Genomic DNA, 72,089 nt, shown 5'->3' with positions numbered 1-72,089 from the left:
ACCTAAGTCACGGTACACTAAATTCGTTAATCAAATACATTTGAGTTGAAACTAAAACTTGTAGAAATCCTAGGTTAGCAATTACCGAAACCGGGTGTGATTCCTTTTTATTATTATTGTTCTAGTATCCAAATTTCTTACAACCGTTAAGTGATAGTTGTTAATTAATTAATCCAATTTCAGTAGTCTAAATTCACATCTTTCTACTAAACAAAAATACAAAAATATCTGGCAAGCTTCATAATTGTGACAATTCTTTATAATTCAGTCAAATCCATACACAAACCACATACTCTTCGTGGATCGACCCCTTACTACCACTAACACATTGTTAAGGGTAATTTGGGCTTATAAATATTATCTTTGACCGGAGCGCGACACTCCGATCACTTCCATATGCAAGTTGCATGTGGGAGGAGTACTGGACTATGGTGTCTAGAAGGTAGTTTGGAGTCTGGAGAAGATTCTAGGCCATGTAGATGGTCTTTGCTCTTCGTAAATCAAGCTGGAGATCCGGAAGAGTCATGTGACGCCTCTTCCGTACCGGTGAGAACGTTTCTTCTGATGCGAAATTCTCAGCCTCGGGTTTTGATATGGTAGCATGGGCTACGTGCGTCTGATCTCGTCAGGGTTGGGTGCCACCTGTTGGTGTGTCGAACCATCCTTTTGAGATCTTGCTGGAGGTGTCCACAAACTTCAAACCGACCTCTAAGATGGTGGTTGAAGATGTGCACAAACTTCGAACCAACCTTGAGGTGGTGAATGAATAAGAGAGTGGTCTTCAGTAGTAATTGGACATGTGATCATGATCCCTTTTGTGGGGTGTTCATGTTCTTCTAATTAGCTCTCAAGTAACCGCACGTCCTTTGCGGTTACCTCGTTGCTTGGCATTGTTGGCCACGGTTGGCTGAATAATGTTGGATACTTGCGTCATTGTTGGCCATGTTTGGTCGAACAATTTGAATCTGGATAATGGTCAAATAAACATGGTCATAGGCATGGTCCTGCCCACCATTGTTTATTCTATCCTTCTTACAAGTAGGTCAGCAAAGTCATAAGCAGACTTGTTACCGCTGTCCGGCCGCTTGTTGTTCGACGAGACCTCTTTAGGTGAGTGGGATTCTCGTTTGCATCTATTCTTTAGCCACTTACCTTCACGCTCCAATGCCGAGGAGCTTTCCTTGAAGTAGCTTCGTTCATCTGTGTGATGACTGAGCCGTGGCTCTTCCGTAGCAACCATTTGCGGAGCTATGGGTGTGTCCGCAGCGACTCATGAGTGTCTGCGTTTTTGTAACCACAAACTCGCTTGAAACGAGTGTGTTGCTCGGATGTGGCTCTTGAAGGATCAGGAGTCAGGGTTGCTGATGTGCGTGCACGTACATTCCCCTCCTTTTTGTTGAGGAAGCTGTTTACGCACCCTCTGTGGTTGTGAACCGGACAGGAGGGATTTGAAGCTTGAAGAGAATGAAGGCAATGTGGTTTACCTGTTCCTGAGATGCGGTTCAGTCCAAAGAACAACGCTGGTTCTGAGTATCTGACACACCTGTACGGGCTCGTGTGTGTCATCTCCGCATATTCCACATGTGCTCGTGGGTATGTGCGGACATGTTTATACCCCCTTAACCATGGAAAGATATAATTTTTGGTTGTTTTGAGGGGTATGTATAAAAACGACATGCGGTATGGGTTATGGTGCGGTATACCAGAGAAACCGCATGCCGCTTGTGTTTGGATAATGTTGTCGCTTTTTGTTGTATACGTGGCTGAGCGCACGTGTGAGTTGGTGGAAGTTGGTGAGATTTCTTGGCATGTGCTGAAATGAAAGGACATTTGCACTGCCCGAGGTCATAAATGCACTGTAGCAGGAGAATAAACGTCTCCTATGTCAGGCGCGTGTGCGGCCACATGCGCGTGGTAACCGTCAGCGGAAACGTCGCTTGACACGTGGTGCCGCATAATTCGCTCTTTTTGGATGTGATGATTCGGTTTCCATGTTGCATTAATTGCGATCAGTATATAAGGGGAAACCGTTCATGGTTTCCCCTCACTTTGTTCAAAATTTCCGGTGAGAGAAAAAAGATTCCTCTGTCTTCTCCGATAAGGTTTTCTGAAATTCCGGTGAGGTTGTTTGAGTTTTTAGTACTCATTTTCTTTTCTTCTACATCTCTATGGCTGAACCATCAAATCCACACAATGTGGAGGGTGAAAACCCTGAACAGCCACTTGCAGCAGCTGATGAAGATGAAGACGATGATGGCGGTGCTCCCGGTGGTGGTCTACCGGTACTGAAGTGGTCAAAGGGTCAATTTAAGATCCTGATGACCAGCATACAAATGGCGGAGGAGTGGGGTGCCATCTACCCACAAGAGGGTGACACCGGTGCCGACGCCCCGGCGGGATATATCACCCTGTGGGCTGAGTTTTTTAATGATGGCAACCTCCGATTGCCGGTGACAGTGTTTGTTGCCGGGGTGTTAGAACACTATCACCTTCATATTTCCCAACTGAGTCCATTTGGGATGTTCCGAATCAGGAACTTTGAGTACACTTTTCGTGCCCTTGGCTTAGATGTTACCGTTGAGAATTTCCGTCGATTCTACCAGTTAACGGTAAACACTGATTTTTTCTCTTTCAACCAAAGGTATGGGAGTCTCAAGCTGATGACCCCTCCGAAGGGTCTTACCAAGTGGAAAAGGAGATTTTTCTACGTGAAAGCTTGTGCGGTGCATGCCAACATGACCTTTCGGAACGTGAGTGTGGGTGTTACTCCGGAAGATATTCCTGTTGCTACCGCAAAGACTGTAGATTGGTTCTCTGGGCTGCGGCCTATTGAACTTAAGAAACTGGACAACAATGAGTTGTGGGTGTTGCGGATGATGCTTACTAGGCCGGATAGGAAGGCAAGGCCCGTTCTGCGGGAAAAGAGTGGTGGTAAGCCTGTTACTCTTGTGTGTTTTCCTTGCTTCTTTATACTCTTATTAATTTGCATTTGTTTTATCAGAGGATGCGGTCGGACTGTGGAGGATGTTTGATCCAGATTTCAAGGGCAAAGTTGAGTTGATTCCGTGTGCGGAACGGGAAGGTTTTAATTTGGAGATTGTTGGCAATTTCCGCGTTCCCACACGTGATATGTTGAATGCACCCATGCCGGAAGGCAAAGGTATCTTCTAAGATTCCCTTGTTGTTTAAAGTTCACCCTTGTAATTTGCTTGCTTGATTGTTTAAATGTAGGTAATCTTGGGGACCTGCGGAAGTTTGAAAAAACTGTCCCTAAGAAACATGTGGAGAAGAAACAGGTGAAGAAACCCGCGCGGGGTCGCGGTAAGGAGAAAACTGAGGGTTCTGTCACCCCTCCTTTAGTGCCGCAGGCCGCAGGTATCTATCGTTCTTGTAACCGCAGATATACCGATTACGTGGTAGTATCTGACACCCTTGAGGGTTTGGGTGTTCCAGGTGGTGGCGCGGCTGCAGGTGGGGCTACTGCGGGTTCCACACTTGCTGGTGAGAAGAGGAAACCCGAGCAGAAAGTTGCTGGTGCTGGTGAGGTGAAACGTCAGAGGTTGCAGGCCAAAAGGTCCATTGGGTCGACGCAAAAGAAGCTTGCGGTGACTGCTGGTAAGTGTATAACTTTTGCAAGTGTTTTGTATGCACAACTTGTTTTCTGATAGTTATTACTTTCTTTGTTTTGCAGAACCGCAAGATAAAGATTTTTCTATCTTTGACGCTCCTTCGTCTCCCCCGCGTACCACGGCTGCGGATGCGGGGGTACCGAAGGAATCTGCGGCACCTTTTGTGAAGGTGGTGCCTGATCCGACCGTGCAGGCGGAGAAGACTATGGAGAAAGTTGCGGCCCAGATTTTTGATACCGTTGATTCCTCCAACAACCTGATCTCTCCAAATGATGCTGATGATTTGGATTTGAGGTTTTCTGATGCTGGGAAACAAAAATCTGGTGCTGAGCCGCAGAAGTCTCCTGCTGCTGAGAAGGTTTCTGGTTCTGCTTCAGGTGGTGCGGGTTATGATGGGCCTCCGATTCAGCCTGGGGAGTCTGAACTGGAGTATTATTACCGCACCTATACACAGGATCGGAGTACGAGTTATCACCGACCCCCTGGACTGTTATGCAGGGGGATGATATTTCGAATGATCCTTCTGCTTGCAAGGAGATTCTGGGTGGCCTGGGCACCCCATTTGAAACTAATCGTGCCCGTTCTGCACCCCGAGAACTGCGCATCAACCAACTTTCCACCATGCTTGTGGGAAGTTCCATAGTGGCGAATGCCATTCTGGAAGATTACAAGGTGTTGGGCCGCAGGGAGGAGGAGGCTGCGCGCTTGCGGGCCGAGGCGGAGGAGTTGGTGAAGGTTGCTCATGCGGGTGCAGATCAGCTTGAAAAGGATAGGGCTGCTTTTGAAAAGCAGAAACAGACCGAGGAGTGGGCTGCGACTGCTGAGCTTAAACTGGTTCGTACTCTCGCTAAGTTACTTTCTGATGAATGCAAGAGTTGGAAAGTATCTTGGGCCAAACAGAATGAAACATTGTTTCGCGTTCGTCAGGAGTTAACGAATGCCAAGGCAGCGAATGCTGCGTTGGGCAAGGAGAAGGCCGCGGCCGAAGCGATTGCTGTTAAGGCCGTGGAGGCAGAGGCCCGGTTGGCAAAGGCGCTTGAAGGGGCCAAAGAGGCGGGGGTCCGTGCTGCAAAGGCTCTTGAAGAGGCCAAGGAGAGGGAGAGCCGTGCTTCTAGGGCTCTTGAAGAAGCGAATGCTGAGCGCACCCGTTTAAATCAGGTTGTTGGCAGCCTTCAGGTATGAGTTGCCTTTTCAGTTGAACTTTCCTTTCTTTCTGAGTATGTTTGGTGATTTTGTATATACTGTGTTTCTTGCTTTCGAAAGGCTGAGGTGCAGACTCGCGAGGCCTAGCTTGCGGAGATTACTGCCCGCGTGACTGTAGCTGAAAAGCGGGCTAACGAGGCTGTCGAGGCTAGAGATGGGCTCACTTCTTCGATTAACCAGCTTGAGACTGACCGTGAGTGGATGCGGTGTCACGGTATTGCACATGTAAGTATCTGGTACCTTTACATTTATTTGAATTAGCACGTAATAATGTAATTGCCCTTTGGTGCAGATTGTTAAAGCTATCATGGACGCGCCTGAGATCGTAACTGGTATAGACTTGATTAAGTAGCGTGCCCGGGATGCTGGTTTTAAAGCTGGTTATAACCGCTGCATCGGCCATATAAACGTCTTGTCTAAAGGCGGCTACACTAATGAACGGTCCGGGTTTCGTGATGTGGACACCGAAGCGCTTCTTGAGGCGGCCGTTGCATCATTTTATGACATGTCGCTCTCTTTTGTTGAGAAGCTTGATGAATGCTTAGAGGCAGCGGACTATGTGGACCGGTTGCGGATGCTATATGCCGATGCGGAAGAGGAAAATACTGCTGGTGACGGCCAAGATGGCGCGGGTACCAGTGGTACAAAATAGGACTAGGTTGGCCTGCGTGCCCCTTTTTGTTTTCCTCTTTGTATATGTTAGAACTTCATGTAAATCCGTTGTGCACCACGTGGGTGCATGAATTTTTTGAATATAAAGTTTAACTGTTGCTCAATTTTTACAAGTGTTTTTACTTCTTGCATGTTTGAACGTGTGTATGCGGAACTCTACCCGTTGTAAACGGGGTTGAGTATACTCTATACCTTTGTCGTATGAGTATTAGTCAATTCCATCGTTTGCCCTGTTAGGGTTTAGGAATTGTGTAAATTTTGTAAAAACCCGTGTGTGTATCCGGCCGGATAGACACTTAATATTTTGCCTTTGCTGGCCTATTACAATATTTGTGTGTGGTTAGCACTTTGTGTGGGTATCGTGAATGAAGATTTTGCCAATCTGTTTTTGCGGATACCGCAAAGTGGAACACGCATTTGTAATAGCAGTAACAAACAATATTGCATTGAATCGCTCGTTTATTTATTTGCAAGTGGCCTGCGGCCCGATAGGTTACATGGAAATGTAAAGAACATGGCTTACATGTAGCAGCGTCTAAGCTGTTGTGCATTCCATGTGCGTGCGATAGTTTCGCCTTATAACGCCAAGACCTCTTTGATGAGGTAGGGTCCTTCCCACTTGACGGCAAGTTTTCCTGGGCGCTCAGCGTTAGATGCTTCGTTATCGCGAAGGACGTAGTCTCCCGGGTTAAATGTACAAACCCGCACGCGTGAATTGTAGTATTTTTCAAGCTTGGTTTTGTACTTGGCCTCATTGATGGCAACGTTTTCGCGGCTTTCTTCTAGGAGGTCCAAGTCAAGTCTGCGTGCTTCATTGTTGGCTATTTTGTTGATAGCCAACATTCGAGGTGAAGGAAGACCTACTTCCGCGGAGATTACCGCTTCTGAGCCATAGATCAGGCTGAAGGGTGTCTCCCCGTTGCTTGCTTTTGGGCTTGTTCGGTGAGCCCATAAGATGCTTGGGAGTTCATCGACCCAGCCACGCCTGGCTGTTCCCAAACTTGCTTTGATGCCTTCGACTAAACTTTTATTGATACTCTCAACTTGGCCATTCCCTTGCGGGTGTGCCACGGAGGAGAATATGTGTTCAATATGTAGTTCTTCTAGCCATTTTTGAAATTCGTCAGCAGCAAAGTTGGTGCCGTTATCGGTAACGATGCACATTGGTAGACCGAAACGGCAGATGATGTGTTCCCAAATGAATTTCCTTGTTATCATAGCATTGGTTGAGGCAAGTGGTTTCGCCTCTACCCATTTTGTGAAATAATCGACAGCTACTATGATAAATTTGACCGCACCTGGTGCGTCTGGGAATGGTCCGACCACGTCAATTGCCCATTTTTGAAAGGGCCATGCGGTGGTGACCGGGATCAAGTTGTTCTTGGGGCGCAAGGTCTTGGGGGCATGCCGCTGACAATTAATACACTTGCGCAATTCTTTGACGGCATCCAGGTGCATGCCGGGCCAGTAATACCCAGCATTCATGATTTTAGCCACTACCATGCGTGGCCCTGCATGTATGCCGCACATTCCCTCGTGTATTTCTCTGATGAGGTATGTGGCATTTTGGGGGTCGACGCAGCGTAGGAGTGGGCCCAGGTATGATTTATGGTATAGGATACCGTCTCCCATTTGATAATGGCACGCCTTGTATTGCAACTTGCGTGCCTCTGACTTGCTTTCGGGAGTCACACCTGATTGCAAGTATGCAATGATTGGTGTCATCCAGGATGTTGTACCGTACTGGATGACGTTGACTTGGCGCAGGGGTACTGAGGGATTCTGCAGAATTTCAATGCGTATCTCCTTTGCCAAGTGTTGGAAGCTGGTGGACGCGAGTTTTGACAGTGCATCCACGGATTTGTTTTCACTTCTGTTAATATGACGGATATTGAAGGAAGTGAATTTTGATTTTAGTTGCAAGGCTTGCTCGAGGTAGAGGATCATGATATCCCCTTTTGCGGTATAGTCACCGCGCACCTGCCCTGCAACTAACAAGGAGTCGACGTGTGCTTCCAGATGTTGTACACCGAGCTTGACTGCTAGACGTAGCCCTGCTAATAGAGCCTCATACTCTTCCTCGTTATTTTTGCTTTTGAAATCAAGGCGGATTGCATAGGTAAGCTCTTGGCCATCGGGGCTGACGAGTCGCAGACCTGCGCCCGCACCTTCTTCGTTGGACGCACCATCGGTAAAAAGTGCCCATATTTCTGAAGAAGGTGGTGGTGGTGCAGGGTTTTGTTCTTCCTCGCATTCTTGGATGCGATTTGCCGGTACCTAAGCGACGAAATCTGCCAGGACCTGGCCTTTGATTGCGGGGCGCGGCTTGTAGTTTAGCGTGAGTGCGCCCAGCTCGATTGCCCATTTTGCTAACCTCCCAGAGATGTCAGGTTTGGATAGGATCGTGCCGATCCTGTAGTTGGTTAACACCGTGATGACGTGATTTGCGAAGTAGCATCGCAACCGTCTTGATGCGTGTACTAGTGCTAGTACCAACTTTTCCATTATTGAATATCTTGTTTCTGGGTCGTTGAGCATCTTGCTGATGTAGTAGATGGGTGTTTGAACTCCCTCCCGCTCCACTATTAGTACCGCACCCACCGCATTGTCTGCGGCGGATAGGTATAATATAAGTGGTTCACCTTTGCGTGGTGCGGTTAGAGTTGGGAGTTGTATCAAACACTCATTCATTTCCCGGAAAGCATTTTCAGCCTCTGCGGTCCATTGGAATTGTTCTTTCTTTAGACAGTGCCGCAGGGTTTTGATGAAAGGATAAGACTTAGCTGCATGGTTATCTAAGAATCTGTTTAGTGCGGCTAGACTGCTGGCTAGTCGTTGCATCTCTTTCATTGTAGAAGGCGATGGCATGCGTTCGATCGCCTGAACTTTTTCCGGGTTTACCTTCAATCCATCTTTGGTTACGATGAATCCAAGGAATTTGCCTTCTTCCATTCCAAACGAGCATTTCCCTGGATTGAACTTCATATTGACGTTTCGCAGAGTTTGGAATGTTCTTTCGATATCAGTGAGCATGGTATCTTCTTCCATGCTCATGACAACTAGGTCGTCCATGTAGATTTCGACACTTTTGCTGATTTGCCCGCGGAAAGTGTCGTTCATAAGTTTTTGGTAGGTTGCGCCCGCGTTGCGCAACCCAAACGGCATTTTTGTATAGCAATAATTTTCGGTAGGGATGCGGAATGTCGTTTTGTCTTCATCCTCGATTGCCGTCTGTACCTGGTGGTAGCCTTTGTAACAATCGAGGAAGCACTTCCATCGAAATGGTGCGAGGTTATCGACCTTTTCGTCGATTTCCGGAAGTGCGTAACAATCTTTGGGACAGGCTTTGTTGAGGTCTTTGTAATCGACACACATGTGCCAGCCCCCGGATGGTTTTTCTACCATGACTGGGTTGGACAACCAAGTCTGGTACTTGACTTCCCGCAGGATGCCTGCGGAGAGCAGTTCTTCGACCTGCTCGTGCATCGCCTGGTTTTTTGCGGATGCAAGGTGGCGTTGGCCTTGGATCACCGGCTTGATACCTGGAAAGGTATTCAAAAAATGTTGCGCGATTTCGCGTGGGACCCCAATCATGTCTGCGGGTGCCCACGCAAAAATATCTTGGTTCCTGAAGAGAAGCTGCTTCAGGTGCGCTTTGGTGTTGGGGGACAAGGCGTGGCCCAACGTTACCCTTTGTTTTGGGTATCTTGCGTTGAGGACCCATTTTTCTGGTTGGTTGTTGGGAGTCGGCCTTGCTATTTTGGTCGGACGCAGTTCGTCCGACGTCATAACTTCCCTGCATGCATAGATTATCGCGACCCCTGTTTCGGTTGGGAAACCGATTGCAGAATGGGGTACGGACGTAATCATGTTGAAATCACCTTGGGATTCTCTCCCAAGGAGCACGTCATATTTGAAAGTATGAGGTAAAACCATGAAGTTTACCTCTTCTGTTCGTGTGTGCCTTCCGCTGGTGAGGCGCAAGTGACAAAGTGCCAGATAAAAATAAGATAAAAACCATCGTAATCGCTTGATGAAACAATGGTTAACCGGGCAGGGTTAACACACTGGTCTCGTCAAGAAGGGTTAATCCCTTCCTCTCGAGGATCGCTGGCTGGATCGCCTGCCGGTTGATCTCCTGCACAAGGAAACAAACTGTGACTCGTAACAAGGAGGATGGGGTGGGGGTGCTCCTTGTTACCACTCTCCTGCGTGAGAATCAGTAGTCTGCTTGGGAAGCAAAGTATGATAGTAGTAGTAGTAAAAGAGTTGCCGAGAGATACCTCAAACCTGGTTTGGGGTTGGTATTTATAGCCGAGGAGTGAAGGAGGAGGTGGATGGATAGACTGACGGCATGCTGCACCTTTGCAGGTGTGTCAGGCATCTCGGCTGTGGAGGTGAAGCCACGCCAGTCTGTTGCTTACGTAGACCTGACAGGCGGCTGCCATTGGTGCTACTTGCTCTGTGGTGTCAGTCCCACTTGCTGAGTGCACAGGATGCGGTGCGGGCCGCATCGCTGTTTGCGGTAACTGTATATGTTTCCGCGTCTCACTCTTTGATCAAGAAATAAGCGAGATGCGGTGCCGAGCCGCATCGTCGTGGTGGTGACTGTTGCTGTTATCCAGCTCCCTTGTATTGATAAAAGTGTTCACTGGATGCGGTGCTAGGCCGCATCGCTGTGAATACTTCCGTTTTCATACACCAGATGCGGTGTCGTGCCGCATCACTATACCGTTCTCATATTCCAGGTAAGTCCTCCTCCATCATTGGGCATATTGGATTCAACCACTGTGTCTGCGCGTTCCCGCACGGACACAGGTAGGTTGTTAGCTAGTGGGGGTTTTGACAAGGGTAATGGTCATTCGCGGTCGTTGGGACGCGAGATCTGGGACCATACCCCTTCATCGCTCTTATGCTGTAATTTATAACTAAGGGTCATTTTATAAAACCTGAATGAACTCACTCAGTATTTCCTGCTGACAAAACCTTTTTAAAACGCGTTTCAGGTAATTACAGTAGATTGGAGTAAGAGTTGGATACGGCGCCAACAAGACTTACAGAAGTGGCTCATTTTATCAATTAAATTAAATTAAGAATTATCATTTTATGTATTCGGGTTTATCCCATATTAAAAGCTAACTTTGTAAACATGGGTTTATCCCCATCTATTTAATAAATAAAAATCCGATGTTTTCTAAACTCTGATATTTTTCCTAACTCACGGTTCTGATGAAATTTCCGCTGCACTACTTTTCAAAAATAACCACCGGTACCACTTGGCTGCTCGCAGCTCCCGATTCCGTCCAAGGTGGGATCAGGGGTCGTGACACCCTGCTCAGATCCCTCAACAAGGAAATTTCTTTAGGGATTTTGTTGATATAACCAGTGTTCTAAAAACCGGTAAATACCGGCCGGTTATACCGGTATTACCAGTTCCAGATGCAAATCCGGTACGAAACACCCCGTAAATAAGTGAAACGGCATAGGATTCGTACCGGTGGTAAAATCCGGTATACCGGTTTGAACCGTAATACCGGTACCAGCCCATGGTTATTTTGGTTTGGGTTTTTAGTATTCTAGAGTTTCATCAGATATATATATCATCGATCGACATTCAAAACCATTATCACTTACGGTTCATCACTTTATCCACAAGATTCAGCTCCATCTTCATCGGTTCATCACTTCATCTTCATCATGCTTCCAGTTCCATCTTCATCGGTAGTTTTACTTATTTCCGTAAAATAATCTGAGAGTAAATAGATCCACAAGTATGTATGTCTATTCGGGTAAAGCAATGTTATGTGAAAGATTATATTTTGAAACTTGAAAAAGAAAGAGGATATGATAATAGTAATATTATAATTTATTATGTTAGTGAAAAAATTAAAACTGATAAGTTATGTCAAATATAGTTCATGTACATATGTATCTCTTTGAAATTATATAGTTAACTAGTTCATCCGGTTGAACCACCCGGTACAACCCGGTTCTACCGGTTGAACCATTTTTAATGTCATCCCGGTATGACTAAAAAACCGGTTTTTAAAACATTGGATATAACTCTTAATTAGGGTGTAAGGGGTGCTCACCTCTTAGGTGAGTCCCCCTCTTACACATAACCAACCCGAAAGTGCCACGTCAACTCCCCTCTAACACTCCCCTAATACCCCCTTTTTGATGGCGGCACTCCCCTCTTAGGTGAATTGGTTTTTTTTTTTTTTAAAAAAAAAAGGAAACTTTTGATTGGTCAAGCTCTCCCTCTCTCCTCCCCCTCTTCGGCAGCTCCCCACCGTTTTATTGCCTCTCTCTCTTCACCGAACATGATGGCGGCACCTTCACCTATGCGGCAAGAGGGGTACCGAATGGATTTCGATGGGTACCCCGCCCACCCTTACGGCAAGAGGGGTACCGAATGGATTTCGGTGGGTACCCCGCCCACCCTTAGGTCCTCGTATGTAGTTCCTTTTTTTTCAGATTTTTATATTATTATTAAATTTGTTGGTGGCCGACAATTCACCTATCTAAGAAATAAATGCTTCTGAAATATTGTTAGTGCATTTTTTATATTCAACAGTATGATAAACTTGAGTTATTGCTACTTCTAAGACTTCCGACCAAGGCTAGGATTCGTGGTTGTTGTTTTAGGGTATTCAGGTAGGTTGGTAGTGGCATGTGACGGTGGTAGGTGGTGGTGTGGTAGGGAAGGAAGAGAGAGAAGGCTAAAAAATGATAAAAATGATTTTTCTTTATAAGGGTGATTGGAAAAAGACTGAATGTCCATCATGTGAGGGGCATGTGCCTATGTTTTAATGGAAGAATTGGATGTCATTTGAGGTGGGGAGTGAAATTGTGATAAGGTTCATAGACCAGGGAGAAAAATGGCTATTTTTAAAGGTTTGGGGCAAAACCATTAAAGTGACCAAACCACAGGGAGCAAAACAAAAGTTTACTCAATATTAAATGTTGTATACAATGAAATATTTAGAGATTACTCATTTAACCTATTTAATTTCAATTATGTAATATGCCAGTTTGTTGTATGATTTTAAACTTTATAACTATTCTTATAACGAACACATTCATATGTCATACTTTTTGGATGATTTTAAATATGTATTAATCATAAATAGTTATTAATATAATAATTTACTTGAGCCCGGGAAGCAATCCCGAGTGATAACCTAGTCATATATATATATATTAAAATATGGTTTAATCTAACAGTCCGCTGCAGTTTTATACGACTGTTTTTGGTATAAATCGAGAACCGATGTTTTCAGGATCGGCTTGGATGTCGAACCGGTCTCCTTATTGGCCAACTGGTCAAACCGGATAAAAGAACTGGGCTATTACGTAAATATAATAAAATAAACAGTATAAAATTAGAGATTTTTAGACAAAATCTGATCCAACCCCTAACAAATCCGGTCCAATATGGTGAACCAGACCAGTCAGATCTCCGGTTCCCGGTCCGGTTTTCAAAACATTGCGGAGAAGTAAACTGTTTTTATGGTTTGAAAATTCTGAATCTAACCGGTTAAAAATTAGAGAAGAAAAACCAAGTGTAAAACTAAATTAATGACTAATTTAAATGGTTTAAAACCGGTAGACGCACGCCTAGAATATCCTCAAGAATCTGAATGGGGTTTGAATTAGTTTCGATACAAATAATACAAGTAATGTAACCTAATTTTGACCTAGGTGCTACTTGTGGATTTGGTCGCTAGCTTTTTAAAAGTACATAAATGGTCCTTGTAGTTTGCAATTGTAACGCATTTAGTTCACATCTAACAAATCTAAAGGTTTCGGTAGGTCCAAGCTATTAGCTAAGCACTAAATGTGTTAAAAAGTGCAAACCAGATGGACTAACTATGTACTTTTAGCAAAAGTTAGGACTAAATATGTTACAAAGTATAAACCACATAGACCATCCGTATTCTTTTAAAAAAAAGTTAGGGATCAAATTCAAAACTTTATTTAATATAGGAACCATCTGTATAGTTTACTCCTAAATAGCTTTTTTTTTAATCTGAGGCCCTCGTAGTTGGGCTGTATATCATGCCGGAGCCATCTATGGCGCCCCGTAGCGCCCGGCTACATTGTTACGGCCGACGCTATGGGGTAAGTTATTTTGCCTCCTCACTATGTACATCACGGCGTTACCATATATAACTATGCAACACACTCAAGTTATATAAAGCCTCATAACCCCCATTTCTTACATAATTACCATTTGTCACATAACCCCTCACTATCATTATTGAGCTCTAGGGCTGCAAACGAACACAAACAAGACCTTGTTCGTGTTCGTTTGTTAAGAAATATATATGTTCGCGAATTGTTCACGAACACTTATCAAACGAGATTTTTTGTTCGTGTTCTTTTGTTAAGGAAATGAACTTGTTCGTTTGTGTTTGTTTGTTAATTTTAGGCAACAAACGTTGACGAACACAAACGAGCACAAACTAATGTTCATGAACACAAACGAACACAAACAATCGTTCATGAACAGAATATATAATACACCGACACTTATTAGATATTTAATTTGTCGGAATTTTGAAGTATTTAAATAAATATAAAAACTAAAAACACTAATGAAGTATTGAACACAAACGAACACATTACCGAACGTTCACCAGCATAAACGAACGAACACGACCTCTGTTCATGTTTGTTCATTTAACTAAACAAACGGAATTTCTTGTTGGTGTTCGTTTGTTTAATAAACAAACGAACTTCCCGCCGAACGGTTCACAAACTGTTCGCCGAACGTTTGGTTCATTTACAGCCCTATTGAGCTCCATGGGACTCTACCACTACATAGGCTTGATAATCTTCAGCATCTTTCCATATTTATAAAAAGATTTTAAGATCTAACCATCAAAGTGCAGTCTTCTTAAAAAGTTAAGCATTTAGAATGAACAAATTAGAAAAAAATCAAAACATAAGTTTAATCTAAAATATATAAAAGAAAAACAAGATGTAAATGGGGACACATTACACCATGAACACCGAAAAGAACCACCGTGTAAAACCGGAGCTCGATAATTAAAACCACCGTAACACCACCTCAAACCGTAATAGTCTTCGAGAAAACCGCACGCCCACACACATCATCCGAACTACTTCGCCGGATCTTAACGTCGGAAACCAAATACTGTTGCCGGAATCTTGAAATAAAAGCCTCTACTCTCTCATTCAACTCCTCATTCGACAACAAACCCGACAACTTTTCATCATCATCATCGTTGTCTTCATCAGCAAAATAGCTTTCTTCTTTCTCTTCGTTACTCTGGTTCAACTCATTTACCACATTTGCTCTGTCGTCAACGACGTCGTCAGCGTGGTTAGTCACCGGTGGTGGTTGTTTTTTGTGGGATTCTTGAGATTTAGGAGATGGGTTTGAATGGGTTCGAGGTGGGTGTGTGGAAGTGAAGAGAATGGCGATTAACAAGAGGTTAAGTGCAAGAAAAACCCACATGTGCAACTGTTTGAATATGGACACCACGACGGCGCGTTCCACGCACGCGATTACTATCGCCATGCCGGCGGCGAACCATACGGCTTGTAAGTGGTCTTTTCTGCTTTTGTTTTCCATATTTTCGTTTTGAATTTTGTTGGGTTTGTAAGAAATGGGGGTTTGAACTTTGAAGGAAGGATTAATATGAGGGGGGTGGGTGGGTGGACGCATGCATTGGGGAATGAGAGCCATTGTTGAGATGGGGGGTTAATGATCACGTGAGGAGGCACGTGAGTCGGGTGCTAAGGGGGCAACAAAACATTCTCACCCTGCCTTGTTCCTTTCATCATCCAAAATTTGTACTTTTTTCACTTTCTAAATAAAAACACTAGTTTAATATTTTAATATGGAATTACTTTACGTAATGTTGATAAGATATAATGATGAGATAAATTCGTGTAAAGATAGGCCGGTATGTCATTTGTTGGTATGATAATTGATATAGTATTGGTTGGTTATGTGATAAACTCGTGCAAAATGTTTTTAGAGTAGTCCTTTTGGTGGATCGGTCGCTTGGGAGCGAATTACACAACACTTGGTTGTTCTAAAGGGAAGGAAAGGTTATGTGTTTGAGCCTTAAGGGGGTTGGTTTAGAGATATGATGAGACTAAATACACAAAAATAGTGATTGGCGACCCCTTGCTCTGAGTTTGAGTAATTTGCTTTAACCAAACTTTGTGGGCGTGAATGTACTCGATACGTGGAACACTCATCGAACAAAAAGTACGCTTATATCTCTTATTATCATCAAGGATGGGGTTTTATGTGGTTTATTATTATAATAAAATAATATATTATAGGAAAAATTACCTGTGCCAAGTGAACAAACTACTCAAATTTAAAATCAGTAAGAGACCTCGTTCAAGTATTTTACCCATATTAACCAAAATGCATAAAACAATATTTTTGATAAGAACATGAAAATGTAAACTTGAACTTCTAGACTGGTTGACTATTTTAATTTACACAATAAATAAGAACAAAAAAGAAAGGAAGGGACGGGCAGTCATCGAGATTTCTTAGGATACAGGTGGTTCGATGATTGTACAAGGGGAGGGAATTGTGGTTATTTGACGGTGCACAGGCCGGAATTGGGCGGGTAGGTGGTTGGTTACATGAGAACTATATAATACATTTATATGTAGTATTTCATAAATATAATAAGAGTTAGAAAAGAAAATAGTCAAGCAATTACATAATGTATTATACATCAAAATATTTATTACACTATATAATATACATTATAGTAAAATGTAAAGATGGATATCTGGTTAGGGGGAGGGCACTCAGACCGGTGTATGGGGATCGGCAGAGGGTCGTCCCCCACCTTTAGGTCAGTCACACACCGCCCCCTAGGGGTCGTCCTCGGCACTTCCGTCACAATTGTAACGCCGGAGATGGGGCAAGCTGGTGGGTCCCCCATGTGCCTTCTCTCTCATCCTTTATATATATATATTAAGGGTTATTGGATTTTATCATCCCAAACTATTGGCTATTGACCGCTGCCACCCTCAACTATTACTTTGACGTCTGTCACCCCCAACTTAACACTTAGTATGTTCTGTCACCAAATCGTTAACTGGTCACTAACTTTAGATCCCGTTACTATACTTTTGGGGGTGTCACAGGGATCTTAGGAAGGTTTTAGGGATCTTAGGACACCCCAAATGTATAGTAACAGGATCAAAAGTTAGTGATCAGTTAATACGTGGTGACAGAACACACTAAGTGTTAAGTTGGAGGTGGCAGACGTCAAAGTAATAATTGAGGGTGACAGTGGCCAATAGCCAATAGTTAGGGTTGATAAAATCTAATAACCCTATATATTAATATATTATTAATGGTAGGGTAGTCTTGGCTAGTTCCCACACCCTTGGGTAGTCCCTAAGAGGAGCATCCTCCTCCCGTAATTACGTGACGCCTACGTGGCGGGTAGTCTCCAAAGAGACTATCCTCACCATACCCACCGGTCTCAAGGGTAGTACCATTGCTCTAACCAACCAAATTTTGTCATGTCAAATTTGTTGAAAAGTACCCATGAGTCATAAAACACTGACGACGCCTATTTTTTTTTCAATTTTAATTAAACATTAAATAATTAAATATAAAACTTAAACATTTCATAAAATTAAACATAAAACTTAAACATTACATAAAGATTAAACATAAAACTTAAATATTACATTAAAATTAAACAAGCATCCTAATAATTTGCTACATGAAAACGTTTTCAAAGTCATCGTCGTACGTATGTTTGTAGTCGACAAGGGCCACTGGAATGACGTCAAATTCCGAGAGGTCATTGTCGGGATTTTTCACATTGTTGAACATCGAATGAAATCTTGCACTTTTCACACGAATAATCGTGAAACGTGAATTAAGCTGATCCATGGTTCAGTTGATCTCACCAACATGAACACAAAATTGTTGAAAACCCCGGTTCCAAAATAAAACCCTTGCATCAGTAGACGCTCGTGGGTTGCGACCCAAGGCGTAGCCAACGCAATATCTTCTTCGGTCCATGAGTTTTTTGCCATTTGAGAAGAATTTTTTTTGTAGATAGAAATATAAAACTGAGAGACTGTATGTGATAAAATAGAGGAATGAGTTAGATTAAAATATTCGAATAAGTTGGTTAAATAGAGAAAGTCATTAGATTTTCTGAATTTGATTTTTTTGTTTAAAAAAATCACCGGTGAATACAATTCAAACGGTCATATTGACCTCGTAACCATCACCACTTACACGGGTAACTCTTGTGGCTAGCGAAACCCGCTCACCTAACCCGAATGGGTGGCGACGGTATTCTGATACTAGTTCGAATATGGGAGGGGTTACCGCACGTGCCCGTCCCCCTTATCACGATTCAAAGTGATTTACTTTGATTTTATTATGGTATATATTGTTTTCAAAGTGATTTACTTTGATTTTATTATGGTATATATTGTTGAAGTGTAGGTAAACTTGTTTAGCCTCGAATACAGTGGTACGGGAAATAGTATCTTGGATGGTCCAGCCTGCAGTGGGCCTGTGGTGCACCCATAAAGGGGGCATCTGACGCAACACGCTTCTGATATCCAATAATGCTTGCAGCATGATGTTAACCACACTAGCTCACCACAGTAAATACTAAGGGTGCACGGGGCACCTTCGGTGACCTCATGCGGGGAGTGCCTTTGCCGTGCGGGTACACCGTCACCAACAAAATTTTACCGCGGGGGGTGTGTTTAGCTCGGTGTGTGCTCACTGATTGAGAGAGAGGAGAGAGAGGGGGTGATTGGTTGTTAATGTGGGTCCACCATTTTTCCACCAATCATATTTTTTTCTTCTTTTTTTATAAAAAAATAATTGTGTGAGTGGAGTGATACCAACGTTTGAGTGCAAAATGGGAACTTAAGAGGGGAGTTGACATGGAATAACCTGATTGGTTGTGGCTAAGTGGGGAATACTCCCCACGTGGGGCGCACCCGGTTCACCCTAAATAAATAAGGGGGGTTTGTTTTTTCTTCAAACATCTTCAAGGGAGCTGATGTCTGCAGGCGCGCAGACATTACCCTTGAAGACTGTTTGTTTTTTTCTTAAACAGATCTGAAAATGGCTTTTTTACAGCTTAAAAAAAAGCTATGATACCCTTTCTTCTTTCATCTTCACAAAAAACCATCCTCTCTTATCTTCAAAAAAAAAAAAAAACCTCCACCCTCAAAACTGGACCACCACCACCACCGCTGTAAGGTCACCGGCGCCGGTGAACGTGCAGGTTTCCGGCGAGGTGTTTCTTGTTCCCGTTAACATGCAGGTTTCCGGCGAGGTGTTCCTATCAACAGAAGATTGAACGAGGAACAAAATGAATAAGAAATATATACCAGAACGTGGCCAAAACAGTTCCGTCGTGATCTCCGGTGGGTTTTCTCCGATCTCCGCGGTTACGGTTTACTCCGGTAGAACTCCAGTGAGTTCCAGTTGACGGAGGAATATTCTTAGATACGTTTGTGATTGTCTAGAGCAAGGCAGAGGTTATGGTCATCACAATAGGTGTTTTTTATTTCTCCTTTTGGTATCTAAATGATTCCCAATTTAGAAGATGAAATTGGTTCTTAAATTTCAATCATGGAAACTTTAATTTTGTAAATTACGACTAATTAGCATCTATCATGGAAACTTTAATTTTGATTGATGATTTAGGAATTTGGGGAATTGGGTTGCATATTTTGGATGTTGAATGTGTAGTTGAGGTAAATGATTTAGGATGTTTTGATTTGGAAAATAAAACAAAGTTCATGTAGTTTGTACAGAAAGTATCAATTTATAAAAACAAACAGTCTTATATTTTCAGCTTGAAGAGCTTCAGACCACATCTTCAGATGCAGACATGAAAACAGATGAAATCAACTTGCAGACAGTTCTGTCTGCAAAAACAAACAGCACCTAACTGAATACCCTGCTAACCTTCTTCCTCTTTTCCTTTTTATTTCTCAATTTTATTTTGTTTTATTCTTCTTGTAAGATAATATATAACTAGAATTAAGCTCCCCGCGTTACGGCGGGGGCGTAAAACTATGTCAAATAGCACTAACGTCACACCATCGCCAGTGACTAGCCGACTACCAACACTGAGTCAATCCAGGACCCGCGCGTTGCGACGAACTTATCAAACGAAAAAAATAAACGTAAAACATTGAACCACACATGCACGTTGCGTCGTGTTAACTCACAGAATTTTGAACGAAACAAAAAAACGTTGAACCACAAACGCACGTTGTGCCGTGTTAACTTGCAAAATTTAGAACGAAACGTAAAACGAAAATTTGCGAACGATGAAAAACATAGGGACCAAAGTTGAAAGTAAAAATGTTATGAGGTTAAACTGAAAATAATGAAAAGTTTTGAGTTAAAAGTGAAAAAATACAATTTTGTGGGTTAAAATTGCAAAATATAAAAAGCTTTTGGATAAAAGGTAAAAAGTCATTTTTTTTGAAAAACCCCTCAAAGCATGAGGTATTACACACTAATGTACAAAAATGTTACTAATTTATGAAATGTAAATGTAAATATTAATTAGTTAATTAATTAGATGAAGAGAAATTTAAATTTAAATAATAAATAAACATATGACTTGTGATTAAATAATAAATATTTTTTTTGAACGGCGTACAGTTAAGATATTGCTAGCCAAAAGGTACGTGTTCACTAACCAAAGGTACTAAAAAGGCATTTAGTCCAATGATATCTTGGTGTGTTAAATGATGTCCATGTCCTTAGATGTCGAGGGTTCGAGTTCTGCTGTGTACATGGTTGCAAAACAAGGTTACCGAGGTCGAGTATTCTCCGAGTTGTCGCTACAAAGTAGGCTGCTGAGGCGACTTTTTTCAACTCCGCCTAATTACCTGGAATCGATCAAACGCGGTCAGCCTCGGCCAGAATCGGATCTGGTAGGTCAACTTGGGCCTGATTTAACTTAAAAAAATAAAACATAATTTCTTTGCCTATCATATTAAAGAATAAATATCATTTTCACGTATTTTGTTGTAAATATTAGTAAATTTATGTTACTTGACACATATTTAATTTCCGAAAACTAATTTCTTTATAATTTAACATGTCCGAGTACTTTATGCCTACGCCGAGTACTCTCAACTCCCCGGTCGACCGACTAGGAAGCGACTAACGACTTTTGCGACCATGGCTGTATACTGTTGAGTGTAATTGTATAGGTGTTTTGAGTCGCCATACAGAAACCCATGACTAAAAAAAGTTTAAATATTTAGAAAAAGTGTATAGTGATCATATCTTAACTTTACCCATTCAAATGCATAGTATATGCCAATGAGGTAGGTGGTGGTGGAGTGGTAAGTAATAGACTTGGTGTTCTAAGGGACTCAAGTTCGATTCCTGCTCTCTCCATTATTTTCTGTGGCACCTGGTGATGATGAGAGACTACACAAGTAGGCAGCGATCGCTAGTTCAATCCTTGAACTGAGCGGGTTTTACCTCCCCTACTGTCATGCCTTCGGGCGAGTGTTCACGGGCTTCGGCCCTAGTTGAGGATTTTCCCCGATTTGAAGGCGATGGTATCCCGTGCAGTGAATTTCGCTAGTAATCCATTTGAAGGATTCATTGGCCGTTAAAAAAAGTGCACATAGTATATAGTAATGATATCTTAATTTTACCCCTTCAAGTGCACTTAATTCTATAGGCCTGTGGCTATTTAAATAAAGTGTGGTCTAGTGATTAATAATATAGTTGGGTACCTGATAAGGCTAGAGGGTGTGGTGTAATAACTCTCATTAAAATCCATAATTAGGCGATAAGAAAACCCTAATTGAGACACCCAAGTAATTCTGCACTAACCCTAAAATTTTCAGAACAATCGGAATTAGGATCAGGGCCCCTAAAACTCAGGGGGATAAACCCTAGTGATATTTATCCACAATATTACGTTGTCCAGATTGAATTTCAATTTAATAGTGAGTCATGCAAGCTAGTCCCGAACCCAGCTAGCCTATGTAATTAGACTGCACCCCTTACGGACCGTAAGGGGACAAGCCATACGGTCCGTAAGCCTGTCCAAAAATCACTATAAATAGCAGACATTGGCAATTGCTTTCTGTGTTGAAAACGACGTAAGAATTCTTTGTAGACGTCGAGTTATAAGCAGAAACAGTCCATAGTATACTAATATCGAATTGCTGCCGCAAAACAGGGTAATCACTCGATCGCTATTACGATTCATTTTCTGACTGATCAATATATCCAATGGATGTTTAAGTGCCGCCCACATAGGGTTATACTTTGTCGTTCGTCGTTAAATCGATGGATGTTTAAGTATTGCACTTTGTCGTTCGTTGTGAGAATTTGATCTCGTGAGTTATCGTAACTGCTATATTGATCACTAACCCGGTTTTGTGTGCATTATTATTTAAATTAGGTTAACAAGGCTAAACCATATTCTGTCCGTGTTAAATCTGCAATGTGAGTCATTCTCTTTTTATCAATTGTTTTACAATACTCCAAATTATTTTCAGAATTATAAATTACAGTGATTAAGTTTATGTAATCACCAAATTACAGCCAGTATGTGGGGTATTGTGCACATTACTACTGTTTTAATCACATTAGGTGGGCGAACCTAAAATTAAGTGATATACGTCATTCATTGGGGCAGCCAATGGTGATATGACCACAGTCACAGATCCGGTCGAGTGACAAATACTGTGGGTAGTTGGTAGATATCAGAAACATATGTAAAAACTCTTAATACTGTAAATTATAATAAACGAGTCATTTCAGTAAACTGAATGATTCACTCAGTATTTCCCGCTGACAAAACTTTTTTTTTTCAAACATGTTTCAGGTGATCTATTGTAATTCAGGAAAAGTGCTGGGGAGCATTTCAAGCTTAAGAAAGTGGCTCATTATAAAATAGAGAAATATGTTTTCTAAAAATAAAGATTTATCAGTAAAATCATGTTATTGTAAATTACCGGGATTTTATCCCGAATTGTAAAATAAATAATCGGGAAAATTTAGCTTTACAACGATCCTGATAATAAACTTCCGCTGTTAAACTCAATTAAATAAATATCACGGGATTTCTATCCCGCGGCTCCTGAAACGGGTCAAACCGGGTCGGGGGCCGTGACAGAAATGAGGTGGTATCAGAGCCACTGAGTTAAGCTAATTAAGTATTTAGAGATACTTAATTTTTCCTAATTACTATTATGTGATTATGTGTTTTATTAAACTGACTATGTGTTAGTTACAGTATGGGTAAGCAAAAGCTGCAAAATATCTATCTTAAATTAGATAGGTCAGTATACGAAGAGGGAAGTTCATCCCGAAACAAATCTTCAAAACTCCCTACAATTCCTGAAGAAGGAATATTTATGCGAAAAGCACAATATGAGAAACCGCTTTCTCCTAGAAAAAGGAGTATGATTATTAGGAAAAGTAAAGAGAAAATCCGAGAAAAGAGGATTAGAAAGGAAACCCAGGAATTAATCAATAAATTACCTTGGGAAGACAAGCTAGATGAGAAATGGGCAAATTTGTATATGCTAGCCACAGTAGCAGAACATGCAGATCTTTAAAAACCCTAAGTCTAGTAATAGCACTTCCCAGTAAATAAATAAATAAATCCGAGTGTGTTCTTTCCTGTTATTTTGTACAAATAGTGTGCAATAAAACTTCAATGTTTATTTATTAAACTTTGTTCCAAAAGTTTTAACTTAGTATTTTGTGCATTTTGCATATATACTACACAGCATGAATGAGATATCTGAAGCCTTTCAGAACCTCGATCTTTACCCGGTGAATGTAGAAGTTTCCAAAGATTTCACTGGATACTTTGCTGATGTGGAACAACCTGTAGAATTCAATACTCCACCTTTGACAAAGCCAAAACGAAAGAAAAGAAAGAATTATGTATGGGGTAGTCGTATCCGTAGGAAAAAGCCAGCTCCGAAACTTCCGAAAATAAACAACCCTTTAGAAAAAGGAAAAGAAATTGTAATCAAAGAAAGTACTAAACAGCAAGAGATGGAAACTGAAGTCAAGAAAGACTCTAGGCAAATGGAAAAACAGTTTGAGGAATATTCTAAAGATATAGAAATGGAAGTAGGACAAGGTTCTAGACCAACTCAGATAGAAATTGGAGAGAGCTCCAACCAAAACCAAAACCAGGGAATAACTTTTCAGGAGGAAATAGATTTCCTATTGGCAAGCTGTGAGACTATTCAGCCTGTCAATACTAATGTTTTTACCTATCCTAGTGAAAATCCACTCCCTATGAATTTTGAACCAGCAATCCCGGAACCAATAGTCCACTCCCAACCTGTAGGAATGGATGAATGGTGGATGAATGATTGGCAATTTCAAAATATTGTCAACGACCCTTATTCCTTTCTTCCACAATTCGATCCAGAACCCCTACCTAATCCACCAATGAGTAACGAAAATATGGCGGAACTTCGCCATTATGGTGAAGAATTGATGGATGCAGGAAATAGAATCAGGGAGATAGGGGGACAAATTGCCTGTAAGTATGATGAAAGGGAATTTCGTTTTTAAGACGACAAGTGGCGAGAGATAGGAGGGTGGTAAAACTATAGTTGTGTAATAGTAAAAGAAATAGTGAAATCAGTTTGTAACATAACTACGAATAAAACTTTGTAAAATATTGGTGTGTATTGATGCATACTATAACCGATATAAAATGGAATCGAGAAATCAATAGTTTTGACTATACATGTATTATTGTTTGATTGTTTGTGTGTAATTGCTATTTATCAAATACTAATAAAAAATTATATATATATATTATCAGATGGCAAATATTGGTAATGAACCGGTAAATGAGGTTAATCAGTCGGAGCAACATCCAGGGGATCAATATATGACTAGACAAGATATTGAAAATATTGTTGCTCAAGGGATAGCCAATGCTATTCCAGCATTCGTTGCTGCTGTAAAAAGTCCAATTGAACCGCAACATATCGTTCCTAGTAAACGTACTTCTGAAGATAACTTCAGTAATAGTATAAACGGGGGCAATAATCATGTTAATCATGATAATGAATCCCAGCACACGCCGCTCCCTAAGAAACTGAAAGCTGCAACACCTGGTTTCACTTTCAAAGAATTCCTTGCTTGTAAACCCACTGAATTTGCAGGCAATGAAGGGGCAACTGCATCACTGCGTTGGTTAGAGAAAACCGAAGCAGTAATTGCAATAAGTGTGCCAAAGATGATCAGGTCATGTGCGCATCAAATCTGTTTAAAGAATGAGCACTCGAATGGTGGAACACTGTGTTACAAGCTAAAGGAAGAAATAGGGCTTATGCTATAACTTGGGAAGAATTTAAGAATTTTGTAGAAAGAAAATTCTCTCCTGAGTATGAAAAGGAACAAATGGCAAATAAGTTCCTAACTCCTCGGATGATAGGTGTGGATTGTCGTGGTTATACTTCGACATTCTTTGAATATGCTAGAGTGGTACCAACACTGGCTTCACCGAAACTGGTACTCATTTCTCGCTATATTTGGGGATTAATTAGCGAAATTCGCAATATCGTTAAGGCTGCGAGACCTCGCACTATTGACGATGCTGTAGAATTAGCTAACACCCTAACTGATGAACTGATACGCACAAGAGATGAAGACAGGAAGAAGGAACTAGCTCAGAAAATTACCCAAGGATTTAGGGTGGGTAATAGTAGTTTCAAGAAAAGAGGAACAGGGCAATCTTCAACTTTGCCATTCTGCAAAATTTGCAAAAAGAAACATTTTGGAAAATGTAATAAAATTTGCAATTTTTGCAAAACGATAGGACATCGTGAAGAAAACTGCAGAAAGAAATCCATAATTTGTTACAATTGTGGAGAAGCCGGACATTTCAAAACAGAATGTCCTAAGTTAGTCAAACCAGTAGACAACAAACCCAAGGCGACCGAAGGAGCTACTAAGAAGAATGCCAGAGCATTCCAGCTAACCACTCAAGAAGCAGAGCTCATCCCGGATGTGATAGCCGGTACGTTTTTAGTTCACGACGTTTATGGAAAAATATTATTTGACTCTGGTGCAAACCAAAGTTTTATAAATACTTCATTCTGCCAAGCTCTTAAGTTACCCTTAACTACCATTAGGCAGATGTTTACAGTCGAAACCGCAGATGGGAATTCAGTAAAAATCAATCAGGTTTTGCAAAAAGTAGAAATAGAACTTTCAGGTCATAAATTTGATGCAAACCTATTACCTATGAAATTAGCTGAATTTGATGTTGTGTTAGGAATGGATTGGTTAATAACCAACCATGCTCAAATCATTTGTGATAAAAAATCTATAGAAATTCAATCACCTACTGGAGAAGTAATCATGATTACAGGAGATAAACCTCGAAAGCCACTGAAGTTCATATCAGTAAGGAAAGTTGCTAATTATGAACGAAAACAAGGAATAGTATATATGATTTCAGTAATCATTAGTACTAAAGGTAAAGAACTTGTAACACCTCGAAATTTTGTGTCCAATGATGTGTTAACACGTGTCATTTATTTACACGTGGCATCTATAATAAATAAAGGACTAATTTTGACAAACCTTGAAAGTATATAAATTCGAGGGTTATAAATGTCAACAAAGGTGAATATACTGTATAGTATCCCTAAATAATGCTTAAACCTTCAAACGAATAAATTATAGATCGTACAAAAACAAAACGCGGAAGAAAGTGAGAGATTACAAACTACAGGGGTTAACTGTGTCAACATGTTTAATAACACCTCTGAGTGACCCTTTAACGTTCCAAAGACTTTGTAACGGTGTTATACACTCACTAAAATAATATATATAAATTCCGCGAAGTTTCGATATGAAACGAGAAAGTTACGATCGAATTCGTAAAAGAAAGGTTAAAAGCGTCAATAATGAAAGTTAAGGCTTTCTGAACAATTAATAAATAAACCGGGGACTTAATAATGCGGGTAATTAACATGAGGCCCCTATCGGTAAATAACCGAGGGCCAAACCGCAAAGTTACCCCTTCAAATCCGAAAGTTCAGGCAAATCATTACGAAAGATTTCGTTATTAATGGCCCGATTCTGTAATCATTATAAAAGATTTTAAAAATCCCGAAATCTTAACCTTAGGCGACCCGCGTGAAGTTTCAACATAAGTTGAGGCGGGCCGCGAGCCTCTTAAATAACGCGTCTGTTTAATGAACTTTAGGCGACCCGCGTAAAAGAAGCATGGAATGTCCATGCGGGCCGCGTAAAGTGCCCAGATGCAGAATTGTAGTAACTACTTGGCTTTTGGACCATTTGAACGATCATGCACATAATTATGGGGCATGGGCACCCTATGCTCAACCCATACACTTAGGGGACATCTACCCATCAGCTCTGGACTGATTGTAGTGCTTGTAATGATCATAAGTTGCTTCCTTTGGCTATAAATAGCCACACCTTGTGCATAACAAATCACACAACACAAAACACTTACAACTGATCATTTCAAGAGCTCCCTAGCATTCTCTTCTGTTCTCTAATCAAGAGTTAACTTCTGTAAGTCGTTCATAACCATTTTGGTTTCACATTTCCATAATTATAGCTCATAAACGCAACCGTCGTAACTAACGGTTGTCATTGCAATATCTTGCAAATGATTCAGTCTTATGACGAATCAAAAATGGTTATGAGTTGGTATTTATGTGGGTGTTAAACCTCTAAAATGGTTCCCCCTGATCACCACTCTAACTATGTCAATTATCGAGTCAAACGTGCGGTTAAAAAGTCAACAGAAAGCTATTTTAGCGATTTAAGCATAATCTGTAATATATATGTTATGGAACCTGTTTTGACAATCATAAATCATGGTAATAAGTATATAAACATGTTTGCGCTCGTTTGAATCGATCATTTACTATATAGAACCGGTTCGGAGCTGAAAGTCGCAAAAGTTTGACTTTTGCTTTGACTTCAGTTCTGACCCGTTTTAGTGAGGTATAAATATACCTTAGGACTCTCTTAGGACCAGGTCACATGTTGGTATAAGCCTCTGTGGTCGGTTCATGAGTTACCCGAGTCTTTTACGCAATTCCGTCATTCGCCTAAAGGTTGACCGTAACGGCCTTTTAAAAATTAAAACGAGTATTTCGGACACGTGAATGGACCAAAACCTTGCTTATTAAATTATAAGCATGTCCCTGAAGTTTCACGTCAATCCGAGGTCTAGAATGAGAGTTATGCTAAAAGGCGCACTTTTAAGAAAGTTTAGTAATTAACGGCGCAATTAGCATAACGCTCATCTAACCCAAGTTTTCGGCACCAAAACTTTTACCCACTGTGGTAAAATAATATTTTGGGAATTTTAAAGATTTTTAATAATTTTTACCTTGCTCATAACCTGCGGTTATGGCTACGGTTCGGTAAATACCGAATATGCCCTTTTTGGCCAAAACGGGAGTTCTACAAGGTCTTTTGACCCGATTCCAGTTGCTACTAGTTTTAAATAATAAATAAAGTATTTTAAGCTTTGTAAGCTGTTCGGGAAACTCAGATTTCCTGTAGAACTCGAAAATCCCTTTTAAAGTCTTTAAAATGACCGAAAAGCCCCTACGGGGCATAATATAAACTTAAACTCGTTACGGGCATTACGGAAGGTATCCTACTGATACCAAAATACCTTTAAGGCATATTGACTTAGGAAATAAGCGTACGACTCTTATGGTTAACCGTTTCGCCTATTTGCGCACACGGTACGGCCCACGGAACTAGTTTTCGTGCAATAGCCGATATGGGTCAAAATATACTATTTGAACCCCAAAATCCAGAGTATGAACTATAAACCCATATAAAACAAGTCTCTGAACTTGTTGGGTCCAAATCATACTCCATTCACGGTTTTCGCCTTTTCGTGCGAATTAACCATATCTAAATATCGGAATCAACCGGTTTAAGCTACGGCTAATACAAGGACCGTTAGGATTCTAAGAGGTTAATTAAAACCTTCGTTCCAGATTAGGAGCCCCAGTAAAAGCTATCGGTGACTTGATCTAAATTAAGGATTAATACTTGCAAAGGTAAATACTTTTGACTTATTTCCCCTATATGGGCTTGGGTTACGGTATATTAATACCGCTTGATTGAGCATTATATACTTCCATCGCTTAGGTGGTTAATTGATTAAATATGATCGGCTCATTTAAACAGTTTTGTTGCTTATAAGCCTTTGGGGGGTTTAATGACCGTTGTCCCGGATATCCTTGGCATCATTTTACGAAATGGCCACGACCATCGACATCCCGGTGTAGGCGTACACCCGGTATAAAGTGTCGACATTAAAACTAAAAGACGTAGCCGTTGGTTTCTGTACTACGGTTTTACGCAAACGTGGTGTGTCTATAAATCTTTAACCCGGCACGACCCGGGCTACTGAACGCATAAAAGAACATGTAAAACGTTCACAAGATTTCATTATGAATTTTCCCAAGTTATAAAAGAGTTTGTGCCTTGTGCATTCAAATCAATTTTAATAAACATTTTCAAATGTGTCAGTTGAATGTATTTACCAGTGTAAACTGACGTATTTTCCCCAAAAAGATTAAGTGCAGGTACCTAGACGTAATTGGCTGGTATTAGCTCCCTAGCGTCGGGATAAGCCTCGCAAGCTTGATTGCAGTATCTAATGGAACAATACTTTACCTTTATTTACGATCCACTGTGGATATTCAACTCTGTAATACATTGATATTATGATCAGAGGTTGAAATTTTATATATTTATCTTATGCTTCCGCTGTGCATTATATGATTGTGTGGTTTGACTATATTGTTGCCAACATCGTCACGGTAATCCCCCACCGGGCCCACCGGTGAGACACGTGGAAATCGGGGTGTGACAGGTTGGTATCAGAGCCAACATTGAGTGAATTAAACACTATCCTATTGTGTTTAATCTCAGTGACACAATTGCACATACTTGAGTCTAGACAATAACTTAGGACAAATTCGGATTTTACTCCTTTTTGTCTTTATTTTTCGATTTGATTTTTAATAAGTTTTGGAGCAGGAAAATGCCACCTGTTATATTCCGAGGAAGAGGAAGGGGACGAAGAGGCCGAGGAGAAATCGTGACACATCACGATAACGAAGCTGGACCATCTGGTACAAGACATCCTTCGATGACACGGAGCGAAGAGCCACAACGACGAAGAGATCTTTACGAACCAGCGAGGCATTCCACTTCGCACAGCTCAACGCCATCCTACCGGCACTCCTTTGGGCCAGATTCAGAAAATAATCCCAACAACCCACAACCTTCCTTCATACCTCTACAACGTTCGGTTTCGCACCGGAACTACGACGACCCTAGACCATACTACGTAGCTCAGTTTAATCCGGCTGACTACATACAGGAACCTTCAGGGTTTGTTCCGCTAGGTCCACAAGACCACTTTTCTGAAGATCCCATGGAGGAAGATGAGGATCCAACTGAACCAGCTCGTGGTACGCCCACGCATCCGATAGAAGTATCTGATGGATCTTCATATCATGGTCCGCAGTATCAAGGCCCAGATAGCTTTATGGCCTTGTTTGACCGACATGAGTGGTACAACACACCATCTCATCAGACACAACAACCGAGACATCCACAGGATCCCTCTGAGGATTCACGCTTTGAGGCAGTTACGCCACCACCTCCGCCACCGGCACAACCAGTAATACCTGATCCGCCGAGGCGTAGGAGGACCAATGCTCGTATGTCTACACGAGGAGGAGGGGGAAACCACTTCAGCACTCCTCGACATTCAAGTAGCAGCCACTATCCGCCGCTACAAGAAGAAGGACCTTCAAGTCCTATACAAGAAGCGAACTCCGCACCTACTGCACGAAATTCGCCACCATTTGGGTATGACCAACCCATACCAGCTTACACAGGTCCAACGGCTTACAACCCGTTTGAACCGTCACAAGCACAATACAACTACGGCTATGAGCGCGACCCATATGTGGTGTCGGCTAGATATAATGCGCGCTACCCTGACGGAGCACATGGAAACATGGGACCACCGGACTACTCAGCTCATGGGTATCCAATACCTCCCAGACCTCCAGTTCCGCATCAAGCGCCACAACCACGATTCTCTCCTCCTGAACAGGAAGAAATACTCCATCGACTAGATCGTGTGGAGAGAGAATTCGAGGAAGAAAAGAAAAGCCACCGAGGATTTCTCAAGGGCTTGGCGAATCTACTAAAGGGCAAAAAGAAGAAACGTGACCACTAGCCCTTAATAGTAGTACGAATGTAATTTCTATTTTGAAATAAGTCCCTATGTGGACAACTTATCGTATTTCAGTCCCTACGTGGACTTACCTTTAGTCCTTGCATGGACACCTATCTTGTACTAGTCCCTGCGTGGACTTGTCACTTATTTTAAACCTCCCTGGAGGTATGTATTATTTGAAAGACCCGTTTAGGGCAATATGTAATTGTATTTGAAATTCCGGAATGTATGTTATGAGTTTTGTTTTAATATATATAAAAATAAAACAAAACCATTCCTTTTATATTGATCTGCCTAATAAAGAATCTTAAGGGGGGGTGAAACCTAGCTTGGGGTCTTTTAAGATCAGTCAAGATGGTACGACCTAGCTGAAAAGATTCTGATTCCCTGTTAACCTCTGTACGCATGTTAACACTCATGGCAGATGTGATTCGTTATAATCACGCACGTCATTCTTATACAATAATCCTTTAAGGATTTCAAAACCCAACTAAATGATTTATAAATCGAGGGTTAAATCACCAATGAAGGTGATCAGTATTACAAAGACATCCATTAGTGATGCAATGCCTACGGGCCAGTATTACAAAGACATCCATTAGTGATGCAATGCCTACGGGCCAGTATTACAAAGACATCCATTAGTGATGCAATGCCTACGGGCCAGTATTATAAAGACATCCATTAGTGATGCAATGCCTACGGGCCAGTATTATAAAGACATCCATTAGTGATGCAATGCCTACGGGCCAGTATTACAAAGACATCCATTAGTGATGTAGTGCCTACGGGCCAATATTATTAAAACATCCATTAGTGATGTAGTGCCTACGGGCCAACTATATTAAAACATCTATTAAAGGTGTAGTACCTATGGGCCATAATAATTGTCTTATAAAGACAAAAGGCAGTGGTAGTCTATGACTCTCTGTCAGAAAGAGATAAAAGAACTGCGGTTCAACTCTCTATGCCTTTGATTCTCTGGAATCTCGGCTAATATAATAAAACATCATCGTGATTAGGCTTTATGCCGCCAATACTATTTATATAGTTAAAATAGGATATATTCAAATCCTAATATTTAATGAGTTAATAAGTTAACCGAATATGGTCTCTTTACCATGGTTGACAAATTGTCATAAAAGACAATCACATAATAATCTCCTAAAGTAAAATTTTGTTATCTTCTGTAACAGATTCAAGTTACAATGGCGGATCCCAATGGAGAGAACAGCCACACGAATGAAGATGACTATGACAATGCGTCAGTACATTTGACAGGCGCACAACTGAAGGCTCTGATCAACAATGCTGTCCAGGCAGCGATTGATCGTCAAAATACTGAGTCTCAAGGCAGATCTGTGTCAAAACCACCCTCTAAACCAAAGACACACTCCAAACCACCCTCTGAACCCAAGAAAGATGACGACAAGCATTCGTCTACTGATCACAGCGTTCACCGCGATAGAGAATATACTGATGCGTCCAGTGCTAAGGGTTGCACCTACAAATACTTTGTATCATGCAAGCCCCGTGAATTTACAGGGGAGAAGGGTGCGGTTGATTGTATCACCTGGCTGGACGAGATGGACACGATTGTGGACATCAGCGGGTGCGCTGAGAGGGACGTGGTTAAGTTTGTGTCCCAGTCATTCAAGGGCGAGGCCCTGGCGTGGTGGAGAGCTCTGGTGCAGGCTTCAGGTAAGTCTGCCTTGTACAAAATGTCATGGGGGGAGTTTATTACCCTCATAAAAGAAAACTACTGCCCTCAGCACGAGGTTGAGAAGATTGAGGCTGATTTTGTCTCACTAGTGATGACAAACCTGGATTGTCAAGCTTATCTGACAAGCTTTAACACTATGTCACGCCTGGTGCCATATCTTGTGACACCAGAACCACGAAGAATTGCCCGATTCATTGGGGGCTTAGAACCGGCGATTAAGGCCAGTGTAAAGGCCTCTAGGCCAACGACCTTCAGGTCAGTTACTGACCTCTCCTTGTCTCTTACACTTGATGTTGTCCGTCTGAGGGCGCAAAGGAGCAAGGAGGCTGAAAAGCGAAAACGTGAGGATGATACCTCACGAAAGTCCGGTAAAAAGCACCGTGGAAACGGTGAGGGCAAGAGAGGGTCGGAGGCAAAGAAGGAGGGGCAAGCTGATGGAAGACCTTACTGCAAGGTCTGCAAGAAACCTCACTCCGGGAAGTGTAGGTTTGCGTCTAGTTCACAGTCGCAACAAAGGACTCCACCCTGTGGGCTATGCAAGTCCAAGGATCATAAGACAGTGGAGTGCAAAAAGATAAAGGATGCAACCTGCTATAATTGTAATGAAAAGGGGCACATAAAGAGTAATTGCCCGAATTATGCCAAGAAGGCAGAAGAGACTAAGAAGACAAATGCGAGAGTTTTTCGCCTGGATGCAAAGGAAGCGGTCAAGGACGACAATGTGCTTACAGGTACTTTTCTCGTAAATAATATATTTGCAAGAGTACTGTTCGATTCTGGCGCTGACAAGTCCTTTGTAGACCAGAAATTTTGCCAACTACTAAATATGCCAATCAAAACCCTAGACGTAAATTACGAAGTAGAGTTGGCAGACGGCACGATAGAAACCGTCTCTACCGTTCTAAAAGGATGTGAAATATCCATTAGGAACCATTCTTTTCCTTTATCTCTACTTCCTTTCAAACTTGCGGGTTTTGACATCGTGCTAGGCATGGACTGGTTATCCCATAACCAGGCCCAAATCATTTGCGGCAAGCGGCAAATAGTTTTAAAGACTCCGAGTGGTGAATCTCTTAACATTCGAGGGGATACGCATTACGGATTGCCCGAAGACGTATCTATGCTGAAAGCTTCAAGGTGTTTGAACAGAGGCTGTGTAATTTACATGGCTCAAGTGATAATTGAAGAACCAAAGCCGAAGATCGAGGATCTTCCTGTCATTTCTGAATACCTCGAGGTTTTTCCTGAAGAACTACCTGGTTTGCCACCAGATAGACAAGTGGAGTTCAGAATTGACATCATTCCTGGAGCAGCTCCGATAGCCAGAGCACCCTACAGATTAGCGCCAACGGAAATGAAAGAACTAAGGACCCAGTTGGATGAACTGCTGGCGAAAGGTTTTATCAGACCTAGTTCATCTCCCTGGGGAGCTCCTGTCCTATTTGTAAAGAAGAAGGACGGATCGATGCGGTTGTGCATCGACTATAGGGAACTGAACAAAGTTACCATAAAGAATAGATATCCTTTACCAAGGATCGATGATCTATTCGATCAGCTGCAAGGAGCAAGCTACTTCTCCAAGATCGACTTAAGGTCGGGCTATCATCAACTAAGGGTCAGAGATGAAGATATACACAAGACTGCATTTAGGACTCGCTATGGTCATTACGAGTTCCTACTGATGCCTTTTGGGCTCACAAATGCACCGGCTGCGTTCATGGACCTCATGAATCGCGTGTGCAAGCCGTATTTAGATAAATTCGTCATAGTCTTCATAGACGATATCCTGATCTATTCTAAAAGCCAAGATGACCACGAGAAGCATCTCCGTTGCATTCTCGAGTTACTACAACGTGAGAAACTCTACGCCAAATTCTCGAAATGCGAATTCTGGCTAAGAGAGGTTCAGTTTTTAGGACACGTTGTGAGTGAGCGTGGTATCCAAGTGGATCCCGCTAAGGTAGAGGCGGTCATGAACTGGCAAGAGCCAAAGACGCCTACCGAAATCCGTAGCTTCCTGGGATTAGCAGGATACTACCGGAGATTTATTGAAAATTTTTCGAGGATTGCTGCGCCCTTGACTTCTTTGACCAAGAAGAAAGAAAAGTACATTTGGGGCCCGAAGCAGCAAGAGTCCTTCGAAATACTGAAGCAAAAGCTAAGCAACGCACCTGTGCTAACCTTACCTGAGGGTACAGATGAATTCGTAGTTTACTGCGATGCATCACGCACGGGCATGGGGTGTGTGCTTATGCAAAAGGGCAAGGTGATTGCCTATGCTTCAAGGCAATTAAAGGTGCATGAAAAGAATTACACCACCCATGATTTGGAGTTGGGTGCCGTTGTATTTGCACTAAAGTTGTGGAGGCACTACCTTTATGGTATTAAATTTGTGATTTATTCAGATCACAAAAGCCTCCAGCACCTGTTCAACCAGAAGGAGTTGAACATGAGACAGCGCCGTTGGATGGAAACCCTGAATGATTATGACTGTGAAATCAGGTACCATCCTGGCAAGGCGAACGTAGTCGCCGATGCATTGAGCAGGAAAGAAAGGGTAAAACCCATTCGAATCAATGCCAAGAGCATTGAAGTCAAAAATAATTTAATGGAAAGGATATTAGCTGCGCAGCGTGAGGCTGTGTTGGAAGCTAATTATCCTAATGAAAGGCTGGGAGTAACTGAAGAGCAGTTGACTCTTAGCAAGGATGGAATTCTTAGACTGAACGGACGTATATGGGTTCCGATATATGGAGGACTACGAGATGTTGTTCTCCAGGAAGCCCATAGTTCCAAATACTCAGTCCATCCTGGTGCTGATAAAATGTACCAAGACTTAAAGGCAAATTATTGGTGGATAGGCTTGAAAAAGTCTGTAGCCGCCCATGTAGCAAAGTGCTTGACTTGTGCTCAAGTCAAAGCCGAGCACCAAAAGCCGTCTGGCTTGCTACAACAGCCTGAACTTCCCGAGTGGAAGTGGGAATGCGTAACTATGGACTTCATAACCAAGTTACCCAAGACCAGGAAAGGAAACGATACAATATGGGTCATAGTTGATAGGCTGACTAAATCAGCTCATTTTCTACCCATCAAGGAGACGTATAGCTCCGATATGCTAGCCCAACTTTATGTTGATAAGATTGTAGCCTTACACGGCATACCTGTGTCTATTATCTCCGACAGGGATACTAGATACACATCTCATTTCTGGAAAAGTTTCCAGCAATCTTTGGGCACGCGTTTAAATTTTAGTACGGCTTACCATCCACAGACGGACGGTCAAAGTGAGCGTACTATCCAAACGCTAGAAGACATGCTTCGTGCATGTGCGATCGATTTAGGTGGTAACTGGGATAAAAACCTACCCCTGATCGAATTCTCCTACAATAATAGCTACCACACCAGCATAAAGGCTGCGCCTTTTGAGGCATTATATGGTAGGAAATGCAGATCGCCTGTTTGTTGGGCGGAAGTAGGAGAGGTCCAACTATCGGGACCAGAGATTGTTTTCCAGACGACGGACAAGATTGTCCAGATCCGGGAACGTCTCAAGGCTGCCCGCGATAGGCAGAAGAGCTACGCTGATCCAAAGCGTAAGGATTTTCACTTCGAAGTGGGTGAAAAGGTATTGCTTAAGGTATCACCCTGGAAGGGGGTGATGCATTTCGGCAAGAAGGGCAAGCTGAGTCCGAGATACATAGGGCCTTTTGAGGTCATTGAATGAGTCGGATCAGTTGCCTATAAACTAAACTTGCCTGAAGAGCTCAATGGAATTCACAATGTGTTCCACATCTGCAATCTCAAGAAGTGCTTCGCCGACGAATCGTTGGTGATTCCACACACAGATGTGCATATAGATGAGAGCTTAAAGTTCATAGAAAAACCTTTGTCGATTGAAGATCGACAGGTGAAGAAGCTTCGCAGAAAGCACGTACCGATTGTAAAAGTCAAATGGGATGCTCGTAGAGGTCCTGAATATACGTGGGAAGTCGAAGCTACAATGAAAGAAAAATACCCCTATTTATTTGAGTAAATCTCGGGTCGAGATTTATTTTAAGGGGGTGAGGATGTAACACCTCGAAATTTTGTGTCCAATGATGTGTTAACACGTGTCATTTATTTACACGTGGCATCTATAATAAATAAAGGACTAATTTTGACAAACCTTGAAAGTATATAAATTCGAGGGTTATAAATGTCAACAAAGGTGAATATACTGTATAGTATCCCTAAATAATGCTTAAACCTTCAAACGAATAAATTATAGATCGTACAAAAACAAAACGCGGAAGAAAGTGAGAGATTACAAACTACAGGGGTTAACTGTGTCAACATGTTTAATAACACCTCTGAGTGACCCTTTAACGTTCCAAAGACTTTGTAACGGTGTTATACACTCACTAAAATAATATATATAAATTCCGCGAAGTTTCGATATGAAACGAGAAAGTTACGATCGAATTCGTAAAAGAAAGGTTAAAAGCGTCAATAATGAAAGTTAAGGCTTTCTGAACAATTAATAAATAAACCGGGGACTTAATAATGCGGGTAATTAACATGAGGCCCCTATCGGTAAATAACCGAGGGCCAAACCGCAAAGTTACCCCTTCAAATCCGAAAGGTCAGGCAAATCATTACGAAAGATTTCGTTATTAATGGCCCGATTCTGTAATCATTATAAAAGATTTTAAAAATCCCGAAATCTTAACCTTAGGCGACCCGCGTGAAGTTTCAACATAAGTTGAGGCGGGCCGCGAGCCTCTTAAATAACGCGTCTGTTTAATGAACTTTAGGCGACCCGCGTAAAAGAAGCATGGAATGTCCATGCGGGCCGCGTAAAGTGCCCAGATGCAGAATTGTAGTAACTACTTGGCTTTTGGACCATTTGAACGATCATGCACATAATTATGGGGCATGGGCACCCTATGCTCAACCCATACACTTAGGGGACATCTACCCATCAGCTCTGGACTGATTGTAGTGCTTGTAATGATCATAAGTTGCTTCCTTTGGCTATAAATAGCCACACCTTGTGCATAACAAATCACACAACACAAAACACTTACAACTGATCATTTCAAGAGCTCCCTAGCATTCTCTTCTATTCTCTAATCAAGAGTTAACTTCTGTAAGTCGTTCATAACCATTTTGGTTTCACATTTCCATAATTATAGCTCATAAACGCAACCGTCGTAACTAACGGTTGTCATTGCAATATCTTGCAAATGATTCAGTCTTATGACGAATCAAAAATGGTTATGAGTTGGTATTTATGTGGGTATTAAACCTCTAAAATGGTTCCCCCTGATCACCACTCTAACTATGTCAATTATCGAGTCAAACGTGCGGTTAAAAAGTCAACAGAAAGCTATTTTAGCGATTTAAGCATAATCTGTAATATATATGTTATGGAACCTGTTTTGACAATCATAAATCATGGTAATAAGTATATAAACATGTTTGCGCTCGTTTGAATCGATCATTTACTATATAGAACCGGTTCGGAGCTGAAAGTCGCAAAAGTTTGACTTTTGCTTTGACTTCAGTTCTGACCCGTTTTAGTGAGGTATAAATATACCTTAGGACTCTCTTAGGACCAGGTCACATGTTGGTATAAGCCTCTGTGGTCGGTTCATGAGTTACCCGAGTCTTTTACGCAATTCCGTCATTCGCCTAAAGGTTGACCGTAACGGCCTTTTAAAAATTAAAACGAGTATTTCGGACACGTGAACGGACCAAAACCTTGCTTATTAAATTATAAGCATGTCCCTGAAGTTTCACGTCAATCCGAGGTCTAGAATGAGAGTTATGCTAAAAGGCGCACTTTTAAGAAAGTTTAGTAATTAACGGCGCAATTAGCATAACGCTCATCTAACCCAAGTTTTCGGCACCAAAACTTTTACCCACTGTGGTAAAATAATATTTTGGGAATTTTAAAGATTTTTAATAATTTTTACCTTGCTCATAACCTGCGGTTATGGCTACGGTTCGGTAAATACCGAATATGCCCTTTTTGGCCAAAACGGGAGTTCTACAAGGTCTTTTGACCCGATTCCAGTTGCTACTAGTTTTAAATAATAAATAAAGTATTTTAAGCTTTGTAAGCTGTTCGGGAAACTCAGATTTCCTGTAGAACTCGAAAATCCCTTTTAAAGTCTTTAAAATGACCGAAAAGCCCCTACGGGGCATAATATAAACTTAAACTCGTTACGGGCATTACGGAAGGTATCCTACTGATACCAAAATACCTTTAAGGCATATTGACTTAGGAAATAAGCGTACGACTCTTATGGTTAACCGTTTCGCCTATTTGCGCACACGGTACGGCCCACGGAACTAGTTTTCGTGCAATAGCCGATATGGGTCAAAATATACTATTTGAACCCCAAAATCCAGAGTATGAACTATAAACCCATATAAAACAAGTCTCTGAACTTGTTGGGTCCAAATCATACTCCATTCACGGTTTTCGCCTTTTCGTGCGAATTAACCATATCTAAATATCGGAATCAACCGGTTTAAGCTACGGCTAATACAAGGACCGTTAGGATTCTAAGAGGTTAATTAAAACCTTCGTTCCAGATTAGGAGCCCCAGTAAAAGCTATCGGTGACTTGATCTAAATTAAGGATTAATACTTGCAAAGGTAAATACTTTTGACTTATTTCCCCTATATGGGCTTGGGTTACGGTATATTAATACCGCTTGATTGAGCATTATATACTTCCATCGCTTAGGTGGTTAATTGATTAAATATGATCGGCTCATTTAAACAGTTTTGTTGCTTATAAGCCTTTGGGGGGTTTAATGACCGTTGTCCCGGATATCCTTGGCATCATTTTACGAAATGGCCACGACCATCGACATCCCGGTGTAGGCGTACACCCGGTATAAAGTGTCGACATTAAAACTAAAAGACGTAGCCGTTGGTTTCTGTACTACGGTTTTACGCAAACGTGGTGTGTCTATAAATCTTTAACCCGGCACGACCCGGGCTACTGAACGCATAAAAGAACATGTAAAACGTTCACAAGATTTCATTATGAATTTTCCCAAGTTATAAAAGAGTTTGTGCCTTGTGCATTCAAATCAATTTTAATAAACATTTTCAAATGTGTCAGTTGAATGTATTTACCAGTGTAAACTGACGTATTTTCCCCAAAAAGATTAAGTGCAGGTACCTAGACGTAATTGGCTGGTATTAGCTCCCTAGCGTCGGGATAAGCCTCGCAAGCTTGATTGCAGTATCTAATGGAACAATACTTTACCTTTATTTACGATCCACTGTGGATATTCAACTCTGTAATACATTGATATTATGATCAGAGGTTGAAATTTTATATATTTATCTTATGCTTCCGCTGTGCATTATATGATTGTGTGGTTTGACTATATTGTTGCCAACATCGTCACGGTAATCCCCCACCGGGCCCACCGGTGAGACACGTGGAAATCGGGGTGTGACAGAACTTAAGGAAATTCCTGTAGTCTCAGAATACCCAGATATATTCCCGGAAGATTTACCTGGGTTACCACCAGATAGGGAGGTAGAATTTACGATTCATTTAATTCCAGGAACTACACCGATAGCCAAAGCACCCTATCGATTAGCTCCTACCGAAATGCTAGAATTGAAGAAGCAATTAGATGAATTACTAAGCAAAGGATTTATACAACCTAGTTCATCCCCTTGGGGTGCACCAGTGTTGTTTGTGAAAAAGAAAGATGGATCAATGAGAATGTGTATCGATTATAGAGAGCTAAATAAGGTCACAATTAAGAATCGATACCCATTACCTAGGATTGATGATCTTTTTGATCAATTACAAGGCGCTAGGTACTTTTCTAAGATAGACTTGCGCTCCGGATATCATCAATTAAAGGTTCAAGAAGAAGACATACCTAAAATTGCTTTTAGAACTAGGTATGGACACTATGAGTTTACAGTTATGCCCTTTGGGTTAACTAATGCACCCGCAGCATTCATGGACATGATGAACAGAATCTGTAAACCATATTTGGATAAATTTGTAATTGTTTTCATAGACGATATACTTATTTATTCAAAAAGTCAAGACGAACATTGTCAGCACTTGCATGCACTCTTAACTTTGTTAAGAAAAGAAAAATTGTACGCCAAATTTTCGAAGTGTGAATTTTGGCTACAAGAAGTGCAATTCTTAGGACACATGGTGAATCATGAAGGTATTCACGTGGATCCTGCTAAGATAGAAGCAATTACCAATTGGAAGGTTCCGCAAACCGCAATGGAAATTAGAAGTTTTATAGGTTTAGCCGGGTATTATAGACGGTTTATTAAGGATTTTTCCAAGATAGCTGTACTGTTAACTAAGCTAACCTGTAAAGCCATTAAGTTTGAATGGGGACCTAAACAAGAAGAAGCCTTTAGAATCTTGAAGCAGAAATTAACCAATGCTCCAATCTTAGCCTTACCAGAAGGAACAGAAGATTTTGAAGTATATTGTGATGCTTCAAAATTAGGATTTGGATGTGTGTTAATGCAACGCAAGAAGGTAATTGCGTATGCTTCCAGACAATTGAAGAAGCACGAGGAAAACTATACGACTCATGATTTAGAATTAGGAGCTATAGTTTTTGCCCTTAAGATATGGAGACATTATCTGTATGGAAGTAAGTTTACTGTTTATACAGATCATAAAAGTTTAAGGTATATATTTGGGCAAAAAGAGTTAAATATGAGGCAAAGAAGATGGATGGAAATCCTGAGTGATTACGACTGTGATATTCAATATCACGAAGGAAAGGCAAACGTAGTCGCAGATGCCTTAAGTCGTAAGTATCATGAGAAGCAAAGGCGAGTCCGTGCTCTTAGAATAAATCTACAAGTAGATTTAATGGAACAATTGAAGGAAATTCAGGAAACGACAATCAAGGACGATGCCGAAGGAATGAAAGGTTACCTAAAAGAATTAGAACAAGGAAATGATGGAATTTGGAAATTCCACAAAAACAGAATTTGGGTACCTAAACAAGGAAATTTAAGATCAAAGACTTTAGAGGAAGCTCATAAATCTAGGTATACTGTACATCCAGGAAACAATAAGATGTACCAAGATTTAAGAAAGAATTTCTGGTGGATAGGAATGAAGAAGGATATAGCCAAATACGTATCGAAGTGTCTAACCTGTTCACAAGTTAAAGCCGAACACCAGAAACCTTCAGGACTACTACAACAGTTAGAAATGCCTGTATGGAAATGAGAACTCATAACAATGGACTTTGTTACTAAGTTACCCAAAACCAGAAAAGGTAATGATGCGATTTGGGTAATTGTGGATCGGTTAACCAAATCTGCTGATTTTCTACCTATGAAAGAAACCTTTAGCATGGAAAGGTTAGCCAAGTTGTATGTGGATGAAGTAGTATCCTTACATGGAGTCCCACTCTCCATTGTATCGGATAGAGATAGTCGTTTCACTTCCCGTTTCTGGACAAGCTTCCAAGAAGCAATGGGAACCCGACTCAATTTAAGTACTGCATATCATCCACAAACAGACGGACAAAGTGAAAGGACGATCCAAACTCTAGAAGACATGCTTCGAGCATGTGTAATTGACTTTGGTGGTAATTGGGATAACCACTTACCCTTAATCGAATTCTCCTATAATAATAGTTATCACTCAAGCATCGAAGCCGCTCCATTCGAAGCACTGTATGGACGCAAGTGCAGAACTCCCGTATGTTGGGCAGAAATAGGAGAAAGTCAATTATCAGGTCCAGAAATCGTACAAGAAACCACAGACAAGATAACTCAAATTAAGGAAAGGTTGAAAACAGCCAGAGATCGTCAGAAAAGCTATGCAGACAATCGTCGCAAGCCACTAGAATTCCAGATAGGAGACAAAGTACTTTTGAAAGTATCTCCTTGGAAAGGAGTAGTACGATTCGGTAAGAAAGGAAAACTGAGTCCAAGATATATTGGACCATTCCCAGTGATCCAACGAATAGGACCAGTAGCTTATCGCTTACAACTACCAGAAGAACTAGCTGGAGTACATGATGTATTTCATGTATCCAATCTCAAGAAATGTCTATCAGACGAATCCCTGGTAGTATCTCTTCAAGATGTGGAGGTAAATGAAAAGCTGAAATTCATAGAGAAACCCTTACAAATAGAAGACCGGAAGGTCAAGTTTCTCAAACACAAGCGACTAGTACTGGTAAAAGTCAAATGGAATTCAAAAAGGGGACCAGAATATACTTGGGAACTAGAGACAGAAATGAAGCGGAAATACCCTCATCTATTTCAGTGAATCTCGAGGACGAGATTTTCTTAAGGTGGGGAGGATGTAATAACTCTTATTAAAATCCATAATTAGGATGATAATTAGGCGATAAGAAAACCCTAATTGAGACACCCAAGTAATTCTGCACTAACCCTAAAATTTTCAGAACAATCAGAATTAGGATCAGGGCCCATAAAACTCAGGGGGGATAAACCCTAGTGATATTTATCCACAATATTACGTTGTCCAGATTGAATTTCAATTTAATAGTGAGTCATGCAAGCTAGTCCCGAACCCAGCTAGCCTATGTAATTAGACTGCACCCCTTACGGACCGTAAGGGGAAAAGCCATACGGTCCGTAAGCCTGTCCAAAAATCACTATAAATAGCAGACATTGGCAATTGCTTTCTGTGTTGAAAACGACGTAAGAATTCTTTGTAGACGTCGAGTTATAAGCAGAAACAGTCCATAGTATACTAATATCGAATTGCTGCCGCAAAACAGGGTAATCACTCGATCGCTATTACGATTCATTTTCTGACTGATCAATATATCCAATGGATGTTTAAGTGCCGCCCACATAGGGTTATACTTTGTCGTTCGTCGTTAAATCGATGGATGTTTAAGTATTGCACTTTGTCGTTCGTTGTGAGAATTTGATCTCGTGAGTTATCGTAACTGCTGTATTGATCACTAACCCGGTTTTGTGTGCATTATTATTTAAATTAGGTTAACAAGGCTAAACCATATTCTGTCCGTGTTAAATCTGCAATGTGAGTCATTCTCTTTTTATCAATTGTTTTACAATACTCCAAATTATTTTCAGAATTATAAATTACAGTGATTAAGTTTATGTAATCACCAAATTACAGCCAGTATGTGGGGTATTGTGCACATTACTACTGTTTTAATCACATTAGGTGGGCGAACCTAAAATTAAGTGATATACGTCATTCATTGGGGCAGCCAATGGTGATATGAGCACAGTCACAGATCCGGTCGAGTGACAAATACTGTGGGTATTTGGTAGATATCAGAAACATATGTAAAAACTCTTAATACTGTAAATTATAATAAACGAGTCATTTCAGTAAACTGAATGATTCACTCAGTATTTCCCGCTGACAAAACTTTTTTTTCAAACATGTTTCAGGTGATCTATTGTAATTCAGGAAAAGTGCTGGGGAGCATTTCAAGCTTAAGAAAGTGGCTCATTATAAAATAGAGAAATATGTTTTCTAAAAATAAAGATTTATCAGTAAAATCATGTTATTGTAAATTACCGGGATTTTATCCCGAATTGTGAAATAAAATAATCGGGAAAATTTAGCTTTACAACGATCCTGATAATAAACTTCCGCTGTTAAACTCAACTAAATAAATATCACGGGATTTCTGTCCCGCGGCTCCTGAAACGGGTCAAACCGGGTCGGGGGCCGTGACATGTGGTAGGGGCTTTATTATCGTCATCTCCCCGTCACGTCGCCGCCACATCACACAAGGGCTTTAAAGCCCCATCCTTTAACTTAAAAGGTGTGGAGGGTGTGGCTAGGGGCTCTATAGCGCCCCCCTTTAAAGCCAATCAGAATCGATGGAGCCCCCTTTCTTCCGTTACCATCTTGGCGCCCCCCCTAAAAATGGCGGTATGGGTGATGGAGCCCCACCGGCGCCACAGAGGATGGGGTGGCCTTGGTGGCGCCCCCATACCCTCCGGCTTAATAGTAAAATTGTTTTGTGTATTTGTAGTTTGCTATTATATTATTTGACATCTGGGTAGTTTTATTATTTAAGACTTTTACAATAAACAAAAACAAAATTATTAATATTTAAAAAGGGTCGTTTTATTGAAAAACCCTTCCTTTTATTTTGACACTTTTAATACGACTCGTATAGAGTTACTGATGTTGCGTGTGTTACGATAACGAAGAACAAAACACGTTGATTCTGTGAATACCCGTGTTGTTCTTCCTCGAACCCCCAAAATTCAATCCAAAGGGCACATAATTTGAAGTGAAAATTGAGTAAATTCAAAGTTGTTGTCTGACCATCCAACTTACAAGAGAAACATATAAATAAAGACAGAAATTCGAAATGGGCCACAAAAGGCCTTGAGCCAGACACAAGCCCAAAAAACAAAATACATAAAACACCGAAAAAACATAAAAAGATGAATAACTCAAAGAAATAAGTGTTTTTAGGCCCGAACGATGACCCAAACCGCTGTAGGCATTTGCAGCAAGATGGAGCTCGTTCTCACGATTGTTTCGCCTGGTCACACGCCCAAAATGGACCCCCGTAGCCCAAGTTAGAGTCATTTTAGTGAAGCCCCTTTTGTTACACGATTTTGGGTCTCCAAATACAAGATGACCCGCTCCTCCACACTTGGGCCCGCATCAGTTACACAAGTCGTATAGAGCTATAAGGGTTGTATAGCTTTTTCTTCTCGTATGGGCCTCTATACTCCTCGTATAAGCCTATACTAAGCGTATAGACCTCTATACTACCCGCATAGGACTATACGAAATGTATTGAAGGTGTATTTTTTATTTACAACTTTTTTATACAATTATCTATAGTTTTGACAAAGTTTTCTACAAAAAATATTTATTTTTAAACTAAACACATTCTTAAAAATTTATCGCGTAGTATAGGTCTCGTAAACGTCTTTATATGCCTAAAAGTGTAGTATAAGTTTGGTACATGTATCGTGTAGTTGGTTGAATGTGTCGTCTTCCTCTTGTCTCCAATTTCGGTTTCGACCCCTGGTCTTCCTACCACTCCTCCTCCTGAGGTCTTCCGAGAAGGAAACATCATTAGGTTTTTTTATTGTTACATATAATAAGTTTTGCACCCAAATTAAAAACAGTAATTAAAATAAAATATTTGTATTTAATCTAGAAAAGAAAATTCGTCATGAACTTTAAGTGTTAAAAACGTAACACCTAATAGAGCAAGATAGTCAATTAAGAGGTTTTAGCCTTTTAGGAATAGGACTTTAGATACCAACTAATATATATTTTAAACTATCAGAGGTTTTAGGAGTAAGACTTTAGATACCAACTAATATATGTTTTAAATTATCAATTCAAATACCTAATATTGGATACTTTTTTTTAAGAAAATATATATACTTTTAGATTTTGATTGAGAACTAATATAGCTTACTCGATATTTAGAGCATACCTCCACAAAACTCGACATTATTTGGCACATCAAATCTATATCTATACTATATAATAAAAATATCTTTAAATTATATAAATAAAAGATTAATACGTTCGATTTTTCATTATTCTTAACCGTTTTTTAATTCCTATCACCCTCACTTATTTCCATGACATATATTATTCTTACATACTTTTGTATGTTCTTTTAGCTAAGAAACATCTAAATAATATATCCATATAATAAATTAGATTAGATATTAGTTGATATATAATATATCCACATAACAAATACAAATGGATCGTTTGTCAATCAATATATTGTTTAGTATAACAGGTTATTTATTAATAATAATTTCAATTATTATTGCTGTATAATTATATTATTTTCATTTTTTTGCTTATTTGTTATATATGAATATTTCTTTTGTTTTTCTGCTTATTAATAACTATTTAATATTAAATTTATTCAACCACGTGTAACACTCAAGTTTATAACCTATTAATAAATAAATAAAATAAAAATAAAGTAAAATGTTATAACTTATGTAATACACAAGTTTCTAACTTAATAATAAATAAATAAAACAAAGTAAAATGTTATAACAAGTATATAATACATCAAAGTTCATTTTTTCAAAAACATATACCGATGACTATGTGTGTTAATTGATTACATTATTTGTATTCAAACCATGTAATAGATGAGTTTATTCAATTTTGTAATGTACGAGTTTTTAAAAATGTAATATTTTATTACTTAGTATATAAAATTATATTTATTCAGTGCATGTAACATACAAGTTTCTAACGTAATTTTAAAAATAAAAGAAAAAGCGGGTCATCGCTTTCGCAGACTCTAGAAAGCCCATATAGCAAGCATGGTTATTGTGATTTGTGACCATGTGGCAAAAATGGCGAAAAACCTAAAACTCTAAGACCATGTGTAGTGAGGCATTATGGGGCATTATGGGGGCATTATTTTCAAAAAAAAAAACGCCCACTCCCCCATTACATAGGGCATTATGGGGCATTATTTTTGAAAAAAAATTGCTTTGGCATTATAATTAAAATGCCTAAATTGGAAGAAGGAAGGTTTGACTGGGTTTGACCCACCAATGAGAAAATAGTTTGTTTTTTTTTGTTTAATGATTGGAAGAGGCATTATCAGACATTATTCCCACTACGCCACTTTTGCAATAACGCCCCATGCTGACTGGGATGACACGTGTCGGATAATGCCCCATGGTAGGGGCATTATTTTTCTAAACCACTACGGGTGGTCTAAAAGGCACTATAAATAAATACGATCTCACATTCATGGAGTGTTTCCATACATATGAAGAGCTGATGTGCCATTCAACGACTGTGAGCGATACATGATACCAGTGATGGATACATAAAATATTTTCAAAGGGTACGAACAAGAGGTTTAACCAAATTTTTTAACAGGTACGATCGCTATTTAACTCTATAAATTACACTATTTTTTTCGAAGGTGCGCCCGTCAATAAAGGCTCTACCTAGATCCGCCATGTGATACCCTCACCTTAAGAGTTACACAAATTTGAATTTTTTAGGGTATACGGGGCACCAGCGGGGAGTGGCTTCGGTGACCCAATTCCCCTAGCGGGAACACCGCCGCCATCCCTGCGGTGACCCAATTCGGTGAATGGCATCGGTGAGAGGTTACCGCGTGAAGGGAGAGAGGGAGAGGGTGGCCCACAAGCTTTTCAACCAATCAAATTATTTTCTTTTTTTTTCTTTTTGAATAAAAAAGCAAGTCCCCTAAGAGAGGAGTGCCGCCATCAAATTGAGGGTGTGAGGGAAGTTTAAAAGGGAAGTTGACGTGGCGCGTGTTGATTGACCGTACGTAAGAGAGGGGACTCCCCTAAGAGGGGAATGCCCCTCTCACCCTTATAATAAAACGACAAAACAAGTGACCCCAAAATTCAAAGATTAAAAAACTCTCAAACAATAATTAAATATCACACATTGAAAAACTGACCACTTTATATTACTTAATAAAAAGTAGACGTTCCAACTTCCAAATGCCTAATTCTCCAGTCAAACTTACCCTCGTACCTAAAAAGTCAATGTTCACATCCCCCTTATCCTCCTCCCACTAATCACACACCATCACCAACTCACCCCAATTCCGATCACCAAAAACCCTAAATCAACAAATGCCTTCTCACAACATCGTCATCCTCATCACGCTCACATGCATCCTCTCTCCAACCACCGCCGATGACGCCACCTGTCTACGCGGCGTCCACCGCTCGCTTCGTGATCCAAACTCAAACCTTCACTCATGGAACTTCAACAACCACACCGCAGGCTTCATCTGCACCTTCGATTTCATCCGCTGCTGGAACGATCAGGAGAATCGTGTTCTCGAGCTCGTTCCTCGTGACCTAGGCCTCGTCGGAACGTTTCCGTCTGACGTACGCTTTTGTCAAAACTTACAGAAGCTAGATCTGTCCGGTAATAATATTACTGGATCTATACCTAACGAACTTTGTACATGGTTGCCTTATTTAGTTCATTTAGACCTGTCTGGTAATCAATTCACCGGTGAAATTCCGGCAGGTTTAGGCAATTGTTCGTTTTTGAATACTATTATTCTATCGGATAATCAGTTAACCGGTAGTATACCGGTTCAGTTTAGCAATTTAGCTAGGTTAAGTAAAATTTCAGTTGCGAATAATGATTTATCCGGTCCGATTCCGGAAAGTTTGTCGAAATTTGATTCGGATGGTTTTGACGGAAACCGAGGGCTTTGTGGCAAGCCGGTTGGTAGCTGTGGTGGTTTGAGTAATAAGAATTTGGCTATTATTATTGCTGCTGGTGTGTTTGGGGCTGCGGCGTCGTTGTTGATAGGGTTTGGGTTGTGGTGGTGGTGTTTTATGCGGTCGAAGAGGAGGCGGAGTGGGGTTGTTGGTGAGGATGAGGGGAGTGGGTGGGGTGATGTGTTGAGGTCGCATAAGCTTGTGCAGGTGACGTTGTTTCAGAAGCCGCTTGTGAAGGTTAGGCTGGTGGATTTGATGATCGCGACTAATAATTTTAGTAAGGAGAGTGTTATAGTTTCGACGGGAAGTGGGACGACGTATAAAGCTGTACTTAGAGATGGTTCTGCTATTGCGATTAAGCGGCTTAGCACGTGTAAGCTTAATGAGAGGATGTTTCAAGCTGAGATGAACGCGTTGGGTCATTTAAGACACCCTAATTTGACACCTTTGTTGGGGTACTGTATAGTGGAAGATGAAAAGCTTTTGGTTTACAAGTACATGTCGAATGGAACTTTGTCTTCTTTGTTGGCTAAGCAGTCGAGCTTGTTGGATTGGCCCACGAGGTTTAAGATTGGTCTAGGGGCAGCCAGAGGACTTGCGTGGCTTCACCATGGCTGTCGGCCTGCAATCTTGCATCAAAACGTTAGCTCAAACGCTATATTCGTTGATGAAGATTATGATGCTCGGATAGTTGATGTTGGTTTGGCTAGGCTCATGACTTCTTCCGATAACTATGCAAACGAGAGTAGCTTTTTTAACGGGGAATTGGGTGAGTTCGGTTATGTGGCTCCGGAGTACTCGACCACCATGGTTGCTTCTTTAAAAGGCGATACTTATGGTTTTGGGGTCGTGCTTCTGGAACTAGCCACCGGCCAGAAACCTACAAATGTAGCCATCGCCGAAGAGGGGTATAAGGGTAATTTAGTGGATTGGGTGAGTCAATTATCAGGTGCAGGGCAGATCAAAACCGCTATAGATAAGAACATTCGAGGCAAAGGTGATGATGAAAAAATCGTTGAATTTATGAAAATTGCAGGTAATTGTGTTACCAAGGCCAAGGCTAGATGGTCAATGTACGAGGTTTATGAAGCGTTGAACAGTATGGCACAAGAACTAGGTTTATCTGAAGATCATGATGAATTTCCACTTCTTTTTGACACCCAGAATGGTGTGTTTTGAGCCAAGATCATGTTTCCAACATGGTCTGACTTGTGACAAATATCTCCATTGATTATTACTGATGATGTATGTTTATTGTAGATCCTATGTTATCTATTTCACCTCTATTCATTTGATGCTTGTCAAATATATTACACGTAGTATTCCAGCTTATTTTCAAGGGCTTTTGAAGGTTTTTTTTAATTGTTTGTATAATATTATAATATAATTTTGTGTCTGAAAATTTAATGTTGTATCATTTTAATTTGGTAGGTGCTACATTGTTTAACTTTTGGTCTCTTGTTTGCAACTTTGTATTGCATTTGTATAACGCTAATCTATGTTAAAAAAACTAGCCAGATGAGAGGGAATTACTTTATCCTTTTCATTAGAAAATTTAAATTAAATTTGCTATAGGTGGGATTCAATGTGTGTGTATGGCTGTTGTTCTTTGTTAGAAAATTAAAATTAAATAAACTATATATAATAAGAGGGAAGCACAGTTGTTCATTCATATCACCCCAAATAATATTACTATCGTTGGAACTATGATTCCCATATTGAGTAAAAGAAAAGGAGTTAAAATCAAAGTTTTACCTCTCTTTCCAAATAATATTACTATCTATGATTCCCATTTTAGCATTTTGTATTTTGTATTTTGAATTGTTTGGATCAAAAGTTGAAGATTTTAAAGTCTCTGAAAATTTAAAGTTGTATCATTTTCATTTGAAGTGGAAGGATTTGAGACGGAAGTTGACATTATCTACAAGATCACAACTTGTACACAACCTCTACAGTCAATAGAAGAAATGGAACACAACTTGTGGAAAATTCAATTTTCTTCTCAACTTATACTTCTCCCGCTAACTATTAAGTAGTAACATACCTAGATCAATGGCTTGTTGCAGAGGTATTTTCGATTATGTGATACTGATCACGCTTGCCGTTTTCTTCTGTACCCCGTTTTCCTCCGTCACCTCCACGGATGACGCAACGTGTTTGCGAGGCATGCATAACTCGCTTCAAGATCCAGAATCAAATCTTCGCTTCTGGAACTTCAAGTTCAACAACCATACCGCAGGCTTCATCTGCGCTTTTGATTTCGTAGGCTGTTGGAACGACCAGGAAGATCGTGTTTTATCGCTCACTCTTCATGACCTAGGGCTCGTTGGATCATTTCCGTCAGACATACGATTTTGTAAGAATTTACAGAACCTAGATCTATCTGGTAATCGTCTCACTGGGTCTATACCTAGCGAACTTTGTAGGTGGTTGCCTTATTTAGTTCATTTAGATCTGTCCGGTAACCAATTGACTGGAAAAATTCCGGCAGGTATTGGTAATTGTTTGTTTTTGAATAGCATAGATCTGTCGGACAATCAGTTAACTGGTAATATACCACCTCAGGTCTCTAATTTGGTCAGGCTTAATAAGTTTTCTGTTGCAAATAATGATCTTTATGGTCCTATACCGTCATGTCTGTCTACATTTGATAAGTCCGGTTTTGAAGGGAACCGAGGAAGTAAGTTGTCTGTTGCAAACAACGCTCCGTCTGGTCTGCCGAAATATGACTCATCCAGTTTTGATGGGAACAACGGACTTTATATTAAGCCTCTTGACAATTTCTACGAGAAGTGGGACAACGTATAAAGCTGTTCTCAGAGATGGTTCTGCTATTGCGATCAAGAGGCTTAGCGCGTGTAAGCCTAATGAGAGGATGTTTCAAGCTGAGATGAAGGCGTTGGGCCATTTAAGGCATCTGAATCTGACTCCTTTGTTAGGTTACTGCGTAGTGGAAGATGAAAAGCTTTTGGTTTACAAGTACAAGTCGAATGGAAATTTGTCTTCTTTGTTGGCTAAGCAGTCGAGCTTGTTGGATTGGCCCACGAGGTTTAAGATCGGTCTAGGGGCAGCCAGAGGGCTTGCGTGGCTTCACCATGGCTGTCGGCCTGCAATCTTACATCAAAACGTTAGCTCAAACGCTATATTCGTTGATGAAGATTATAATGCTCGGATAGTGGATGTTGGATTGGCTAGGCTCATGAATTCTTCCGATAACTATGTGAACGCGAGTAGCTTTTTTAACGGGGAACTGGGTGAGTTCGGTTATGTGGCTCCAGAGTACTCGACCACCATGGTTGCTTCTTTAAAAGGCGATACTTATGGTTTTGGGGTCGTGCTTCTGGAACTAGCCACCGGCCAGAAACCTACAAATGTAGCCATCGCCGAAGAAGGGTATAAGGGTAATTTAGTGGATTGGGTGAGTCAATTATCAGGTGCAGGGCAGATCAAAACCGCTATAGATAAGAACATTCAAGGCAAAGGTGATGATGAAAAAATCATTGAATTTATGAAAATTGCAGGCAATTGTGTTAACAAGGCTAAAGCTAGATGGTCAATGTACGAGGTTTATGAAGCGTTGAACAATATGGCACAAGAACTAGGTTTATCTGAAGATCATGATGAATTTCCACTTCTTTTTGACAACCAAAATGGTGTGTTTTGAGCCAAGATCATGTTCCCAACATGGTCATGACAAACATCTCCATTGATTGTTTACCTGATGTATTCAGTGTGTGCTTGTTGTATATCCCATGTTTTCTATTTTAGCTCTATTCATTTGATGCTTGTCAAATTTATTACACATATTATTCCAGCTTATCTTCAACGGCCTTTGAAGTTCTTTAATACTATTGTTTGCAGCATATTATAATTTTGTGTCTAAAAATTTAATGTTGTATCGTTTTAATTTGATAGCTGCTGCATTGTTTAACTTTTGGTCTCGTTGTTTACAACTTTGTATTGCATTTGTAAGCTTACTGTACCGTCTGGTTGTCTCTGTCATCATGGGAGGCTGGCATGCTGTGATTTAGGCTGCTTCAGTTCAGAAGGTCAGGTTCCCCGCCCCATTTACAAAAATTTCAGGTGTTGCTCCATCAAAGGAGACCCGTAACCAGAGTTTGGAGCCCCATTAAACGTTGTGCTGGCCTATTCGAATCTCGACCAGAATTACAAAACAGTAAGTTTCTCCATTAAATAAAAAGGACATTCGCCATCATCACTTTGGTGGGGTGGTAGAGGCTTTGTGCCTCTTGGGGAGTGACCAGGGTTCAATTCCTGGCTTGAGGTAAAATTTGGTGTAATTTAGGAGTAGTGTTATCTAATCTTTGCCATTCAAAAAAAAAAGGGACATTCAACTTTCAAGAGTATATAACTGATATGTTCGGTTAGCTTTAGTGACATCTTTTTTAACTTCGAGACTCCTCAACTTCATATTTACAACAAAGTAACTGACATGTATGTAATTGCTTTGTGATCATTGTTACTTATGTTAATAACTATATCAGAATGTCATTAAAATATATGTAAATCCTATATTTTTTAACTTATCTATATAGGGTAGGGATATGGTAAAAAGTGTCTAAAATGTAAGAAGGGTAAGAAGTGTTTTAAACCATTGGATATTTGATCTAATGGTTGAGATCAATAGGGTATAAAATGTAAATTGTGTTTTAATTAGAAGGACCTTATGTAAAAATTGAAGGGCAATAGTGACTTTTCCAACGTTTCAAATATGGTAACCGTTTCAAAACCCCCATCAACTTCCTAAAGATCAGCGAATTATATGGTAACCGTCATCAATCTCCAAAAAATCAACGAATTTCTTCATACTTTATCATAAATAGATCTATAATCAGATTCATGGCGTGGTGTTTTAAAACAACTGGATAAATTGACTATGATTCAGGTCATGGTGTTTTATCTGGAGACATTGTTCATGTCGTGGTGTTTTAAACGCTTATGATTCAAGTCATGGTGTTTTACCTGGAGACATTGTTCATGGCGTAGTGTTTTATCAACAGAAAACATTCCCAGATTTTAAAACACCATGACTATGATTCAAGTCATGGTGTTTTATCTGGAGACATTATTCATGGCGTGGTGTTTTAAAACATCTATGATTCAAGTCATGGTGTTTTATCAGGAGACATTGTTCATGGCGTGGTGTTTTATCAATACAAAAACATTCCCAGATTTTAAAACACCATGACTATGATTCAAGTCATGGTGTTTTATCTGTAGACATTGTTCATGGTGTGGTGTTTTAAACATCTACGATTCAAGTCATGGTGTTTTATATGGAGACATTGTATAATCAGATTCATGGCGTGGTGTTTTAAAAATAACTGGATAAATTGACTATGATTCAAGATGGTCGGAGAAGATGATCTGAATCGGAGATGGAGATGAAACGATCAATCCCTAAAAATTCTCATCGCCAGTTTTTTTTCTAGTTATATTTGTAAATCAATTAAATGACAAAAATGTACAATTACTAATCTACCCTTTTGAATTAATTAAGAGGAGGGACACTTGTCATTCCAAGATTATTTCTTACACTTCTTACAAAAGATGGACTTTTTACAGGATCCTTTACCTATCTATATATATATAAATGAGATGGATTTGGGCTATGTGTCCTTTGTCTTTGGCCATCTAGGCTGATGTGGCAATTTGGTTTAGGAGGGAAATCCCAATTTGCTTTGTACAATCACGATTCCAAGGAAAAAAGCGGGATCCGAATTGAGTTGGGTCGGGTTTTTCGAATTCGGGTCATAGTATATATTTCCTTTTTTTCTCATTCTTCTTGCACACACTTTACAAACCCTAAAAAACTAAGTTGCATCCTCTCTCCTATCACCACCACCAAGATCCTCAATTCTAAACCATAGCCAAATCTCTGCAACATCATCTTCTTCACACAAATCAATCCTATTAACCAATCAAAGGTATGTTTCTATGTTTTTTATTTTATTGTTTCTGATTTCTTTGTTTTACGATTGTAATCTACACAATCGATCCTAAATCTACTTTATTTATGTTATTCAATTCTATAGAAACTTGATTTTATAAAGATTGTGTCGAATGCTATTAACTTCTTCTTTGTCCTAAACTTTGTAGATCTGATCATAAAAATTGAAGGTATGTTGTTTTAATTTGTTGTTTATCTATTGTGTATCTTTAATCTAGCGATTGAACATTTATCTTTCTGTTTTTTTTTTTTTTTTTTTTTTTTTTGCAAACAAAATCAAGTTCAGAGGTTTTATTATCATCATCTACATATATCAAACTTACTGGTTTTTGTTGATTTTGTTTTTCATGTGGAACCCTAAATCTTGGATAAAATCGGATTCCGATCATTCGTGAAACAACAGAGGTTAGTTAAATGTTATAGCTGTTTTCTTTTTTTTTAAGTTTGTGTAGGTTTGATTTTATCCTTTCTGTTCGGTATTTTTTTTTTTCGTTGTTTGTTGGTTGTTTGTTGATGATGATTTTGCATTATCCGATTCCAATCATATGAAATGATATTTTGTTGATATTTTGATTTTGTTCTCATGTTACTCATATTTTTATTTACAGTCTTTTAGTTTGTTGTTGATGATGATATGTTTTGATTGTGTCCGATGTTTTTTGATTGTGTTGATGATGATTTACAGTGGTCTGATATTTTTTCATCCGGTATAATGTTTTTGTCTTCGGAATATTGATTTTGGTTCTAAAAAATAAATATTTTTTATTTTTTTAAACCGTTTCTTTTTATTTTTGAATTTGGAAGTTTCTCAATTGATTAAATTATCTTTTAAAGCTTATTGATTGTTGATTTAGGAATATTGATTGTTTTTCTATAAATACTTTACCGTTTTACTTTTTTAAAAACCTTCATATATATTTTTCAGATATGCATCCCTTGCACAACAGTCCTTCATTTTTAAAGCTTATTGATGAAGATGACCCGATATTTTTGGTACGTTTATATGTATTCTAATTATTAATCATATTTTAAGTAAACTGATATTTATCTTTTTTTTATTTTGTTTTAAACTTATAGCAAATAAATGGTGATTTATATTTAGTATGATAATTTATGGCATTGGATGTTAGTGATATAATTTTTAGAATTCAAATTTTAAATTTTAAATTTTGAGGTTTCTAATTTAAATTTTAAATTTTAAATTTTGAGCAATTTTAAATTTCGTTAGTGATTTATTTTTAGTATGATAATTTTGCGGAATTAAGGTTTCTGTTTCTATAAATAAATGGTGTTACGTTTTTTGAAACCTCAAATTTAAAATTTTAAGGTTTCTATTTATATTTCCGGAATTTAAATTTTAAATTTAAAATTTTGATCAATTTTAAATTTCGTTAGTGAATTATTTTTAGTATGATTATTTTCCGGAATTAGGGTTTCTATTTCCGGAATTCAAATTTTAAATTTATATTTTTGAGCAATTTTAAATTTTGTTAATGATTTTTTTTTGAAACCTCAAATTTAAATTTTAGTGATTTATTTTTAGTATGATAATTTTTCCGGAATTAAGGTTTCTATTGAAATTTTAAATTTAAAAGTTTTCCATTAATGTGTTTCATTTTAAATTTCGAATCTGTAAATTGAATTTAAATTTGAAAGGTTAGATTTTCCTAATAAGTTTGCTTGATTTACGGGATTGGATATTAGTGATTTGATTTTCAGATTTTAAATTTTAAATTTTGAAGTCAATCATTATTTTAAATTTAAATTTTGAAGTAAACCATTATTGTGTTTGATTTTAAATTTTGTATGCTTTGAAATCTTGATGTTTTTTTATGAGATGCTTTGACTATATTATTTGTAATTTTAGGGATGCTTCGAGTCTTTAACTATTGTTTTTGTACTCGAGTTGCATATCTCACAAACTTTTTGTGTTTTGTAATTTTAGGTAAAGAGCTTCTTTCAGACTCCTTCCCCTACAAGGAACTATTGAATGGGTTCTTATGAGAAATTGAAGAAAAGGTATATCTTGCACTGTTTTGTGAGTTATAATTTTTTGTATTTTAGTTATAATTTTTGTATTTAATTAGTTTTTAATTCTTTATAGATGTCTTTAATTTCTTTTTAAATCTATTTTTGTTTCTATAAATAGATTAGTGTTGTTAAAGATGATTTTTGTATTCGAAATTATGATTCGGTTTCTGTAAATAGACTTTGTTTCTATAAATAGATTACCGTTATATTTTTTTAAACAATGGTTACTTCCTTTGCAGTTATGGATAATGAAAACAATGCTCATTCGTTATTAAAGTCGATTGAGGACTATGATCCTATATTCTAATTACTAATCATATTTTAAGTAAACTGATATTTATCTTTTTTTATTTTGTTTTAAACTTATAGCAAATAAATGGTGATTTATATTTAGTATGATAATTTATGGCATTGGATGTTAGTGGCATAATTTTTAGAATTCAAATTTTAAATTTTAAATTTTGAGGTTTCTAATTTAAATTTAAAATTTTGAGCAATTTTAAATTTCGTTAGTGATTTATTTTTAGTATGATAATTTTGCGGAATTAGGGATGTGCTTTTATTTTGATTCATTAGGTGTTTATTTTGGATGGTCCGGAGTTTTTGGCTGCAACTATGTTGGACAGAGATATGATTGCTATTGCTGTAAATTGGTACCATGTCGGTTGGTTTTGCTTGGTAAGGTTAGACTTTCCTAATAAGTTTGCTTGATTTACGGGATTAGATATTAGTGATTTGATTTTCAGATTTTAAATTTTAAATTTTGAAGTTAATCATTATTCTAAATTTAAATTTTGGAATAAACCATTATTGTGTTTGATTTTAAATTTTCAATTTCGAAGTCAATTATTATGTTAAATTTAAATTTTAAAGTTTGCCATTAATGCGTTTTATTTTAAATTTCGAATTTGTAAATTGAATTCAAATTTGAAAAGTTAGCCTTTCCTAATAAGTTTGCTTGATTTACGGGATTGGATATTAGTATACTTTGTTTATTGGGTTTTAACTAATAATTTGATTGACTCGGTTGTTAGATTTGTGACAATGCGTCGGACAAACAACATTGGGAAAATATACAGCCTTGAGCCTTGGTAAGTTAACACATTAGTTAAGGTTATGATGTTTTTTCATGGCACCGACAGATTATTGAGTAGTAACGCATTAGGTTAGTGATATTAAAATTTGTGCCTTGAGAAATTTTGTATATTGATTGATGTTTGAAATTGATTGTGAGGTCTTTGAATGTGCATTGTATTGCTGATTGATGTATGAGATTTTGTTGATTGGCATAAGGTATTAGATAAGATGTGTTTGAAGTTGTGAAGATGAATAAGTGAGACATGTGTAGCAGATATTAGTGAGTGCACAACACATTAGTTAGGGTTTTGAATTATTGCTACAGGTTAGTGATGTTAGAGATTGTGTTATGAGAAATGTGTAGATTGAATTATGTCTGTGTTTGATTGTGACACCTTTGATTGTGCATGAAATTGCTGGTTATATGAGATTTTGTTGATTGTAGACAAATAAGTTTGAACAGAACTTATTAGATTTGAAAGTTTGCCATTAATGTGTTTGATTTTAAATTTCGAATCTCTATATTGAATTTAAATTTGAAAGGTTAGACTTTTCTAATAAGTTTGCTTGATTTACGGGATTGGATATTAGTGATTTGATTTTCAAATTTTAAATTTTAAATTTTGAATTCAATCATTATTTTAAATTTAAATTTTGAAGTAATGGCAATCTGAGTCTGATTTTTTTCGTGATTAATATCCGCTTGAGTAACCTAATCTGAGTCTGATTTTTTTCGTTAACAATTCTGGTAAACTTTCCCGATTTGGGTTTTCTGCAAAGCTAATCATCTAAATTGATTTGTTATTTTTATGGTTTACCATTGCATAAGTTAGTATAATTTGTTGACAAAGTTTTGTTTTGTGGGATAGTAGTCATAAATTGAGTAATATTCAAGGTTTATGTGTTTTTATTTTGATTCATTAAATAAGATGTGTTTGAGTAATATTCAAGGTTTATGTATATATGAGATTTTGTTGATTGGCATAAGGTGTTAGATAAGATGTGTTTGAAGTTGTGAAGATGAATAAGTGAGACATGTGTAGCAGATATTAGTGAGTGCACAACACATTAGTTAGAGTTTTGAATAATTGCTACAGGTTAGTGATGTTAGAGATTGTGTTTTGAGAAATGTGTAGATTGAATTATGTTTGTGTTTGATTGTGACACCTTTGATTGTGCATGAAATTGCTGGTTATATGAGATTTTGTTGATTGTAGACAAATAAGTTTGAACAATTAGATTCACATTTAAGTATAAAAAATGAGAGGTTGTTATAATCTGAATTATATTCTGAATGAAAAACTGAAAGGAAAAGGAAAAAAGAATAATTTAATACAGAGAAAAGAGGATAGAGAGAGAGTTGCCACATTTTTAAAACCAAAAATATAAGGTAACCATGCTTCTAAAATCTACTATACTTTTTAATAATATTTTGTGGAAAATGGACTATATTGGGTAGGTAGTCAAACATGGTTTTTAGGGTCAAAACGACTGTGTTGGGTTGACTCGGGACACTTTTATGAAAAACTTGATGTTTCTGACCTTAATAAACCATTTTTGTAGATGACCAATGTATATCTCTATTTGAGGAATTCTCCAAAGATCCAGAACCGATTGTTTCATAGAGCTGTGAAGTTGCGTTAAACATACTGGATTTTGAATGACCCGACAAACCATTCGAGGTACTTGGAAGATTAAGTCTCTTATCTGGGTGGTTGTTACAGGTTTAGGATGTTAAATGATTTTGGATGTACTCTGCGATGTCGATGATGCAGAGATGTTGGTGAAGCTCAGGTTAACAACTTCATGTGTATATTTTAATGAATAAAGTTTTTGTTGTTTATATTTTCTAATTTAAACTTTTAATTAACTTCTAAATTTAATTAAATGAGTTTGTTTTGCAGGTTCGAACAACTTCATGTGTATATTTTATTATAAAAAAGAAAAAAAAAATTATTTCATGGGTCGTTCAGAGAGCCAAGTTTCTGCCTCCGGTTCTTGCCCGAAGTTTCTGACCTTACTCGCAACCCATTGACTACAACTTTCAATTCAAAACAATTATAAAAAAATTACGTTTGAAAACATGTATTTTTATTTTATTTAATGACATAACTCGATTAATATAAAGTAAATTTTTCTACCCGCGAAGTTCGCGGGTGATAACCTAGTAAATTAATAAACTATATGTATGACCCTCAATGAGATATTTGATAATCTACAAATATCCTAACGTGAACAGGTTAAAATAAAGGGTTAACTTTGTACAATAGTAACCAAGTTTCAAGAGTGTTCTAATTAGGTCACTCATAATTTTTTTTGTTACAATTAGGTCATTCAAGTTTCATTTCATGTTTCAATCCTAGATATTTTACCTAAATAGAAGGTCATCCATCCTACATGGCATTTATATAGGTTTTTTATTTAAAAAATTTGTTGACATGTCACATAAATGCCAAATAGGTTTAAAAACATTATAAAAAAATTGTAGAAAAGTTAAAAAAAATGCGAAAAAAAATTAAAAAAAGTGATTCTTTTTTCAAAATCTCTAAAAAGTTATCAAAATTTTTATAAAATCATGAAAAATAGTTTGGAAAAAAATAGTGCTTTTGTAAATAATGTTTTCTCACTATCATGAAAAATAATGCTCAAACCCGATTTGAGTGCATGTCTTTTTACTCACATATCCTTAAGAAAATATTCTATTTAGCCTCTCGGATCATTTATGTAAATCATATTTGGAAAACAGTACATGAGTAAATCTACATTGTAAATTATTTATCTCATAATTTTTGGGTGTTTATCTCATATTATATTTGCGTGATATAGATTGTTTTGGATTTAGATTTTGTGTTGATTTATTATATTTTCTTTTATTTACGTCCATGTGATCATGTTTTAAAAAAAGGTTAAATAAATGCCATGTAGGACTATGACCTGCTATTCAGGTAAAATATCTAGTATTAGAACACCAAAATAAAGTAGAATGATCTAATTGGAACAATAAATTTTATCAGTGACCTAATTGGAACACTTCTAAAACTTCATTACTATTCTGTGGTATATTCCCTAAAAATAAACATAAAATTTACTTTAGACCTTACTCAAATATAAATTGTGAACAGGTTGAAAGAAAATTCTTGGGTTCTCAATCAAAGGCCAATCTATTTAAGCTCATAAATGAAAAGAATTTTCCTATAAATTCCACAAGTTTGCCAAATTCAAAGAAAAAAAAACAATATCCTAACACACAAAAGATTCTTAGTAATACCATGAAGTAGCACCAAAAACAAGTTTTTCACAAGTGAACAATTCTAGAGCAAAATGCTTGAATGAAGATACAAAAAACCCGCAAACATAACTAGTTACCTTGACGCATGCGCTTATTTCAAATCATTAGCTATTTCAAACCCGCAAAGCAGCTATTTCATCTTCAGCTTTCTCTAATTCATCCACGACGGTTGCATCACCATTAGCCTTCTACATCATACACTCTGGTAGCATCACGCGTGTCTGCAAGATTCGGTTAAAACACATTATTAATAATTTATTAAAAGTAACAAAAAGAAAAACACAAAAAAGATCTCTATGCAGCATACCTGGCTATGTCTTGCATTAACACTTCTCTTAATACGAAGCATGTCTCTAAAATATCCTCATTACCATGTTGTACTTCAAATTCATGCCAATCAGTCCATAAGTCACAATGCGGGTCCGCCAGACAAGATGCATAGACGTATATTTTCCGGGCACGGTCAATTTCTCCCAAACTATGTTCCAGTTCAGCATACTTGATACACATCTTGATTGCATCCTTTTTTGGAAGCCTACCAGACACGATTGCTTGCTCATAAATCTCTCTAGTTTTAGGAACTCCAGCTGCACGGGCTATGTAAATCTCATACAAGCTCAGTTTTTCATTCGGTGGAACCGCTTGATCATTGATGACGGGGGTAGCTCAAACCTTAATAACCTGATTAGAGACACAACAGCTTAAAAGGTTGAAAGGTTAAAAGGTTCGGAAATAGTCCAACGGTTATGAACAGTAAAAAGACAAGTCAGAGCCTTGTCACATCACCCTCTGCATGTCCAACACTCTCAGCCGTAAAAGAGAGTATGTACAGAGAGAACAACCTTTTACCCACGGGTCTAAACCCTTCAACCCCCAAATGGGCAAGTCCCTCACTGTAGCCAAGGATCACTGGTCAAAGGCTTCCTCTTATAGAAGATTCTTTCCCTATAAATAACAGCCTCTTGCCATTCATTCCAGCTATTCCAGATCAACTCAGATCACCCTTGATCTCTGATCTTACTTCTCCTCTCTAGATACTTGCTCCATGCTTGTTCTATTCTCGGCTCACTACAATATTATCTCGCTTAACATAGACATTCTGGGTTGAACCCTTCAATCCAGAATTCAAAGTGAATAATAACAAAGTGATCCGCCTCCACGTGCTACAAACGTGGGGGGACCCCACGACCTGCGTTAGGCTAATCGAAACCTTGAACCCTTTTACCCCTGAGATATCGCTACAGGCCTTGGTCTTGTATTTGTTGTATCAACAAGTTGGCGCCCATCGTGGGGCTACGCCGCTAACTTTATCTTAAAGACCAGTTGTGTAGCTCCATTTTCTCTTTACATCATGTCTAAAAGCGAGTCTCTCGGTCAGGTAAATCAGGTTCCTAACAACACCGATTTAATACCAAGTTCCGGTCGGGTCTCACCGGTCAAATCTACATTTCTTTCTACTCCCGAAAGTACTCCACCAGGAACTATATTCCCGGAATTCACTTCTTTTCAAACACCAACCCCAACTCGATCAGGGGTTGCATCTCCTCAAATCGGTGCAATGCGTACACCGGAACGCATAGATCTAACACCCGAGGGAGTAGCTAGAAATCGCTTACAACTGAGATTTCTTCTCAACTAGCATGTGAGCTTAGAAAGGGAAAAAGGGGTGAGAATAAGACTAAATTATGAGGAGTCTAAACCCTCATTATCACCTGGCCATCCATCTCTTCCTTTTAGCAGCTCACATTCAGCCACATCTTACCTTGAAGCTGGTCCTAGTGTGACAGACCAACCACTCAAGCCTTTAAGGTTTCGGGAGACCAAGTCCAACCGTTCTTCCCTTATTTACCTCCCAACCCATTACAACCGGTGCACCTATGGGGCATAAAACCACTCTTGATCAATTATGGCAGTCACCAGCTTCAAGTGTTCCCCCTCCCATTGCTACTTCGTGAAAACAAGCCATGGCCACCCTGCCTTTGGCTCGAGGTGCGGTCATGAGGACATACATGGGAATGACTTATGCAGTAAGCCTTTAAGGCTTTAACCTTATGCCCTAGCTCATGACACAGATGATGGCATAATTTCCTTTGCAGCACGTGAAAGCTGGATGATGACACAGAAAGCCTTCAAGGCTTTAACCTTAACTTCATCAACCAAGTGCCAACCACTCACCAGGGTACCTCAAACGGTAACCCAGCTTCAAGGGTAGCAAAATACCTCTCAAAACCTTACAAGCCCAACAACTTGTCTTGCTTCTCCCAACAAATTGTTGAGTATGAATTTTAAACCCAGATAAAGATGCCATCACGGTACTAAAGACTACCTCCAAATCTTCGCCGGGACTACAAGAATTGAAAAATGACCCAACTCCGAATGTTGTCTCATGTTCATGCAAACCCTTGAAGGGCCTTCTGGTATATGGTTCAATGACCTTCCTGGACGAAGCGTTCAGACCTTTGACGATCTTAGCAAAAGTTCCCTATAACAACAGAGGCATGTCAATGACGCCACGGTAATCTTCCAGACCAAACAACGTGATGATGAAAGTCTCAGAGACTTCATCAAAAGTTACAAGAAGGAAGGTTTAACTTACGCCGATGAAAAAATTAGGGTCACAGGGTTTATGAATGCTAAATTCCAAATATCTCACAAGAGACTTTAATAAATGCCTGCCCAAAACCCTTGAAGAAGCACTCAAAAGGGCTAAAGCCCACATTCGAGGAGAATAAGCTGTATATATAAAAAAATAAAAAAAAAAAATAAAAAAACCCTCTTAACTAGAGCTTCCAGTATGGCTCTTATGACAAACGGTTCAAAGGTTCGGATTCCAGAAGGCCTGAAGGCCGGAACCCTCCAAGCCGAGAAAAAAACCATAAACTTTACAGCCTTAACCAAGACTCCGCACGAGATCTTGGCAACCGAAGAGGTAAAACACAGCTTCCGCCCTCCTCAACCTTTGTCAAAAAAACAAAAGATTAGAAAAATCAAGCTAGTATTGTGAGTTTCACGAATAGAAAGGTCACCATACCAATGATTGCTTCCAACCCAAGAAGAGGATCGAAGAAGCCGTCAAGTCCGAACTGGCTTACTTGGTTGAAGAGGTCAAGGGGAAGATGGTTGAAAAATAAAAAGTAGGAAGCGAACATGGTCGACCTTGAAAATGAAGCTTCCCACAAATGTCATCATTTTAAGGCATGGGAACGTCAATATGTTTGCTTCCCACCATCAGAAGGAGAGTTGCTTTCAAACCCTCTGGTGATGGAATCCAACATAGGAACCATCAAGACACAAAAGGCTTACATTGACACCGGTGCAACCACCAAAATCATGTTTGAGAAAGGCTTTAACCCTCTCAGCGACGATGAACGTTCAAAGCTTCAACAGTCTGAATCCTCCATCGAAGGTATCGCAGACATACCTATTAAGCCTTTAGGCCAAATAACCCATTATGTTTGTTCAACGAGAGAACAAAGGGGCGAACCGAACAACTCACTTTTGCGGTGATCAATATCCCTTCCAACTATGATATCATCATAGGAAGGCCAGGGCAAGGTGTGTTCGGAATGGCAGTTTTAGTTGGTCAAGGCACTGTGAAGTTTCCCACTGAAAAAGGGATAGCAACCCTTCAACCTACCCAAGAAGCTTTTGTGGTTGAAGGGGAAAGCTCAAGAAAGGACGAAGACGATGAACAAGGGTTGAACATAAACCCAAAATATCCTCAACAGGGGATAAGGGTAAACACTAACATTTACAATGAAACCCTCTCATACCTTGAAAAGCTGCTCTTGCACTATGTGTTTGCTTGATGCCCCAAAGATATGACCGACATCCCTCGTAGCATTGTTGAAACATGAGTTATGGATCCCACCTGATGTTAAGCCCATTATACAAAAGAAACGGAGTCAAGTCCCTAAAAGAAGCCTTGCAGAATGCCAAAAAATGGAAAAGCTTGTTCTAGCCGGAACCCTTCGAGAGGTCAAGTATCAATCATGGGTGACCAATCCGGTAATGGTTTAAAAACCCGAAAAGTCTTGGAGAATGTATATCGATTTTAAAGACTTGAATAAAGCACGCCCAAAGGATTGCTACCCGCTGCCCTGGATAGACCTCAAGGTTAACTCACTCACGGGCTTCTCGTGTTTTCTTGACGCCTAAAAGGGTTACCATCAGATCCTAATAATAATAATAAAAAAAAAGATGAAGAAAAAACCACATTTCACACTGATAAAGGTATATCTTGCTATCAAAAGATGCCTTTTAGTTTAAGAAATGCAGGTGCCACTTATCAACGTCTGGTTGACAAAGCGTTTACCGGACAAATCGGCAAGAACATTAAAGCTTATGTTGAAGATTTGGTGATCAAGAGCAAAACGGAATACCAAATGCTCGATGACATACAAGAAACCTTCCAAAACTCAAGAAATATCAACATGAAGCTTAATCCAGTCAAGTGCTCGTTTCTTTGGCACATCATGGGGAAACAAAGCAAGACTTTCGATAGAAAGCTTACAGCTTTGAAGCGTTTTATCTCAAAAGGAAGCCTTCAACCAAATGAAGCAATACTTGGCTTCACTCCTAACCATTTCAGCTCCGGAAACAGGAGGAACAACCTCTATCTACCTTTCGATTGCTGAAAATACCATAAGTACAACTCTGATCATTGAACGAAACAAAGTTCAGATACCCGTTTACTTTTTCAAAACTTCAAAATTAGCAGAAATCAAATATTCTTCTTTTAAAAAAAAACCTTGCTTTAGCCCTAGTCCAAACGGCTAGAAGGCTTCGTAAGTACTTTCAGTCACACCTGATACAAGTGGTCACTGACTAACCTACTAAGAATGTGCTTGTGCTTGAAAATCACCTATGTCCTGAGAAAAGCTGTCAAAGCCCAAGTCTCAGCTGACTTCACCATAGAAGTCCCTAAAGAAGCCATAACAGAAGTTAATACAACTGCAGCTGAACCCTCCAACCCTGATACCTGGAAGCTCTTTACCGACGAAGCTTCCAGGATTGAAGGGTCAGGAGCAGGGCTAGTTCCAATTAATCCTAACGAATTGTAATTCACGTACGCCCTTCGTCTTGAATTTCAGACTATAAACAACAAAGCTGAGTATGAAGCATTGATTGCTGGGCTCAAGCTTGCAATAATATGGGTGTCAAAAGGCTTCAAGTCTTCACAGACTCGTTGCTTGTTTCAAACCAAATAAGTGACAACTACATAGCCAAAGAAATGGGGGTTCAAAAGCTTCAAGTCCTCACAGACTCTCTCAAGCTAAGACAATAACAGCTACATAGCAAAAGAACCCAACATGTATTAATACCGAGAGAAATCAAAGGAATTGATGAACACATTTCAAACATTTTCCATCAAAAAAGTTCCAAGATCTCAAAACAAGAGAACTAATGCACTAAGCAAACTTGTATCTCCTACGTTTGCCCACCTCATCTAGAAAGTACTAATTGAGGTGTTAAAAACCTCATCCATCCAAAGACTTGAGGTTCAAGATGTGATCACTAAAAAAAGGGCCAAATTGGATGACTGCCATTGAAAGGTTCCTCAAAATGGTGAATTACCCAATGACCAGACTGAGGCTAAAAGGGTTCGTATCAAGTCAAGGCAATATGTGTTACAAGTAGATATCCTTTACAAAAAGGATACCTTGCACCACTACTTCGATGCGTTGGCCCAGAACAAAGCCAATATCTGATCAAAGAGGTTCACGAAGGGATATGTGGAGCTCATTGTGGCCCAAAATCGGTAGTGTCAAAGTTGATGAACCTCGAACACTTTTGGCCTTCCATGCATCGAGATACCTCCGAACAACTACAAAAGTATGAAGCTTGTCAGTTACATGCTCCGGTACCCAAAAGCCTCAAACATGACCCCGTTCCCATCTCCTCGGCTTGGCTATTTCACAAGTAGGGAATAAACATCGTTGGTCCATCCCCACTAGCCAAATGAGGAGTCAAGCTCTTATTGGTAGCCGTGAACTACTTCACCAAGTGGCCAAAAGTAAAACTATTGGCAAAAATCTTAGGGAAACAGGTCATTGATTTCTTTTACGAAAACACAATCTGTCGTTTTGGGCTCCAGGGGTACTAATCACGGATAACGGGAAGTAGTTTGCCGAGAAGCCTTCTAGCTCCTGGTGTAAGGAGTTCAGAATAACTCAAGTATTCAACTCGGTAGCTCACCCACAATCCAATGGCCAAGTTGATAGGACAAACAGCAACATTGTTGAAAGGATTAAATCTCGATTGGGAAGATACGACAACAACTGGCTTGAATAACTTCCCAATGTGCTATGGGAAATTCGAACAACCAAGAAAACGAGCCACAAGAAAACACCCTACAGCCTAGTGTTTGGATCAGAGGCTGTAATCCTAGCTAAAATCGGAGTAACAACACAAAGAACAATTAACATCGACCTCGAGCCATATAAGAAAAAAACGATGTTGAATTTGAAACTCCTTAAATAGGCTCCTGATCAAGTAGCAATGCAAAAAGCAAGGTACAAGCAAAACATAAAATTGTATTATAATACACGGGTGAAGCATGAACGCTTCAAGCCTGGGACCTTGTGCTTCGAAATAATGAGGCCTGCAAGAAAGAAAGCCAAGGAAAGCTTGGACCTAAGTAGGAAGGGCCATACACTATCCTTAAAGCCCACAAAGGGGGATCATACAAGCTGGCAGGCCCGCAAGGCAAAAAGCTTCCCCGCCATTGGGATGGCAAAAACCTTAAAAGGTTCCATGTTTAACCAAAACGTGTTACAAATAGTTCTAAAAAGTTGTCTTATTCCCCAAGTAATCAAAGTACTTTAAAATGAATGAACAATGAATTTGTCTTTCTATCCTACAATCAGGTTGAGAACCTAGCAAGAAACTCCATGGCAAGGGCCATGTAAGGGGATGAGCTCCCAGGCCACATCGCTCAATAGGTTCAAGGGTTGAATGGACCTATATAAGGGGTGAGTTCCTAAATCAATACAACTCCATGAGACTCATAGAAATCTTGAAAAACATGTCTCATAGATGGGTTTGAACAGCCTACACCGAATGTTCCTTAAGCCCCAACATTGGCTTACGAACCAAAAAGACTCTAAGTGAATGTCATACATAGGATAGAGGTTGTATCTTCTTGTTAAAAATATCCTAAGGCTAAGTGACTGCAGCACTGAACCCTTTAAGGTATAAGTAACATAAGATGCACCGCCCAACACAAAGACAACATACAAAACCAATGAAAACACAAGGGGGTAAACAAAACAACACAATAAATATAGCAATATAAGTTAAAGATAGCAAGGGCCATACTGGCCATCAAACATAAAATATTGTCCACAAGCCTTCCAGGCTTTAACCACCAAGGGACCTAGACGGTTCCTTTAAAATCAAAAGATGTTCAATTAAACAACCCATAACATTGTTCGGCATGCTAAGAAAGCTATGAATTAAGGTTTCTTATTCATTTAGCAACATCAGAGATGATAGACTTTGCTACATCATCCTTATTCGAAAGCCCATCATCTTGGGTGATTTTAGCCTTCCTCTTTTTCCTCCCTACGACACCCACTGTCTCGGAGGCTTTAAGGCTTGAACCCTTTGAGCCCTCACCACCTTCAGAACACGTTTCCTCGCTATCTCCGGAGCAAGGACGTTTCTTCGAGAGGGACTTCAACACTTCGTTACAAACAGCCTCACTAAGGCCCTAGGGTTTTAGCTCCTGCAAGACAGGCAAAAGTTTACCAAAACACTTGTAGACTTCACCCATATAAGGGTAAATCATATGCTCAATCTTAAAAATTGTTCCCTCGAAGACTTTGAAGGCTTTAGGTTGGAAAAGAAAAGACTTTTCCTAAGGCTTCCCAGGTTCACAAAGCCAAGCAACCAGCAAACAAACCTTGGTGTCTCCCATGAGCAAAAAGCTCGGTGTACACATCACCCAAGACCTTTTTGAACTCCGATAAATGAGGAAGGTATGTAACCACTTGCTGGAATCCATGTTCAATTAACCATTTGTTATCACTAGTCGCATGGGCTAGTGAAGCTTTCAACCTATCTTTCTCTTCCAAGAAAGCCTACTTCTAAACCTCCAAAGCAGCCCTATCAACCCTGACTTGAACCCTGTCAGCTTCCAAGCGTTTTTCCAACTCAACCATCTCAGTCTTGTGCTGGGAAGAAAGCTCATCAATTCTCAACATCAGCTTTTCTCCCTCCCAGCATAACCCTCTGCCTCCTTCTTTAGAGTAGCTAGTGAAGCCTTCATCTCATCCCTCTTCTTCGAGAAGACATCATATTCTCACATCCTCTTGCGAAATCGGGATAAACCCTCTGGAAGCAAGGCAACAAGGTTACAAGCACCCATTACCATTTTTCAAAATCATCAGGTCATCATCCATAGATGAGCAAGAACCTCGAACAACAGGAGAATCAAAGTGGGTAAGAACATCCTCACAAACGGATGAAGGCTTGAAGCTGTCACCAACTGTGACCTTCCAATCCGGCACATAAACCTCCTCTGCATTAACATTGGTAGAACCTTCACCACCCTTCCCGGAACCCTTCAAGCTTACAACCTTTTTACCCGCCAAACCACCAAGGGCCGTCCCTTGTCCTTTTTTATTTTCCCCAACCCCAACTTCTAAATCATCGAACGACGAGTAGAGACTTTGGAAGCAACAACTTTGGTGAAACCTTTGACATTGGGAATGTTCACATAGCCTGAACCCTCGAACATATGTTCAGTGCCCCTAACAACAACATCTTCGCTGGATGTAGCCTCGGCATCTCCAAACACAACATCAGATGTGTCATCGCTCTTGATAAAGTCTAAGGCAAACATAACTGCAACAAATAAAATATAACATAAGCAGAAAATACAAAATATCATACCTTGATCATCTCTCACGAGCACAGGGTCACGATCCGGCTTGTCCCACAACTTGCTAACATCCATCAGCACTAAAAGATGTTCGGGAAAGGGACAAAGCCTGGAAGGACACCCCCTAATAAACTTCAACAACCATCTATCTCGTGTTTGAAAGGTTCAAGCTCATTCAAAACAGCATAAGGATGCCTCCAAACAAGCCTGAAAGGAACAATGGACTCAGAAATCCAGGAAAATCGGTCCTTCCAAGAACCAAGGGTAGTAACCATAGACGAAATTAAACACACATCAACCTGAGATGTTTCAAAGGTAAAACAATCGCCGTTCTTGGCTAACTGAAAGAAACGGCGGAACAACAACAACGATAGGTCATACCCTATCGCTGGACACAAAACATCAAAGTGTAAAACCCTAGCAAGACCTTAAGGGTGTAACTGAACAAACGACACACGATAATACTCTAAAATATTCAGAACAAAGACTGAAAACGGATGACATAAGTTGGAAAACTCGAAATGGCAACAATAAAGAGCAATCGAACCAGCGGGACACTGATCGATCGGTTTATCTAAACCCGGAGCCACCGAATTAAACTTTGGATCGATCCCCCATTATTTACAAAAAGCCTCAACTTCCTCTAAGTGAGACAAGAATAACTCACATACATATCTTTGCTAGCACCTAGGAGAGACGATCAAAAGAAAAAATAAAGTGAAGTCTAGGCAATTATTATTACGCAAAAGGCAAAAAACTGCCATCCATCACATTAACTGTCATTTCAAAATTCAAATCCAAAAAACTTAGATGCCTGATAACCTTTCAAGCCTTGAAGCTTTTAAGCAATAAAAATCGTGTACAAAAGTCAGAAGCATTTGAGCTTACACCCCAAATACCTCTGACTTGGGGGGCTGATGACGGGGGTAGCTCAAACCTTAATAACCTGATTAGAGACACAACAGCTTAAAAGGTTGAAAGGTTAAAAGGTTCGGAAATAGTCCAACAGTCATGAACAGTAAAAAGACAAGTCAGAGCCTTGTCACATCACCCTCTGCGTGTCCAACACTCTCAGCCGTAAAAGAGAGTATGTACAGAGAGAACAACATTTTACCCGCAGGTCTAAACCCTTCAACCCCCAAATGGGCAAGTCCCTCACTGTAGCCAAGGATCACTGGTCAAAGGCTTCCTCTTATAGAAGATTCTTTCCTTATAATAACAGCCTCTTGCCATTCATTCCAGCCATTCCAGATCAACTCAGATCACCCTTGATCTCTGATCTTACTTCTCCTCTCTAGAACTTGCTCCATGCTTGTTCTATTCTCGGCTCACTACAATATTATCTCACTTAACATAGACATTCTGGGTTGAACCCTTCAATCTAGAATTCAAAGTGAATAATAACAAAGTGATCCGCCTCCACGTGCTACAAACGTGGGGGGACTCACGACCTGCGTTAGGCTAATCGAAACCTTGAACCCTTTTACCCCTGAGATATCGCTACAGGCCTTGGTCTTGTATTTGTTGTATCAACAATTATAAACACTCATGGCTCGCTTTTGTTACAGATACAAGGGCTTACAACTTCAGCAGGGGCCTGTTAAACAGAAAACGAATAAGACGCAGCACAAAGGCACCGAGTTTCTGATCAATACCATATTTAAATACTAGAAATCCTTGGCTAACAAGTATTCTACTTTGACTCTAATTCAAACGCTAAACAATAATTATCTAATCAATTAATATTAGTATAATTACGAGTTAATTTCTGTTTCCGTCCATGAGGTTTGTCCATTTTAACTAATCTAGTCCAAAACCAATGGGGTGGTGGTCCATTAGCAAAGGTAAAACCTTTAGAACACTTTGAGAGAGGAGGTATTGGGTTCAAGTCCCACAGACAACAGATAAGAAAAGAAATTTGCCGTTCAAAAAAGAAAACAAGTCTAGTCCAAACAACCAATTTATAACAAAACTAGCCCTGAGGTTTGCATTTATTGACGCTTTTCATCCAAATGGCTAACTTGGTTTGTTTTTACTATTAATTCTTGTCTAACTAAAATTTTTGGAATGTTACAAAAT

General features: G+C 39.5%; 3 protein-coding genes and 2 long non-coding RNA genes across 5 annotated transcripts; 4 read left to right on the top strand and 1 right to left on the bottom strand.

Moving 5' to 3' along the window:
* Positions 1-14,580: 14,580 nt before the first annotated feature.
* Positions 14,581-15,108, bottom strand: LOC110876621. The gene has a single exon (XM_022124786.1). It carries the CDS (start codon positions 15,106-15,108, stop codon positions 14,581-14,583), a length of 528 nt encoding a protein of 175 aa, XP_021980478.1.
* Positions 15,109-48,003: 32,895 nt separating this feature from the next.
* On the top strand, positions 48,004-50,167 carry LOC110879248 (inactive LRR receptor-like serine/threonine-protein kinase BIR2). The gene has a single exon (XM_022127671.2). The coding sequence runs from the start codon at positions 48,150-48,152 to the stop codon at positions 49,932-49,934; it is 1,785 nt and encodes a 594-aa protein (XP_021983363.1). The 5' UTR covers positions 48,004-48,149; the 3' UTR covers positions 49,935-50,167.
* A 1,311-nt stretch (positions 50,168-51,478) lies between these two features.
* Positions 51,479-52,594, top strand: LOC110879247 (inactive LRR receptor-like serine/threonine-protein kinase BIR2). Its single transcript, XM_022127670.2, has one exon. It carries the CDS (start codon positions 51,481-51,483, stop codon positions 52,417-52,419), a length of 939 nt encoding a protein of 312 aa, XP_021983362.1. The 5' UTR covers positions 51,479-51,480; the 3' UTR covers positions 52,420-52,594.
* A 1,891-nt stretch (positions 52,595-54,485) lies between these two features.
* LOC118482198 lies at positions 54,486-54,989 on the top strand. The gene is made up of 2 exons (XR_004867669.1): positions 54,486-54,703; positions 54,876-54,989. It is a non-coding gene; the product is annotated as an uncharacterized LOC118482198 (long non-coding RNA).
* A 1,680-nt stretch (positions 54,990-56,669) lies between these two features.
* On the top strand, positions 56,670-59,918 carry LOC110874853. The gene is made up of 4 exons (XR_002556271.1): positions 56,670-56,745; positions 57,334-57,435; positions 57,792-57,848; positions 59,398-59,918. It is a non-coding gene; the product is annotated as an uncharacterized LOC110874853 (long non-coding RNA).
* The last annotated feature ends 12,171 nt before the right edge of the window (positions 59,919-72,089 follow it).

This window comes from Helianthus annuus, chromosome 9 (assembly GCF_002127325.2).
Source record: "Helianthus annuus cultivar XRQ/B chromosome 9, HanXRQr2.0-SUNRISE, whole genome shotgun sequence".
Classification (NCBI taxonomy): Eukaryota; Viridiplantae; Streptophyta; class Magnoliopsida; order Asterales; family Asteraceae; genus Helianthus; species Helianthus annuus.
The sequence above is the reverse complement of the archived record's forward strand: the minus strand, read 5'-3'. Positions and strand labels throughout refer to the sequence as shown.

What these genes read in the sequence shown, in the direction of transcription:
- LOC110876621 (XM_022124786.1), bottom strand. Translation starts at nt 15,108, where the DNA reads ATGGAAAACAAAAGCAGAAAAGACCACTTACAAGCCGTATGGTTCGCC.
- LOC110879248 (XM_022127671.2), top strand. Translation starts at nt 48,150, where the DNA reads ATGCCTTCTCACAACATCGTCATCCTCATCACGCTCACATGCATCCTC.
- LOC110879247 (XM_022127670.2), top strand. Translation starts at nt 51,481, where the DNA reads ATGACTCATCCAGTTTTGATGGGAACAACGGACTTTATATTAAGCCTC.